Here is a 72,089-nt window from a genome sequence, read left to right on the forward strand (position 1 = left end):
TTGCCTGTTTGTACCTGACATAAAACACACCTTTGTATTTCACACGTGTCACAGATGCCACTTGAAACCTTGTATGTCCTCAAGGCACTGCTGAGTGAACGATATTCCGTCTTCCAGAGGCTGCAAGATCAGCTCCGCTGGGCATGCAGGACTCGGCCTTGTCTGTCAGTGCTTGGCTGGCTGCGCTGCTGGAGCTCTGAGGAGAACTGATCCTGGATGCTCTGTCTACTGGGGCAACCTGAGCCAGGGGGAATTTTCCTTTTCTTTAAGATTTTTCTTTTCTTCTTTTCAAATTTTTATCTCTATTATAAATATAAAAATTATAGTGTATATATAATTCTATCTATTATTATATATTATAGATTACTGTAAATAAATAAATTCTAGAATTTGTTATGATACAAAGACTGCCAGGAGCTTTTCTTTGCTTCCCAGGGTCTACAGGGCAAGAGGCAGGAAAGGGTGAAAAGGGAGCTTGTGCTCAGTAGCACAGCAGGCTGAGAGGTGGTGAGGCCCTGAAGGGGGAAAAGGGTGCTTGTGCTCAGCCAGCTGCCCAGGCATGCCGTGTTGCAAGGGAAATGGCCAGAGCCCCTTGGCCTGTGGTGGTTCTGCTGAAGCCTTTGTGCCGGCCACAGAGCGGCTGGGCAGGGGCCGGGGCTGCGGGGATCCCTGCCAGAGTGGTGCCTGGAGATGGCCACAAGCCCTGTGCCAGGCAGGAAGCGCCAGCCGTTTCCTCCTGCCCGTGTGCTGCTGGCTGCATTGCTGAGGGCTCCCAGGTGCCTCTGGATGGGGCTGCTCTGGAGCTGCTGTGGGGCTGCGGCGCTGCTGCCGGGCAGCTTGGCCGGGCTGGGGCAGAGCCTCAGGGGCTGAGGCGCTGGCAAGCCCTGAGCAATGGGCTGTCAGAGGCCACAAGCAGCCCCCCGGCAGCCGCCTTCTTCCTGCCAGAGTTGACTTGCAAGAGGGATCCTGGGCACTCTGGAACTAACATCATCGGTGTTGTGGGAAACCCAAATGCAGGGAAATCTCAGACCTTTGGTCTTGTCAGCAAAGCTTAGAATTAAACACAGGATTTGATCGGAGACCTTGGAAAGGGCTTCCAAACTTAGGTGCTAGAAGCGAGAATGTGGATTTCTAGTTCATTATAGCAGAGACACGGGGAGGAACGTTGAAGTGAAAGAAAGTTTAGAGTTTTAGTGCTGAAGATCTAGAAAAAATAAAAGTAGTTACAATGGTAAACAAGAAGCTTAGGATGCAGTGCTGTGAGTTTGTGTGTCATAACAGGATTGGCTAAGGAAGCTTACACTGTAGCATGAGTCCCTAAGACGAAATATTGAAGGATTGGCTGCAAAACATAAATATCCTTGTTGGCAGTGTCTTCTTGGCCAAGAAATCTTTCAAAGCTCTTGTAACTACAAGTCTTGCAGCCTTGTGAACCATGCAGTGCAGATGTGAGCCAAACTCACCCTTCCTGTCTATGTAGAAGAGAAGAAAAAGCAATGGCATCATCTAAAACACTCAGAGGCCTGCTCTCTAGCTCGTTCCAAACTCCCTCAAATCCCCCAAAGTGGAATTTAGCTACAAAGAGATGACAAGGACTCTTAGTGCTGGCTCTTTGACTCCACAGCAGCTGCTTTAGAATCTTTCACATAAGCCTGTGTAGTTATGTGCCAGAAATGTATCATTAGAAGAAACTTTCCCAACTGATTTGCATGGAGGTTTGTTGAAGGGTATTTGAGGAGAAAGGCTCCCAGCAGAGGTCTGGGCTTTGGCCTAGCTGTGTCCCCTGCTGATTGTGAAGTGTGCCATCAGCTGCAGGCCTTTCTGAGCTAAAAATATCATCAAGACACTTGGACTTGCTCTTTTTGGCCTATAAAAGCTGGACCACATTTTGGGCCACATTTGGAGACCTCATCTATGGGTAGATGGAGCACCTAGGATTTTCCCAATTGCTGGGAATGGTTCTCCAGGTCCCTGGTGTAAAATGGGGCTGCCCAGCAACTGCGCATCTGCAAGATGATAAACAATCTTCTTGGTTTGAAGAGAGAGGCGTCTGCTAATGAAGGCAGAAGGCTTCTCTGAAATAGAAAATGTAAATCCCCTCCCTTCAAATGATTCTAATTTAGAAATTCAAATGCTCTCAGGGAAAGATATGGAGATAGGACTGAGCCCACCAGAGCTGGGCAGCATTTGCTGGTGGTCTGAGCCCTTCCCAAAGATCCTGTCGGGCTGTCTTAGACACCTGGGGCCAGGGATTCCTTCCAAGCTTGGCCACTTTGGCTGGGCTGGGGGCAGCCCCAGGGCGGTAGGCAGTGTGTGCAAGGGCCCTGGGTGGCACACTGCAGCATGGTCTCTGTGCCATGGAATGGAACCCGGTGACCAAGGGCCCTTTGTGACACATGGGAAATAGAAGCTTGCCCGGCTGCTGGGAACACACAACGGGGTGGAACGGGACAGAGCAGTGCCGTGAGGAGCCCCCGCACAGCGCACTCGTTCCTGTCTGACCCGGAGCCTTTCCGAGGTGTTCTTCCTGCAGCTGAGCTCGAGGCCAGACCACAGGACTTGGTGACCCGTGGCCTTCCTGAGGCTTCTCTTCTGCAGGTGCCTGCACAAAACCAGTCATTATCATGGAGCAGAGACCCCTGAAAGCGCCCAAGGTGGCCTGGGGGAAGAGGAGGAAGAAGGCCCTGGAGCTGCCCCAGCATATGAAACCAAAGAGGTGGTGCCGTTTGAGCTGCCGCAGGAGGGTGAGTGGCAGAGCTGGGCCACAGGGGCCCAGAGCCAACTTGGCGCCATTCCATCCCATCCCATTTTATCCCATCTGTTTTGCGGAGAAAAGAAGAAACCTCACAACTTTATAAAAGTTGTAAAGCCCGGTATGTTTATTTACGAAGCGCGCTGGACGCAAGTCCCCCAACAAGGCATGCGTACTTCTGAAGACCTCGGGTCTTCTTTTATCCCCCTTCCAAATGCATATGCATACAGTTTCACAATAAGTTCATACATATTCATTCCGTGTGACATTTAGCACCAGTTCTTCTTTATCAAAGGAATTTCTAAGTCAGGGGCAAATCAACCTTGTGGTCTTTTCTGTTTTTCTTTCTCTGTCTCCTTGCTGTCTCGGCATGCGAGTTCTTCCTTCAGCTTTTGCCTCACAGACTTTTCACCTCTCTTAGACACTTCACCTAATTCAGAATGGATCTTTACTCTGTCTCATTCCCCCCTTTCCTAGGAAATAAGTAAATTCTTTTACTTAATGAAAACCTTCACAACAGTAAGTGTCTTTTAGTGCTTCACCATGTGCTTTTGACAAAGATGTTAGTACAGCTATTCGTTGCAGCATTCTCCAGTTCCAAATTAACAATATAATAGATAATCCTAAGCTTACCCCAACTAATAGTAGTAAAACTACAATGGGGTGGCACAACTTATTAAAGATTCCATTTGCAGTTGGTGACCACCCAAAGTTCACATCCAGTAATCTTAACAAAATTACATATACAGAGATTAGAATGGTTTCTACTAGACAGAATAACATCATTGCTATCAATTTGTACAGCAGCACAAGCAGTTCTCAAGCATACCCCCTTTTCCAGTATATACGAGCACAGTTTTCTGGTCAGTGACTGGATGAATTTCGAAGTGACAAATACTCTGCTCAGTGTCCAAACACACATCCTGAGCATTATTAGTATTGCTTTCACAAATGAATCCCATCTGTTCTCTAGCAGTACAGGATTCTAAGTTTACTGTCTGCCACTTCCCATTCATCTTTCGTGCCCACACTCCATGTTCTGAAGGACAGAGTATTGTTTTTTCATGGTTTAATCCTAGAGCAACGATGGGATGGATAACATAAACAGTGGCATTACATATGGTAAGCACAAAGGCAGTTGCCACATTAGAAACAGGATCATAGGTGAAATTCACCACAGTCCGCCAGGTTTGAAACTTCCTTTCAACATCAATTGCATTATCCCACACAATTTCTTGAATTTCAGCTGGAAAATTACCTTCACCCCTTTCCCATATGATCAGAGCTGCTATTGATTGTATCCATAACTGTGCTTGTATACAACTGAAAGCTAAAGACACATTATCTTGTACTATACTAAGTGCTTCTACTATCAACTTGTGGTCTTGGTCCCCAGCCTTTTCATACTTCCTTACTTTGGCAGTACTTTTGAAATCTGTCACTGGCTAGTTCCTAATGCCAATAGAGATTACTATAAAGGCTGCTTCAATTTTGTTAGGCTACCTGCTGCAGTGGCCAGTTTATTCACCAGTATTTCTGAATCAATTCCATTTAAAACTCCTAATCTTGTCCCTAATATGCCAGTTAGATGTTTGTTATGGGGAACAGGAACTGCTTTCTGTTTATGACCATCCCTCCCTGCCAGAGGGATGTGCTGGGCTCACACTGCAAATTCAGACACACTTCACAAGTGTATCTGACAGAGGTTTAGGTCATATTTGAGGCAGATGTTTGTTCTGAAATGTAGAGACCTCAGGGAATCTCCTTCCCCCTCCAAAGCACCTGATTTCCCAGATGTGTGGGAAGCAGGAATGTCTCTCCTGGCCTACGAAACCTCACCCACCTTGCCCCTAGCTTCAGGTCCAAGCCTCAAGTAAATAATGAAAGGGAAGTCTGAGAGAAGAGCCTAAATTCATTGCAGTACCTCAGAAGAAACTGGGATCAGGTTTCTGCTACTTGAAACACTCAGCACAAAAGTGATGCTCAAAATCCTACAGCCTGCTGCTGAGCTCTGAGGGGGGGTCTCTACCTCTTTTAAGCAGAATCCAACTGCCTCAGACTGGGACAATCACTGATCCAAATCTCAGTAGGAAAAGGGATAGCTATAAATAAAGAAAATCACCTTCCTTGCTTGGGTTAATTTACCACCTGCAGTTCAGCACCCTTTACCAGTCATTGCCTGAGTGTTCAGCCAACTGGCTTGGAAAATGACCTAAGGAAACTGATTTCTTGGTGTTCCTGGTTTTAGGCACCAGGAGAGCTGGCTCCTTCCGTTCTTGTTCTGCTCCTGAGATATGCCTGTTTTTGTAACCATGTTGTCCAGCCCTCAAAGGAAGTTTTTAGGAAGGAGGAGCAGGCTGGTTGGATTTTTGAGATGTTAATTTGCATTATCAACTCCACACATTTGAGAGACCATTCTGGATTGAATAATAGCTGTTGTTCAGTCACATTCTTTACTACGTTAGGTTCAAGTTTGGAGTTTGGGTAGAGTCTGAACTAGTATGGGGTGTATAAGGCCCTGCTGTGGTAAAAAGTGCAGTGTCCACTTTGAATTCAAATGAAAGTCTGATATTAATTTGAGCTCAAAGGCAGGTCACTTCTACAGGCTGTATCAAGGTGAAATTACACCAACAGTCTGATTCACTTAGGTTATCACAGACTTCCTGGTGTTCATATACACCAGGGGAGGTTCAGACACTAATTACATCTGGTCTCTCATAAGCTACCCTATTGATGACCTGGCACCCTACTTTGATTTCTTCTCCTCAGATTCCTTGAAGAGTCCACAGTTCCTGTTCTTGCCATTCTTTCTCCTCACATATCTGATTCTCGTGGATTACTACAGTAGATATGTTTAAATCTTTTATCTCAGAAGGTTTTCCTATGGATCCAGTATACTGATTAAATGCCAGGGACCAAGGCCATTTAGGATTACTTTGAACAGAGGTACTCTCAAGTTCTAAAACTTCAGTTATAATTCCATACAAAACAATTCTGTAAACTAAAGTATGAGCTACTCCCAACCACAATATACTCATTTTGCCCGAGTAAGTTTTAATCTCAGTTCATTGTCTCCTGGCGTCACTCCTTAAGGGGTTTCTGGGCCTTCTTCACCCGAGAGTGATGGATCCAGGCATTCTGCTCCTTGATTTTGATTGCAGTGAAGGTGGTGAGAAGTACTCACAGTGGTCTGTCCCACTGTGGTTCCGAAGTCTTCTCTGTAAGAGACTTAACATATACATCATCTTCAGGCTATCTAACTCCCTGCTCCGAGTTCCAGCCTCATGTTTCTCAATTTCTCTGAGCTGTTTGCTTAATGCCACCCTGTAGGTTGACATTCTGGACATTCCCTTTGTATTCTATATGGTCTTCTATAAGGCATTCCAAAAGGACTCAGCATTCCTTTAGCTCAAGGTTTAGTTTGAATTTGCAATAGTGCTAGTGGAAGAGCTTGGGCTAGGGTAGATTAACTTCTTGCCCCAGTCTTATTCATTCTCTCCACCTGGCCGCTTGATTGGGGGTGGTATGGGGTGTGAAGTTCCTGATCTGTGCCCAGATGGCTACTAATCTGTTGCACTATTTTGGAAATGAAATGTGATTCTTTATTTGAGGATATCGTGGCTGGAACTCTGAAGCGTGGTATTATTTCTTGTAAAAATAATCTGGTCACCTCTTGAGCTTTGACAGTTCTGGTGGGGAATGTTTCTGGCCACCCTGAAAATGTATCTATTAATCCCAGTAAATACTGATACCCCCCCCATTTCCTTGGGAGTTCTGAAAAGTTAATTTGCCACTGCTGTACAGGCCCATGGCCTCTCCCAGTCTGACCGAGTTTTGGCCGGGGGGTATTTTGGGGTTAGTCTGGAGGCAAGGATCTCATTGTCAGCTTACCTGAGTGATAGTGGCATATAAATTCCTGACAACGATACAACAATTGTTTCAATCAGATGTGTGTTCTAGAAAGCCTGTGGAAACTACTGCTTCAAAGTCAACACTTCATTTCAATGCACTCTGTATCACTCGCAGCCTTGGTCATTTTGACAAAGGAGCCACACTCTATAAAAGGCTTTTAAGTAGTCAGGCCCTAGTGTGTTTTCTAGTGCCCTTCCTTCACTAGTAACCACGAAAATGGGAAGGGATTACTAGCTCTCTTTCAATGGTAGCCCACCCCTTGCAGTTGTACATCTCTTTTGGTTAGTATTATTGTATTATGGCTTACCTTCAAGGAAAATCTGTACCTCACCCTTTGCTGCTTTCTTTGCCTCTCCATCCGCCAGCTCATTTCTTTCCTCCAATTTTAAGCTCACTCTCTAGTGTGCCTTAATATGCCTTTTCAGGTAGCTGAACTGCTTCCAGCAGCTGGATTGTCTCTTCTTTCCCTGTGAGGTCAGCAGTCCCCTCTCTTTCCAGATTGCTCCATGTGCATGTATGACTCCAAATGCATTCCTTGGGTCTGTGTAGATGGTTATTCGCCTCCCTTTTGCCCTTTCCAGGACACGGGTCAGGGCAATTATCTCAGCCTTCTGCGCAGAGGTACCTGTTGGTAAGGGTCTAGACTCTATTACCTCTCTGCAGGTAGTCACTGTGAACTTTGCAATGTCGCTTTCCTGTCAGTGAGCCAGGTCTCTGCATCGTCCAGAGGAGTGTCCCTTAAGTCTGGGCGGCTGGAGTAGGTAGCTTCAATGGTCTCTAGGCAACTATGGTGTACTGCTTCTCCTTGATTCCACTGAGAAAAGAAGCTGGGTTGACAATATTAGTCACCACTATCTCTACATCGTCTTGCTCTACCATGATGGCCTGGCATTTCAGAAACCTCTGTGGTGAGAGCCAGTGGCCACCCTTCACTTCCAGTACTGCGGACACTGTGTGGGACACTAGCACAGTCATTTTTGTCCCAGGGTAAACCTGCATGCCTCTTGAATATTCAGCATGACTGTTGCTACAGCTCTGAGGCAACCTGGCCATCCTTTGGCTGTTGCATCTAGTTGCTTACAGAAGTAAGCAACTGCCCTTCAGTAAGGGTCCAAGTCCTGAGCCAATATTCCCTGGGCAATTCCTTGCGTGGGAAAAATAGAAAGAGTGCTTTACTTACATCTGGAAGTTTCAAGGATGGAGCCAACATGAGGGCACTCTCTCTAGCTGGCGAAAGGCCCATGTGGTGTCTTGTGTCCACTGGAGATCTCTGTTTCCATTGGCAATAAGAGCATAGAGGGGTCTGGTGAACAGTCCATAATTATAAACCCACAGCTGGCACTACCCTACCATGCCTAAGAGGGTTCGGAGTTCTTTCGTTGTCTGGGGTTTCAGGGTTTGGCATAGGGCTTCCCTGCCTTAAAGTCTGCTGCTCCACACTCACTTCTTACCCCAGGTAGATTACCTTCTGTTTCACTACCTGTGCCTTTTCTTTGAGACTCTGCGTCCTTGGAGTCCTAGGAAATTCAAAAGGCTTACCGTCCAGGCTTTTCTCGCTTCCCTCATCCGAGTGGCTACTAGAAGATCGTCCACGTACTGCAACAGCCTCCTTTCCTCTTGTGGAGCTTCCCGGGACTCTGGGTCTTTGCAAGCTGTTCTCCAATCGGAGTGGGGAATCTTGAAGCCTTCAGGCACATGGACTATGTGAGCTTGTGTTTGAATGCAAAAATTTTCTGGCTGGCTTCGTGGATAGGAAGGCAAAAGAAGGCATCTCTTAGGCCTAAAACAGTGAACCAGGTTAGCTGAGGTGTTAAACAAGTTAGTAAGGTATATGGATTTGCTACCACAGTGTATAAATTCTGTGTTATCTTATTAACAGCCCTTAATCCAGTACTATCAATTATTGGGCTGATTCCTTCCTTATCTTCCTTTTGAGGGTACTACTCAGTTCTCACTAGTTGTGTTCTTTCCTTAAGCTTGATGCTCATGGGGGAGCATCTTTCAGTCTCCCTGGTACAGCAGAGGCCCATACCCTTGAAAACACTTATTTACTTATTCTAATATCTCCTTACTAATGTCTTTCTTAATTTCAGTGTCTGTTAATGCTAAGCCTAACATCTATATATCATTTGCCTCCAGAGTAACCTTTCTCATTTGAGAATGTTTAGCAAATTGAGCAAATTGTACAAAAGCTTTTAGGTACACATAGTACACATATTACTTTAAAGGTTTGCACAAGTATGCCTTCTCAGACTGGCCAGTTGTTCAGTTGTTCCCCACACTGCAACATAAACATTCTCCACAGGTACTAAAGCTTTATTTAAAACTGAATATATGGCCCTTGTGTCAACAAAAATTCTTCCCTTTTGGGGAGGTCATCTTTACCCTTCCTCCCTTACCTTGGGAGGAGCCTTTAGCAAATCATATGTACTCATTTTGTGAACTGTGATTGCTTTGCATTTCAGCATGATAATCCTTTCCTGATTTCATACGTTGCTATCTTATGCTGTATGCTGAACAACATGTTTGATTTGCTTTCTCTTTGCCTTGTTTTCCTTTTTCAAGGGCCAAGACCAGAGGGCGGTCTGATCTTATAGTCTCTTTGCCATTCTGGGTGATTTCTTAAAACACAAAGACATTTCAGCATACAAAACTCTATCCCATTTATCCTCCTATTTTAAAACAGTACTAACAGCAATGAAAATCTTTTTATTTTCTGAGCTGCTCCTACTGGCAGCCTTCTCCCAGTGAGCCCCCCCAAAAGGGGTTAATTTAGGAACCTCTTTGCTCTGGTCAGTTCTCATTATTTATTTCTCCTTGCCCTATCTCGCTTCCATTCAAACCTTTTTACAGACCTTCACAGTAGTTTCTCAACTTTCCTCCTATACACACAGCTCTAGGTGGCAGGTATCAGATGTGGTTCCCACACACAAGTTCTAAGACCTTAGGTTCTGAATCCGCTTGACCAGAAACCTCTAATTTACATGTGCCCTGACACTTATTAGAACAGCAAAACCAGTGTTTCTCATAAACACCGCCCTGCAATAATAACTGCACATCCAGCTTTTGCTCACAGGCCATTCCCGTGTTCCCTGGGGAGACGGGGCAGCCAGAGCTGTCCCTGCGCCCAGGGGACAGCCACTGTCACCTCACACAGCATGCTAATCAAAAACGTGACATAGACACTATATTCTGATCAAACAAAATATCAGTCTTTTCTAGTTCTCTTCTTGCACAATCTAATTAAGCACTGTGTCTACTTACACCTGTTTTACTGCTTTGCAAAAAGGCTGTTCTAGTCACAGCAAAAACTCTGATATGCCCACAGACACAAACACTCGCACCCGCACCCCCCTTTATCTCAAATTCGCTAGAGCCAAGGCTTGAATTGCTGTGAGGGGGGAATTCTTGGAATTCCTTTAACTCTATCGTAACTAAGCATAAATCACCGTACTATAGTTCTCCTATGTAAAATGCCACTCTTGTTGCAACAAAATCTTAAAATCTCCACAAACACTACTATACAATCTGAGAATCAAATTACCACAATGCAGCGGAAGAAAATCACCACACAAAACCACTGGGAAAGGGCATATCTCTCAAAGTGCTCGCTTTTCTCAACACAACACAGCATACCATAATTCAGCATTTACTCACATCAATTTTCTTGGACACAATCAAAATAACATCATACAGTCTAGAGATCAAAATCAAACATCCAAGGCAAAGGAACTCTCTGAACTCATACTCACGGTTAAAATGTACCAGATCTACACAAATCACTACATTTAAACACGATAAATATCATCACTGACATTCTTCCACTCACTTCTCTGCGGCGCACTTCTGTCCCTGCCCCGCAGCCTGCTGCAGCCGGCGCCTCGGGCCTCACTCGGCTGCTTCAAACACGGGTAGTACTGATCCCCCCGCACTGTAGATTTATTCTCTTTTATACACCATACACTTATACACTTGCATGATTAGAAACACAGTGCACCGACCACACAATGCACACATTAACCATACAGCAACACAGTGTCTGGACATCACACACAGATACAAACAAAACATACACGGGCTCAACAGTTCTGCTCTATCAGAACTATGAACCCCCAATACACCTACACGGGTTCACCTGGCTCACTCCCAGAACCGCTTGCGGTCTGCTCTATCAGAATGATGAACCCCATCTCTAATACAGCTGCTCTATCAGCTGAACCCAGACGTCTCTGGGTGGTTTACTCCCTTGCTCTCCTTTCCCTTCCCCAGAGGCCCTTCAGTACATACCGTATCTTCCTCCGCAGGCCAGCAGGTCCTTGTCTGTCCTCGCAGGTGGCATGTTGAGACGAGCGGAGCGCCACCAGGAAAAAATCCTAGGGCGTGCCTTGGAGGTCCGTCTATCCCCCCTGCCCCTGCGGGGACAGAGAACTCCTGGCTGGCTTGCCATAATGTTTTGCGGAGAAAAGAAGAAACCTCACAACTTTATAAAAGTTGTAAAGCCCGCTATGCTTTCATTACGACGCGCGCCGGACGCAAGTCCCCCAACAAGGCATGCGTACTTCTGAAGACCTCGGGTCTTCTTTTATCCCCCTTCCAAATACATATGCATACAGTTTCACAATAAGTTCATACATATTCATTCCGTGTGACATTTAGCACCAGTTCTTCTTTGTCAAAGGAATTTCTAAGTCAGGGGCAAATCAACCTTGTGGTCTTTTCTGTTTTTCTTTCTCTGTCTCCTTGCTGTCTCGGCATGCAAGTTCTTCCATCAGCTTTGGCCTCACAGACTTTTCACCTCTCTTAGACACTTCACCTAATTCAGAATGGATCTTTACTCTGTCTCACATCCCACACAATCCCATCCCATTCCCATGGACAGGACAGAAGTGGGGCCGGGCAGACACCCTGCAGGGGCCGTGCTCCATCCCCTGGGGCATCCCGGGGCTCTCCCTGCCTGGGCAGTGCAGGGCTGGGCTGTGTTCTCCAGCCTCTCCCGCAGCCCCTCAGCTCTGGCTGTGCTTGCCCTTTGCCAGATGCAGCCCTGGAGCGCACACAAGAGCAGGAGTCCAGCTGTGGCTGCTTCCACAGAACAGCGCAGGTACCTGCAGCCACCCCCACCTGGGCTGGGCCTGCTGTCCCTGCTCAGCCCAGCACCGTGTGTGCAGCGCTCCATGCAATATCCCCGGCTTCCTGCCCTTCTCCTACAGTTGATCTGCAAATTCATCAAGAGAATGAAGGAGGAAGAGACCATCGCCATGGGCACTGGGCTCAGACCCTACTCTCCCATCTTCCAAACCAAGCCCAGTGCTGCCCTCCTGTGTATGCTTGTACAGGAAGATTTTTACTATCCAAACCAAGTAAGCAGCTTGTGGCCAGGGTTTGATCCTCCCAGGATTTGCTTGGCCTCCCAAGCCACGCATGCTGGTTGCTGTGAGCCTTTGGGGCCACATAGCAGTGGGCTGGGAAGGGAAGCACTTCTCTGGGGAAGCTGGAAACATTGCTCCCTCTGGCAGCTTTCCAAGTCTCCTGGTGCATTATCCAGGTGCCCGCCATGGTGAGCTACAATCACCAGTGGCTCATGGCCAATGATTCTGCTGAGCACAGGCTAGACGAGGCCCTGCTGGATCTCACCGAAGCACAGCCAGATGATGCAGTGATGACGCCCCTGCATATGGCCCTGTCCTGTGACAGGTATGGGGCCCACCTGCCCACAGGGCTCAGGCCTCCCCAGCCCATCACCCTGTACAGTCTCTCCCAGGTGTCTGACCAACAGAGACTTCCAGGGCCCGCTGGCTGCTGCCTTTCCCAGCCCAGGCACGTCAGCCCCTGAACCTGCTGCCATGCTCCCTCCCTGCCCCTCAGGGCTCTGTCCCCACAGGCCTAGGTGGTCAGGCTGCTGCTGGCCAAAGCCAGTGGGCAGAGGCAGAAATGGCAGCCAGCTCAGCTCCCCCCAGTGCTGTGTCTGACACCCCCCTGAGACAAAGCTCTAACCCTACAGAGCTGCCATGGCCATGTGGAAGACCATCATGGGCTCAGCCAGGACTGTGAAGCTGGCGCAGTTGATCCTCCTGGATGTGCTGGGGAGCTGGCCAGAGCACCTGCACCTCTGATGGGGACAAAATGGCTGTCTTTGCCCTGGCTGTGAGTTTCTGCAAGTGGCCTTTGCTGGCCCCAAGGCTGCCTCTCCAGCAGCTCTCCATCCTCCTTCCCCCACTGCATCTCCCTGCCTCAGGCGCTGGCCTGAAACCTGGCCCAGGGGCAGCTTCAGGCCCACCAGGCCCCTTGCTCCCCCTGCCAAGGTCTCTCCTGGCCTCTCCCTTCCACACTCGGGCCCTTCCACACGGACACCTCGGCACTGAGCGCTGTCTCGGGGGGCTTTGTCCTTTGCAGGCAACCGTGGTGATGTGGAAGATCCTCCAGGTGCCCTGTCTGCCACGGATATTAAAGGTGTATTTCCCCCGCCTGTTTGTGCATCTCTTCCAAGTGTTCTTCAGCACTCTGGATATGCCAGAGGAGGTCGATACATCCTGGAAGGCATGCCAGGAAGAGCACGGCCTTGCCACCAGCCCCAACAGGTGCTCCATCCCACTCCTCCTGTCGCTGCCACGTGGCCTGCTAAGGAGCCAGTGCTGCCAGTGTGACCTGGGCTTTGCTCTGCACACAGGTTTGCAGTGCGTACCCTGAAGTCCCTGCTCTGCCTTCTCCACTGTGAGGATGTGGTGGTGGCAATGGAAAGCAGGTGTGGCTGGGACACGCTGCTCTCTCTTGACACCCACCACTTTGCCGTGGCTCTGCTGGCCAGGTGAGACCCCCTTCTCCCCACTGCCTCTGACATTTGTGCTCTCTGCCCAGGGTGTTGAGACGGAGTGGGGATCCATTCTGAATTAGGTGAAGTGCCTAGAAGAGGTGAGAGGTCTGTAAAACCAAAGCTAAAAGAAAGGCCGCATTCCAGAGACAGCAAAGAAACAGAGAAAGAAAAACAGAAATTACCGCAAAGTCAATCTACCCCAGACCTAAGAATTCCTCTGATAAAGAAGAACTAGTGCTAAATGTCACGCAGAATGAATATGTATGAACTTATTGTGAAACTGTATGCATATACATTTAAGAGAGAGATAAAAGACGACCTGAGGTCTTCAGAAGTACGCATGCCTTGTTGGGGGACTTGTGTCCGGCGCGTGTCATAAAATAAACATACCGAGCTTTACAACTTTTATAAAGTTGTGAAGTTTCTTCTTTTCTCCGCAAAACATTAAGGCGAGCCAGGCAGGAGTTCTTTGTCCCCGCAGGGGCAGGGGGGATAGACAGACATCCAAAGCGCGCCCTAAGATTTTTTCCTAGTGAAGCTCCGCTTGTCTCAACTTGCCACCTGCGAGGACAGACAAGGACCTGCTAACCTGCAGAAGAAGATACAGTATGCACTGAAGAGCCCCGAGAGAGAGAAAGGAGAGCAAGAGAGTAAACCACCCGGAGACGTCTGAGTTCAGCTGATAAAGCAACTGTATTAAAAACAAAATTCATCATTCTAATAAAGCAGACCGCAAGCAACTCTGGGGGTGAGCCAAGTAAACCCATGTATGTGTGTTAAAAGTTCATAGTTCTGATAGAGCAGAACCGCTAGAAGCTCTAAGAGTGAGCCGAGTGAACCCGTGTATGTGTTAAGAGTTCATAATTCTGATAGAGCAGAACTTTTGAGCCCGTGTGTGCTTTGTTTGTATGTGTGTGTGATGTCCAGACATTGTGTTGCTGTATAGTTAATGTGTGCATTGTGTAGTCAGTGCACTGTGTTTCTAATCGTGCAAGTGTATAAGTGTATAGTGTATAAAAAGAATAAATCTACAGTGAGAAAAAGTCAGTACTACCTGTGTTTGAAGCAGCCGAGTGAAGCCTGAAGCGCCGGCTGCAACACGCTGCAGGGGCAGGGACAGAAGTGCCCCACAGAGAAGCGAGTAAAAGAATGTCAGTGATAGTATTTATCGTGTTTAAATGTAGTAATTTGTGTAGATCTGGTACATTTTAACCGTGAGTATGAGCTCAGAGAATTCCTTTGCCTTAGATGTTTGATTTTGATCTGCAGACTGTATGATGTTATTTTGATTGTGTCCAAGAAAATTGATGTGAGTAAATGCTGAATTATAGTGTTATGTTGTGTTGAAAAAAGCGAGCACTTTGAGAGATAAGCCCTTTCCCAGTAGTTTTATGTAGTGATTTTCTTCCGCTGCATTGTGGTAATTTGATTCTCAGATTGTATAGTAGTGTTTGTAGAGATTTTAAGATTTTGTTGCAACAAGAGTAGCATTTTACATAAGAGAACTATACAGTGATTTATGTTTAACTACGATAGAGTTAAAGGAATTCTAAGAATTCCCCCCTCACAGCAATTCAAGCCTTAGCACTACAGAATTTGAGATAAAGGGGAGTGCAAGTGCGAGTGTTTCTGCCTAAAGGCATATCAGTTTTTGCTGTGACTAGCACAGTCTTTTTGCAAAGCAGTAAAACAAGTGTAAGTAGACACAAAGCTTAATTAGATTGTGCAAAAAAAGAACTAGAAAAAACTGATATTTTGTCTGATCAGAATATAGTGTCTATATCACGTTTTTAATTAGCATGCTGTGTGAGGTGACAGTAGCTGTCCCCTGAGTACAGGGACAGCTCTAGCTGCCCCGTCTCCCCAGGGAACACGAGAATAACCTGTGAGCAAAAGCTAGATGTGCAGTTATTATTTCAGTCCAGTGTTTTTGAGAAACACTAGTTTTGCTGTTCTAATAAGTGTTAAAGCACATGTAAATTAGAAGTTTCTAGTCAAGCAGATTCAGAACCTAAAGTCTTAGAACTTGTGTGTGTGAGAACCACATCTGATACCTGCCACCTAGAGCTGTGTGTATAAAAAGAAAGTTGAGAAACTACTGTGAAAGTCTGTAAAAAAGTTTGAGTAGAAGCGAAATAAGGCAAAGAAAAATAAATAATGAGAACTGACCAGAGCAAAGAAGTTCCTAAATTAGCCCCTTTTGAGAGGGGCTCACTGAGAGAAAGCTGCCAGTAGAAGCAGCTCAGAAAATAAAAACATTTATAATACTTCATTGCTGTTAGTACTGTTTTAAAGTAAGAAGATAAATGAAATAGAGTTTTGTATGCTGAAATGTCTTTGTGTTTTAAGAAATCACCCAGATTTCTTGAAAAAGAAAACAAGACAAAGAGAAAGGAAATCAAACATGTTGTTCAGCATGCAGCATACGATAGCAACATATGAAACCAGGCAAAGATCATCATGCTGAAATACAAAGCAATCACAGTTCACAAAATGAGTACATATGATTTGCTAAAAACTCCTCCCAAAGTAAAAGAAGAAGAGTAAAAATGACCTCCCCAAAAGAGAAGAATTTTTGTCAACACAAAGGCCATATATTCAGTTTTAAATAAAACTTTAGTACCTATAGAAAATGTTTATGTTGTAGTGTGAAGAATGAAGAACTGACCAGTCTGAGAAGGCATACTTGTGCAAACCTTTAAAGTAACATGTGTACTATATGTACCTAAAAGCTTTTGTACAATTCACTCAATTTGCTAAACATTCTCAAATGAGAAAGGTTACTCTAGAAGCAAATGATATAAAAATGTTTGACTTAACATTAACAGACACTGAAATTAAGAAAGACATTAGTAAAGAGATATTAAAATAAGTAAACAAGTATTTTCAAAAGTATGAGCCTCTACTGTACCAAAGAGACTGAAATATGCTCCCCCATGAGCATCAAGTTTAAAGAAAGAACACAACTAGTGAGAACTGAGTAGTACCCTCAAAAAAAAGATAAAGAAAGAATCAGCCCAATAACTGATAGTACTAAATTAAGAGCTGTCAATAAGATAACACAGAATTTATACCCTGTAGTAGCAAATCCATATACCTTACTAACTTGTTTAACACCTCAGCTAACCTGGTTCACTGTTTTAAACCTAAGAGATGCCTTCTTTTACCTCCCTATCCACGAAACCAGCCAAGAAATTTTTGCATTCAAACTCAAACTCACATAGTCCATGTGCCTAAAAGCTTCAAGATTCCCCACTCCGATTAGAGAACAGCTTACAAAGACCCAGAGTCCCCAGAAGCTCCACAAGAAAAAAAGAAGCTATTGCAGTACGTAAACGATCTTCCAGTAACCACTCAGACGAAAGAAGCAAGAGAAGCCTAGACAGCAAGCCTTTTGAATTTCCTAAGACTCCAAAGACGCAGAGTCTCAAAGAAAAAGCACAAGTAGTGAAACAAAAAGTAATCTACCTAGAGTAAAAAGTAAGTGCTGAGCAGCAGACTTTAAAGCAGAGAAGCCATATACCAAACCCTGAAACCCCAAACAACGAAAGAGCTCCGAACCTTCTTAAGCATAGCAGAGTAGTGCCAACTGTAAGTTTATAATTATAAACTGTTCGCCAGACCCCTCTATACTCTTATTGCCAATAGAAACTGAGATCTCCAGTAGACAAAAAACACCACACGAGCCTTTCACCAGCTACAGAGAGTGCCCTCATGTCAACTCCAGCTTTGAAACTTCCAAATGTAAGTAAACCATTCTTTCTATTTTTCCACGCAAAGAATTGCCCAGAAAATACTAGCTCAAGACTTAGACCCTTACTGAAGAGCAGTTGCTTACTTCTCTAAGCAACTAGATGCAATAGCCAAAAGACAGCCAGGTTGCCTCAGAGCTGTAGCAGCAGTTGTGCTGAATATTCAAGAGGCATGCAAGTTTACCCTGGGACAAAAATGACTGTGCTAGTGTCCTACACAGTGTCCGCAGCACTAGAAGTAAAAAGTGGCCACTAGCTCTCACCACAGAAGTTTCTGAAATGCCAAACCATCATAGTAGAGCAAGACGATGTAAAAATAGTAGTGACTAATATTGTCAACTCAGCTTCTTTTCTCAATAGACACCATAGTTGCCTAGAAACCACCGAAACTACCTACTCCTGCCGCCCATGCTTAAAAGACACTCCTCCAGACGATGCAAAAACCTAGTTCACTAACAAAAAAGCGACATTGCAAAGTTCACAGTGACTACCTGCAGAGAAGTAATCGAGTCTAGACCCTTACCAACAAAGACCTCTGTGCAAAAATATGAGATAATTGCCCCGACCCATGCCCTAGAAAGGGCAAAAAAGAAGAGAATAACCATCTACACAGACCCAAAGAGTCATACATGTACATAGAGCCATCTAAAAAGAGAAGAGACTGCTGACCTCACAAAAGAAGAAGAGACAATCCAGCTGCTAAAAGCAGTTCAGCTACCTGAAAAAACATATTAAAGCACACTAGAGAGTGAGCTTAGAATTAGAAGAAAGAACTGAGCTAACAGATAGAAAAGCAAAGAAAGCAGCAAAGAGTGAAGTACAGATTTTCCTCGAAAGTAAGCCATAATACAATAATACTAACCAAAAAAGACGTACAACTGCAAAGAGTAAACTACCATTAAAAAAGAGCTAGTAATCCCTTCCAATTTTTGTAGTTACTAGTGAAAGAAAAGCACTAGAAAACACACTAGAACCTAACTACTTAAAAGCCTTTTATAAAGTGTAGCTCCTTTTTCGAAATGACCAAAGCTGCGAGTGATACAGAGTGCATTACACAAATCTGATTGAAACAATCGTTGTACCGTTGTCAAGAATTTATATGCCACTATCACTCAAGTAAGCCGACAATGTGATCCTTGCCTCCAGACTAACCCCAAAATACACCCCCAGCCAAAACTCAGTCAGACTGAGAGAAGCCATGAGCCTGTACAGCAGTAGCAAATTAACTTTTCAGAACTCCCAAGGAAAGGGGGGTATCAGTATTTACTAATATTGATAGATACATTTTCAGAGTAGCCAAAAACATTCCCCACCAAAACTGTCAAAGCTCAAGAAGTGACCAAATTATTTTTATAAAGAATAATACCACGCTTCAGAGTTCCAGCCACGATATCCTCAGATAAAGAATCACATTTCATTTCCAAAACAGTGCAACAGAGTAGTAGCCATCTAGACACAGATTAAGAACTTCACACACCATACCACCCCCAATCAAGCAGCCAAGTAGAGAGAATGAATCATTTGATTAAGCAGCAAATCATAAGACTAAAGCAAGAAATTAATCTACCCTAGCCCAAACTCTTCCACTAGCAATATTGCAAATTCAAACTAAAACCTTGAGCTAAAAAAATGCTGAGTCCTTTTAGAATGCCTTATAAAAGACCATATAAAACACAAAAAAAAATGTCCAGAATGTCCACCTATATAGTAGAATTAAGCAAACAGCTCAGAGTAATTGAGAAACATGTGGCTAGAACTCAGAGTAAAGAGTTAAATAGCCTAAAAATGATGTATATGTTAAGTCTCTTACAGAGAAGACTTCAAAACCACAGTAAAAGAGACCACTGCAAGTACTTATCACCACCTTCACTGCAATCAAAATCAAAGAGCAGAATGCCTAGATCCATCACTCTCGAGTGAAAAAAGCCCAGAAACCCCTTAAAGAGTGACGCCAAGAAACAATGAACTGAAATTAAAACTTACTCAAGCAAATTGAGTATATTGCAGTCGAGAGTAGCTCATATTTTAGTTTGTAAAATTGTATTGTGTGTAATCATAACTGAAGTTTCAGAACTTGAGAGTACCTCTGTTCAAAGTAATACTAAATGGCCTTAGTCCCTAACATTTAATCAGTATACTAAATCCATAAGAAAACCTTCTGAAATAAAAAATTTAAACATATCTACTATAGTAATCCACGAGAATCAAATATGTGAAAAGCAAGAATAGCAAGAACAAAAACTGTAGACTCTTCAAAGAATCAGAAGAGAAGAAATCAAAGTAAAGTGCCAAGTCATCAATAGAGTAGCTTATGAGAGACCAGATGTAATTAGTGTCTGAACCTCCCCTAGTGTATATGAACACCAAGAAGTCTGTGATAACCTAAGTGAATCAGACTGTTAGTGTAATTTCACCTTAATACAGCCTGTAGAAGTGACCTGCCTTTGAACTCAAATTATTATCAGACTTTCATTTGAATTCAAAGTAGATGTGACTGAACAACAGCTATTATTCAATCCAGAATAGTCTCTCAAATGTGTAGAGTTGATAATGCAAATTAACATCTCAAAAACCCAACCAGCCTGCTCCTCCTTCCTAAAAACTCCCTTTGAAAGCTAAACACTGCACTTTTTACCACAGCAAAGCCTTATACAACCCATACTAGTTCAGACTAAAACAAGCATATCTCAAGAGCAAAACAAGAAAAGAAAGAGCCAGCTCTCCTAGTGCCTAAAACCAAGAACACCAAGAAATCAGTTTCCTTAAGTCATTTTCCAAGCCAGTTAGCTGAACACTCAAGCAATGACTAGTAAAAAGTGCTAAACTACAAGTAGTAAATTAACCCAAGCAAAGAAAGTAATTTTCTTTATTTATAGCTATCCCTTTTCCTACTGAGATTTGGATCAGTGATTGTCCCAGTCTGAAGCAATTAGATTCTGCTTAAAAAAAGTAAAGAGAGACCCCCCTCAGAACTCAGCAGCAAGCTGTAAAATTTTGAGCATCACTTTTGTGCTGAGTGTTTCAAGTAGCAGAAACCTGATCCCAGTTTCTTCTGAAGCACTGCAATGAATTTAAGCTCTTCTCTCAGACTTCCCCTTCATTATTTACTTGAAGCTTAGACCTGAAGCTAAGAGCAAAGTAAGTGAAGTTTCGTAAACCAAGAAAGACATTCCTGCTTGCCACACATCTGAGAAATCAAGTGCTCTAGAAAAAAAGATTCCTGAAGTCTCTACATTTCAGAACAAACATCTACCTCAAATATGACCTAAACCTCTGTCAGATACACTTGTGAAGTGTGTCTGAATTTGCAGTGTAAGCCAGCACATCCCTCTAGCAAAGAGAGATAGTCATAAACAGAAAGCAGTTCCTGTTCCCCATAACAAACATCTAACTAGTATATTAGAGACAAAATTAAGAGTTTTAAATAAAATTGATTCAGAAATAATAGTGAATAAACTAGCCACTGCAACAAGTAACCTAACAAGATTCAAGCAACCTTTATAGTAATCTCTATTAGCATTAAGAACTAGCCAGTGACAAATTTCAAAAATACTGCCAAAGTAAAGAAGTATAAAAAAGCCAGAGACCAAGACCACAAGTTGATAGTAGAAACACTTAGTATAGTACAAGATAATGTATCTTTAACTTTCAGTTATATACAAACACAGTTATAGATACAAGCAACAGCAGCTCTGATCATATGAGAAAAGAGTAAAAGTAATTTTCCAGCTAAAATTCAAAAAATTGTGTGAGATAATGCAATTGATATTGAAAAGAAGTTTTAATCCTAGCAAACTATAGTAAATTTCACCTATAATCCTGTTTCTAATGTAGCAACTGCCTTTGTGCTTACCATACATAATGCCACTGTTTATGTTGTCCATCCCATCACTACTCTAAAATCAAACCATAAAAAAACAATACTCTATCCTTCAGAACATAAAGCATGAGCACGAAAGATGAATAGAAAGTAGCAGACAGTAAACTTAAAATCCTGCATTACTAAAGAACAAATGAAATTCATTTGCAAAAGCAATACTATTAATACTCAAGATTTGTGTTTAGACACTAAACAGAGTATTTGTCCCTTCAAAGTCCATCCAGTCACTGACCAAAAAACTGTGCTCGTATATACTAAAAAAAGAAGTATGCTTGAGAACTGCTTGTGCTACTGTACAAATTGATAACAATAATGTTATTCTGTCTAGTAGAAACCATTCTAATCTCTGTATATGTAATTTTGTTAAGATTATTAGATGTGATCTTTAAGTAGTCACCAACTGCAAATAGAATCTTTAATAAGTTGTATCACCCCATTGTAGTCTTACTAATATTAGTTAAAATAAGTTTAAAACTATCTATTATATTGTTAATTTAGTACTAGAAAATGCTACAACAAATAGCTGCACTAACATCTTTGTCAAAAGCACACAGTGAAGAACTAAAACACACTTACTGTTGTGAAAGTTTTCATTAAGTAAAAGAATTTACTTATTTCCTAGGAAAGGGAAGAATGAGACAGAGTAGAGATCCATTCTAAATTAAGTGAAGTGCCTAGAAAAAGTGAGAGATCTGTAAAGCCAAAGCTAAAAGAAAGGCCGCATTCCAGAGACAGCAAAGAAACAGAGAAAGAAAAACAGAAATTACCGCAAAGTCAATCTACCCCAGACCTAAGAATTCCTCTGATAAAGGAGAACTAGTGCTAAATGTCACGCAGAATGAATATGTATGAACTTATTGTGAAACTGTATGCATATACATTTAAGAGAGAGATAAAAGACGACCTGAGGTCTTCAGAAGTACGCATGCCTTATTGGGGGACTTGCGTCCAGCGCGTGTCGTAAAATAAACATACCGAGCTTTACAACTTTTATAAAGTTGTGAAGTTTCTTCTTTTCTCCGCAAAACAGTGTCCCCCAAAGTCACCGTGGTCATGGGCCAGAGGGCCTTGTCACTGAGAGACAGCCAAGCACACTGGAAAAGGCTGGGACAGGAGGGTGCCCATGAGCAACCAACTCCCCAGTGGCCCCGGTCCCCTTGCTGGAAAGGTGGTGGGGAAAGATGAGAACTCTGTGAGTCACTCCTGGGAGAGTTTTGCCCCACAGGCTCATAGTCTTGTTTCCTTTTCTTCTCGTCAGGATACTTTGCCATTCAGCCATACACTTTTGTTCCGGGATTGCATTCTACCTGCTCGCCATGCTCAGCGAAGAGATGCCATACTGGGATTTCCCTGCCCTGGCATTCCTTGTGGAGGTGAGCCTCAAGGCCAGTGCTGCCTGGCTGAGCTGCCTCCCAGCCCTCTGCCCTCTCGCAGCCACAGCTGCCAGGACAGTGCCCGTGCCCTGTGCTGCTGCCTGGGCCCGGCCCTGTGCGGCTCCGGGCTCCTGCTGGCCGGCTCCCCGTCACTGCCCTGTGCCTTTCAGGTCCTTGAGTGCCTGGACTTGAGCGAATGCAGTGACAGCGTTCTGGAGATCCTGGCACAGAACCTGCAGAGCGAGCACATGGCCAGGCGTTACTTGGCACTCCGAGGCCTCGTAGTGCTGGGCAAGAATCCCTTGATGGTGAGAAGGGGGCAGTGGCTGAAGCCGTGCAGGCAGCGTGGGGCTGGGCAACACTGTCGCTTGGCCTTGCCTGGGCTTCGGCCACTAGGTCAGCTGCTCCCATCTCTCCTGCCTCCCGCTTCAGCTGCCCCAGTGCTTCAGGACAGGCCTTTGGTCTCTGGGCCCTGCGGCAGCAGGGTGGCCTTTCACAAACTTGTGTTCCACACAGGCTGAAAAAATGTGGAGTCTGACTGAAAGTCTTGTGGAGCTCCTGCAGGAAAATGATAGCAACATGATGGGGATGACCATTCTTCTTTTAAGATATTTGCTCCTGGATGATGGTGCCCTAATACCCACCCCCATTGCCCTGCAGCTGGCTGAGGCGCTCCTGCCACTCTTTGACCATGTAAGGCTCTGTGCCCACAGCCACGGGCACTGGCTGCTGCCGGGACACTTAGTGCCCTTTGGAGATGCAGGCCTGTGCCCTGGGGGGCCTGAAGCAGCTGATGCTCAGGTCTTTTGCCCTTCCTCTCATACAGGATGATAGCCAGGAGCAGCTGAGCTCCATGTGTGTCTTTCAAGAGATTCTGGACTCATTAACCAAAGATGGAAGAAAGGCCCTGAAGTCCCACGTGCGCCAGAGACTGGTTCCACTCCACTTCCACTGCTGTGATGAAAATCAGATTGTTGCTGAGGTGAGGACTTGTGGCCGGCTGCTGTCCCCCTGGGAAGGGGCTGGGCAGTCTCCTACCCTGGCACCTTGCGGGCTGCAGCCTCCTCCAGGCTGTGGCACTGGGATGCTCCTGTGCCCTGGCCTGTGGGGCCATCTGTACGTCTCTGCTGCTTTCCAGGTGTCCTGTGTAGTACTGCATTCTGCAGCCAGATTCCTGAAGAGAAGGAATCTCGAACAAATGCCAGAGGTGGATGAGACATGGAGGTTCGGGGAGAGCCTGGTAAGAGCAGCCAAGAATCCTCAGTCTCTGAGGGCGGTGCTCAGTGTGCGAGGCCGGGCAGCTGTGCCCCTGCCCACTGCTGCGGCCAGAGGACGCGCGGGTTCTTCTCCAGGCTCCAGTGGGCTCGAGCCGGGTGCCCATGGAGCCCCGGCCCGGCGGGGCTGCGGGGAGGCACTACGGCTCCCCGGGCAGCAGCCGGCCCTCTGCCCCCTGCCCTCAGGAGCCCTTGGCCAGCAGCTGCTGGCCGCGCCTCAGGGCTGTGCGGGCAGGGGAGGCCGGGGCTGGGCGCAGGCAGTGCCCGGCCCAGGGGCTGAGCCCGCGCCAACCCTTCCCTCCTGCCGCTCTCTGCAGCTGGCAGAGGAGAGGAGCCGAGCGGCCGAGCACCTGCGCCGGGCCCTGCGCTACCTGCGGAGCCCACAGGAGCCCCTGCGAGAGGCGGCCGTCGGGTTCATGGGTGAGTCCCGAGCCCGGGCTCCTCCCCGGCCCGGCCCGCCGCAGCTCGGCCCCAGCCCCGCCTGCTGCCCCGGCAGCGCCAGCCGTGCCCTGGGGCGCCGTGGAGCCCCACCTGGCCTGGGCATTGCTGCTGCCGCCCTCTGGCAGCCGTGCCCTGGGACGGCAGCGTGCGGCAAGGGCCGGGCTGAGCCCTGCCGGGCCAGCAGCCCGCGTGGCCACAGCGCCGGCAGCGCCGCTGGCAGGGAGCTGTGCCGCTGGGGCCGTGACAGGCTCTGTGTTCACAGGCATGGCCGGGCGGTGCCTGAGGGGGCAGCAGCAAGAGCTGCAGCTGATCTGCACTGGTGAGTGAGGGCAGCGGGGTGACAGCAGGGGCTGTCGGGGGGGAGCTGCAAGCCCTGCCCCGGCTGCGGAGGGCTGTGCTCCCGTGGGCAGGGCCCCCTGAGATTTCAGGGCCACGTGGGCCGTTCGTGGCCAGCAGCTTTGGGCTGATCCCCTTGCTCCCTGCTCCCTCCTGGCCATGGCAAGAGCCGGCTGGGATGGCCCTGGCAGGAGGCTCTCCTTGGGTCCCCACAGATCCGGCATCTGACCGTGATTCTGTTCCTCTCTCTTGCAGCCCTTGAAGAAATGGCAGATGACATCAGCCTTTCTGTCAGAAGCCTCGCTCTTCAAACTTTACACATTCTCAGGGCAGAAGCTACAATTTGATATTCAATCTTGGAGGACCTGGAAGATCGGCTCCGCAGGGCGTGGAAGAAAAGGCTTCGTGTCTCAGGGCTTGGCTGCCTCTGCTGCTGGAGCTTTATGGAGAGAGGATCCCAGAGGCTCTGTCTGCTGGGCCCTGAGCCAGCGGGGATTTTCCTTGTGTTCAAGACTGTTATTTTCTTCTTTTGTTTTCCTTTACTATGTAAATATAGAATGTGTTACAATAAACAGACTGCCAGGATCTTTCTTTTCTTGCCCAGGATCCGTAGGGCATAGGGGAGGAGGGGGAAAAGGGTGCCTATGTTCAGCCAGCTGCCCAGGCGTGCAGTGTCGCAGCAAAAATGGCCAGAAGCCCCTTGGCGTTTGGTGGTTCTGCTGAAGCCTTTGTGCTGCCCACAGAGTGGCTGGGGAGGGGCTGGGACTGTGGGGATCCCTGTCAGAGCGGTGCCTGGAGATGGCCACGGGCCCTGTGCCAGGCAGGAAGCGCCATCCGTGTCCTCCTGCCCGTGTGCTGCTGGCTGCCTTGCTGAGGGCTCCCAGGTGCCTCTGGATGGGGCTGCTCTGGAGCTGCTGTGGGCTGCAGCTGTGGAGTACCTGCTGCAGGTTGTTAAAATCAGGAGCCCTGTGCATTCTATTTAGAGAACGCTGGTTGCATAATAAATATGCCTTCCTGTCAAAAGCAGGCAATTAGTATTAATGATTTCATCACAAAGAGCAGGAGAACATTTAAAAGTTGCCAGAGAAACTGCATTGAAAAACACTGTTAAAACAAAGATTATGATGCTACATAGGAACAGGTGCATCCTTTAAAGCCTGGAGAAAAAGAGTAAGACCTCAGAGACATGGTGCCAATAACAGCACAATATGCAAATTACACATTAATTTGGAGAAAGTTTGTACTCTCTAGATACAAAAACTCATAAAAGAATACAGTCCACCAATACATGGTGGCCATGTGTTGGGCATACCACATGACACAATGTTAGCGTCATGTTTTGATGAAATACACAATTAAGTAGGGAGTAAAAGATTGGTGGGAATTAATCTGGAGAGCTTTCTGTGTGACAGGGGACTAAAAAAAGCTTGATTTTTAGCCTACAAAAAAAAATCTCATAAAAATTACAATTATTGTGTATAAATGCAGGAAAATACATATATGTAGAACGGAAATAGCAAAAATGAGACAGCATATCCAAAACATTTTTTATCTGAATTATTAAAAATATACACTTTGAATATATTTTGAATATATATATATAACCTTTTGTTAGGTTAGCTTGTCATGATGTTTCAGCTTTCTAGAAGACAACGATAAGGAAGTTGAATGCAAGTTTATAATGAAATTTAAGAAATGTAATTGGTCCAGTTTAAGGAACATTACATGGCAGGTGGGAGTTTTGAAGAGAACAGGAGGAAATAGTCTCACATGTAGGCCATGGGCCCTACATGAAAGTTAATTTCTGCTGCAGTGCCAAGCAGGTAGCAGGGATTTTTAATCATGAGTGATAACAAAGGAGGATGTGTTGTGGTTCATTAGAGTACACTGAGTGCAAATCTATAGAAAACTCAATGATACGGCATCATATGAATAAGGATCCAGAGACCTCCCAATAAGGCTTATCTAAGCAACTAGCATATGAATAATTAGTTATCTCCAGAAGTGCCTCATAGATATGCAATAGAGGATGAAATCCAGTAAAAGAATGATAAAATATATGAGAAACTAATTAAAAGTCTAAAGGGGATGTTGTAGTTCAGATTTTCTGTGTCTCAACCACTGGCCAGATGGGTCCACGGGTGCTTTGGTGACCACTGTGTTGTAGTAATGTGAGCTGGATATGTATCACACTGCTCTGAATTGATACTACTGGGTTACAGAACAGATGCTGATGAAAGCTTAAAAAGCAGATTGAGCCTAATTTCTGGGAAATCTGGAAGCAGGAAAAATTCTGGAGAAAACATCTCCAGGCAGTGAATGAGTTTCACTGCTGTAAGGCATTAAGAGTGCTTGTATGGGACGCATGCTGAGAAGAGCATCTGGCTTCTGGGCTGCAGGCTTTGGGCTTCTGGAAAAGGATTTCTGTACAGCAGAAGTCAGTTCTTCAGGACAGAGGTGCAATCCTTTGCTTTATTCTGCGGCCAAAGTCATCCACTCAAGTGAGAAAAATTATTTTTGGTACCTATTCCTGAAATGCTCTTACTGACATTCTGCAAAAAATTCTGCTACCAATGGTGAGTGGAGACTGAGCCAAAAGTAAGAGGGAAAGGAGGAGGTCAGCTTATGAAAAAAACATTATTAAAGTCAGCACACTACTGGTAAGAGCCATCTCAGAGTCATAATTTGCTGTCATGGGCTGTACCATAACTTTCCTGACTGACACGGTCACTTTCACTGACAAGCAACATGCAACACTCTCATTACCAGTGGACACTTCAGAAGATGTGACTGAAGAAATCCTTGGGTAAAATAAAAAAAACAGACCACAGTATCTACAAGATACTGTGAGAAACATTTAGAAATGAGAACAGTTAGAAAGCTTTATCTTAGTGGTAGTTCTTTAAAACAATTAGACAAGTTTTGTATTCCAGTGAGGCAGCTTCTTGCTTTAATACCAGGGATCTGACTGAGATACATTTTAAGCCAGGTCATGCTTTCTTTTTTCTGTGAAATATAATTAAAAATGTATTGAAATGTGCAAGCTGAACTATTCATTAAGCATTTGCAGATGTAACACCATAAGGAGCACTGCTGCTGTTCTGCTTTTGGCACTTGACATTACCATGGCAAAATCATGCTGAGCTAATAGAGTGTCTGGACATTGGAAACTGAAGCATGGCTGGGGTTGAGAAAAGCAATTCCCTAAACTAAAAATTACCTGTAATGCAAGTTCTTGGAATTCTCCTTTAACTAAAAAAAATTGTGGTGGAAATCTAACAAATAAAGACAAGGACTGGCTAAAAATATAAGCAGGGATTTTTTTTTGTCTTTCCACAGACTGTGAAAGTTTGGATTCCTGCTCTTATTTAGAACTAACCCAGAATTATAAAGTTTGAAGTCCTTTACAATTATTTTTTTCTTTTTATTTATGAAATATTTTAAACTATCATCTTACATTATGAAGTCTTATTTTAAACCACAATGTCATCAACAGCTATATGAATTCAAGACCAGAGAGACTTCTTCCTGAAAGATGCAGGTTTGACAGGGCTGCAGTTGATAGGGTAAGCACGATGGTACTTAAGCACATACTTTACACCAGCAAAATACAAAATCATATAATATTTTAGGTTGTGAAAAGAGCTTTGAGACCATTGGGTCCAATCATTAATCTTTCTAAATAAACCACTAAATAAAGGACATTCCTAAGTGCCACATCTACATGTCTTCTAAATACCTCCAGAGATAGTGACTCAGCTGCTTCCCTGAGCAGCTGTTACAATGATTTACAGCTCCTTTGGTGAAGAAATTTTTCCTAATACCCAGCCTAAACCTCCCCTGCTGACTCCTGAGGTCATTTCCACTTGTCTCATTTCTTGTTTCTTAGGAGAAGAGACCAACCCATGCCTGTCTAACCTTCTCTCAGGAAGTTGTAAAAGAGTGAGAAATCCTACTGACCCTTCTTTTCTCCACAATCAGCCACCCCAGTTCCCTCAGAGTACTTCATCAGAGGCTTCCAGCTCCTCCTCTTTGTTGGCCATTCTGTGTGCATCGATCCCACCATCTTACCTTTTTTGTGACTGGAATGAACCTGATCACATTCAGTAAAAGCTTGGTACCCTGCTCTTATGGCTCAGAAAAATTCCCTCTTTTGCAGCTCATCTTCTGGATTCGTGCTCTGTCTCTGGCCAATGATACGGGGTTTTTTAAGCCAAACCTTAATTTGAATTATTCTTATTGGTAGGTTGTCAAGTCTCAGTTTGAATTTTCCTTTGGGAATTTTAAAAAATCCATTTAATGGAGTTCCCATCAATGTATTCTTTTTTCAGTAATAAGTAAGTCTTATGTGGTAAGACACTACGTATCAGACACTTCCCTTGGCAAACAGTGATCCTTGTTTACTGAAAACTCCCTCACTACAGGTTATTTTTAAAAACTGCATAAAAATTTTGATATGTCATAACCCAGCGGTAATTTTGAATAGTAGCTTATCTCAGCCCAATGTCATTCTTGGCTGATGGCCTGGAAGCATTATCTAGATCTGGAAAGGTCAAAAACAATTTCAGTGCCAAAGTAATGATAAGCTGCAGGTGTGAGTGCAAGCTTTCCAAATCACATAAAATGCCAGGAAATTTTCCCAAAAAGATTTTTTTAGCATTTATAAAGTAATTGAAGTAAAATAAAAATAATATGTCTGTGATATGTAAGTAGCAGAAGAAAAACTGTAACTTTTGCTGTCTGTAAATTATTGTATTCATCCGACATTTTTTAAAACATAAAATTGGAGTCAGTGAAATGTTACTATCATGTTCCATATTACAAGCTCTCTTCAGTGAATGTTGTGGGCCAGTAGTTTGTTCTTTGTATGTGCCTGTGTTATGTGAACATTTGGAAATAATTTTTGCAATCAGAACAGTGAAAAATACGCGTTCTTATGATGTATGGAATTCTCATTCCTTTAAGACTCCTTTAAGTTCAATCAATCCAGACTTTGCGGTTACTTTGGAACATAAAAACCACCTGTGAAAAATTCACAGATGGAGAAAAATCAAAAGCTTAAAGAAGAGACAGACTAATAGGAGCAGGAGGTTATAGATAGGCAGTAAGCTACCTATGCCCAGTTTGGCTTGTAAAATGGCAGTGGAAAACAAGCCAGGCATCCCAGCAAAGTACAGGTCTGCCACAGAATGTTCAGAAGGAGCTGAGCCTGGGGTCTTGCTCCCAGCCAAGCACTGAGAGTCAGGAGGAGCTCTGCTCTCATGTACCATTGCCACTGCCCTTGACGTTATTCAATGCTGTAGAATTTAAAGTCAGTTAAGTTTTGTTATAGTTAAGTTTTGTTAGAATTAAGAGATTTTACATGTAAGTTCTGTTGACTTAAAAATCTGGTAAATTTTGTTAAGTTTAAATATTTTAAGTTTAAGTGTTTTAAGTATAAGTGTTATTAAGTTTAAGTGATGTTAGATAGATTTATGCTTTTATGATAGACATTTGTTTTATGACTTGTGTGCAAAGTGTTGTTGTGAACATCAGAGAAACTTTAGTTAAAAAGGACAATCAGAAGCATTTGTGAGTAAAGCCGTTTCTGTTGGAAGTATATCTGCTGTTTGAGAATAGAAAGCAAACTTATCAGACAATCTACGCAGATGAAACCTGCGCACATGTTATTCCTTTAGCTTATTTCTGTGGGTTGTATTAGCACACCTGAGTTTGGTTTGAGCCTTGTAGCACATAAAATTCTTTTTGTATTTGTCATATAACATGTCCTGTGAATAGTGATAGCCTTTTTGGTTTGTTTTCTTGGCTTAAATCCCTTATAAGAGAGAAACCTTGCTAGCTGAAAATACTGTTTAGTTATTAGAATTGCCTATTCTTATGTTGCAAAGACTGTAACACAGATAGCCCATAGAACTTTGGTTTTTTTTTTTTTTTTTTTTTTACATAAAAACAGGGGAGATGTTGGTAATTTAGCTGCTAGAGACTGGAAAAATACAAAACCGTGGCTAATTCCAAGTTCTGCACCTGCTAGATAGCGTGTCCTTGGGCCTAGCTGTAGTATAATAACAAATAGTGAAAGAGACATGAGAAAAGAGAGATGTAACCCCTAAGGAATGAGGAAGAGTTCATGGTATATTTTAACCAATAGATTGCTTGGCTTACAGAATATTCATAAGCTTATTATTTGCTGTATAAGTGTTTGATGCTTTCTTTAATAAACTGGACCGGTGATGAACCACCTGGTGTCCGGGTCCCCTTCCACGACACTACTTCACATAACATTCACAATAAATTTATTTAAGAAAGAAACAGCACACAGATTTTCAGTGGAGGTGGATTTCCTTTGTGTGTGTTCACTATTTGAATATTTGTGCCATAGGTTAAATAGAGCATATCATTATAATTCATCTTTCATCTTTGTTCTTCAGGCTCCAAAAGTCTGGACTTCCTCATTATGTTTCCTTTAATTTGGACATGGAAACTAATGAAAACCTAGAAAAATACTAAATATATTTCTAATTTGATACTTATTAAAATCCAATTTGGAAAAAAAATTGTATTCACATTAACCTTAGGGCTGTATTGAAATGCTTTTCAGCTGTCGAAAAAAGTTAAATGGAGAGGAAGCACACACCAATGAGTTTGATAGTAAAGGCTTCATTTTGAGAAATCTGTTTTAAAGATATATGCTTTCCTAGCTATTATATTTTACAAATAGAATGAATCATCATGAAAATATTTATTAATACATATTTTTTGTTACTCCAATGCTTCTGCCAGTGTTAAGGCTTTAGGAGTCTCTATTGAACTCATTGATGCTATTGAAAAGCTTTTGTATTCTCATGACCATTGGAGTTATCATTTTTTGAAGTTTTTCTAGCACTAACATTCCTTCCCCTGTCACAAAAAAGGTTGGTTTCCTAACAGCAGTGTAAGATTTTGTTCTCATATATCTTAAAATATGCTGTCTGGTACTTGTCTTTTATATTCAATTTCAACACATTTCCCCACAGTTAATTGAGTTCTTTAGTTTATTAACTGTTAGAAACAAGTCCTGAAATGCAGCTAAATTGTATAATATCTAGAATTGACTATATTTACTCCTGACTTTACCATCACAGTCATCATGTTTATTTCATTTTCCATGAAAAAATGTTATCAAGTTTAGTAAAACCTCAACTGTAAATTAGTAAGATAGACATTTAAAAAGTTATTTTATGAAGATACTATCACTTTTTTCAAAGCAAACTTTTTGTCTGTGAGTGTCTCCATTTACCCCAGGATCTAGGATACACAGGCTTCCTGACAGCCAATCTTGGGCACAGCTGCTTTAGCAAGTCCCCGTGCTTTGCCAGACCCTTTCTGCTAATCCACCTCTCTCCATGCTGCCCCAGTCCTGTGAAATTTCAACAGAGTATTCTGGGTTGGAAGAGACCCACAGGGATCATCGAGCCAAACTCGTTAAGTGAATGGCCTGTATGGAGATCAAACCCACAACTTTGGTGTCATTCCTTGCTTTTCAGGAATACACACCCACAAAAACATTCAGTCCTCATGTTTGCAGGTGCTGAGCTGCTGCTGAATTATTTTCAGTGCAGTGTATTTGTTGCAGATGGTGTGAACAACTCTCACCAGGCTCTGCAACCCAAGTACACTGTGACCATTTGCTTCTACACTCTCCTTTGCCATGGCAAGGACTCCTAACATCTTCAAAAGGCCAATTTGCCACCTCTAGCTCAGTGGCCTCCCCATTACCTATCAGCAGAAGTCAAGGTAGGACTTAGGACTTAGACAAGAAATAACTTAAGAGCTTTTACTTCCCATAGTTAATTTTTCTAAAATCTTTTCATAAGTAGAGAAACACTACTAACAAGGTACAACTCTATCCTTTTTTTTTTTGAGTGGTTTAGTTTGGGTTTTTTTCTTTTGTTTAGATGGGCTTTTTGTTGTTTTTTGTTGTGTTCTGATACATAAAAAATGAAAAAGGATAATTCCTATTGAAATGTCAAAGTACTGAGGTAAACAGATAGTAATAGACTTTCACTCAGGCATTATGATTACTTAAATACATTGCCATAAAAAGGCAAACAATCAACAGAGTTCTTTAAAAGGTTCAGTGCAGATTAGTATCTGGCAAGGACTGTGTACTGCTCAAGGCTTCATTAAAGCCTTCCATTTGTGAATTGTCAGGAAAAAGCAAAGGATGCCATGTATGCTATAAAATGAGACAAAAGCCTCAGAAGCCCTCACAGGGCATTGGGCAGCTCATTTAAAGGAGGTTGTGAGCACCATTATCTATCACTGCCTCAGGGTCACAGATAGCAGCAGGACTTGGGAAATAAAGGCATCAATCAGGGACAAACATTTATGTGTGTGCCTCTCCAGAGTTTAATTCTAATCTGAAAAAGAGCTTTAAATGTGAAATACAAATATTTATTCTCCCCATTTTTCAAAGGGAAAGTGTATTTGAGGACATGCAGCACCACACTGACTCCCCTCCTGACTCTGTTGTCTCCGACAATAGGTGGCACTGGGAATTTTCACATGCAAATCTGTTGAGTTTATCCTTCAGTTTTTGCCATTGAAGAAGTCCTCTGTAAACATTTCCCTGTATAAAATGTTTTGGAAATATCACAAGCTATATCCTTCAGTTATTTACATAGTGTCATTCCATTATTTTGAGACTATTTGTTAAAGGAAAATAATGAATATTCACATTACTGGGAACAATATTGATACTGGGAGACTATTTTTTTATCTGTTTTCTGAGTTAGTTATTTCCACCATACCTTCATACCTGTGAGAGTTAATTTGTCAGAGTTTCTTTGTCAGCTCTCCAGGATGTCTGACCAGAGCATGACAAATGTTCCAATTTAGCTATTTTATGTACCCTTTCCACAACTTTTGCCTTTCTTGTTCAAAGAAAGAAGGAAATGAAAAACACTTGCATTCCATCAGATGAGGTTTCTCCTTAGAGCACAACTGCAACAGCAGGATGCTCTTGCTAGATTCTCTTCTTGTTGAATAGGGTCTGATGCTTCAATGTTCTTCATGAGGAGGTTGTATCTGTGAACAAGCTCTCTGGTTCCTTTCCAAACCTTCTCTGGTAAGATGCCCGTGTGTGTTGGGATTTTAGCTGACTAGAGACTGGAAAAGTACAAGGCCATGGCTAATTCCAAGTCCTGCACCTGCAAGATAGCGTGTCCTTGGGCCTAGCTGGGTATGATGACAAGTAGACAGACATGGGAAATAGGGAATATAGGCCCAAAAGAATGAGGAAGAGTTGATGGTATAGTTTAACCAATAGATCGCTTGGCTTACAGAATATTAATAAGCTTATTACTTGCTGTATAAGTGTCTGATGCTCTCTTCAATAAATGGAATTTGTTGATGACTCATATTAAGTCCCAAGTTTTCCCTGCATCCGACAAATGGCTTGTCCCAGACAAACGGCTCATTCTGCAACAAATGGTGCCTGAACAGTGACCCTATGGACTCTACAGACTCTACAGACCCTACAGACCCTACGGACTTTACTGAAGATTTGAGCTTGTGAGCCACGGTCGGTGCAGTATTTGGGTGTCAGTCCCGACGCAGCCTGGGAGGCACAAAAAGCGGGCCCTGCCTCAGGAGACCCCATATGGGAGTCCTGGAGAAAGGTGAAAGGACGGGCTGTGGTGCCCTGGCTGTTATGAACAAAATTTCTGTTAATTTTTTTTTTGTGTGAGGAAAGGTTACAAAAAGCAGCCAGATCACTGCTGCTGCTGAAGTTCTGCGTATTTTGTAATTATAATCACGGGTCGTTGTAGCTAATTGCTCCTTTTGTATTAGCAGAGCCTTCTCCAAGGCTATGTTGTACTTTTCCCAGAATAGTGAAGAGACCTGAGAGGGTGGGGGGGGCTATGCAAAGTGACTCCAAGGACCAGCATGCTAAGTGGGACCCCTACTCCAAACGTGCAAGAAGAACCCCAAAAACAACGAGCCACCTAAGAGCTGAGAGATTGAAGTGATGTCTGGACCTGAGGAGCGGAGTGCTGAGCCTGCAGAGATGCAGAACACCTTCGGAGTCCCTCTTTCCCTGACCACGGGAGTCGTCCCCGGCGCCGAGACTGAGGGGGACGGGGCCAGGAAAAGTAACACCACGCCCTAAAGGCTCCCACGAGGACCTGATCCCCAGCTCTGCCCCTAGAGGACAAAGCTGCATATGTCCTCCTCCTCTGAGTCGCCCTGGGAGAGACGACGGGAGACTGCAGCCTTGCTGACCTGCCCGATCCTGAGCTGATCGCTTGTAATAAAGGCATTAAAAAGGAGAAGAAGTCTCCTGGCCCTGTTTATTTCACTGGCAACCTCACAGGAGGGTTCAGCTGACTGAATGCCACCGATGTCCTGGAAGGCTGCAGCGTGCTAAATGACAGGTTAGAAGGTAATACAGGGACAAGCAGCATATAATCCTTTTAAATGCTTTTAGGAAAAACAGGAACTATAGACTGTCAACTTGGGAAGAGAATTCCCGAGATTGCTGCATATAGACTTGCAAAATCCTGCGTTGTGGTGCTGGCGCTGCAAGTACACGCACAATAAATGAGCGACTGTGCTGTGATGACGGCAGCAGCTGCGGCTCGGGGTGCCTGCAGAGCTGTGCCACTCCGAACTCGGCGTGGGCACTGTGCCATGGGGAGCAGCTGCGGCGGGCGGCTCGTCTGAGGTGGCAACGGTGGCTCCAAGCAGTGGCAGGCGCGAGGAGCGCAGAGCTCTCCCAGTGGCAGCGGCGGGGGGAGCGGAGCCCCGCCATGGTGGGGAGCGACCCGCGCTGCCCGGGATGCTGCGCTCCGTGCGGCGCACGCAGTGAGTCAGCCTACAGCACGTCTCGCGAAACAGGCAGCGCAGCGCAGGCGGGCGCCCCGCTCCGATACGGGCGGTGGCGTGGGGCTGGAGCGCTTTCCCAGCGCGAGCGCTTCTTCCCTCCGACCCGCGGCCAGTGGGGGCCTTCCTTTAGACCCGGCAACCAGCAGAAGCCTCAGTTTAAGCCTGGCACCCTCAATAGACTGTACTTTAGGTGGACTGCAAGCCGCAGCGTCCACTGGAGGCGAGGGTCAAGGAGCCTGCTGCAGCGAGCAGACATCCAATGGGAGCTTTATTGATTGGACGCTCAGCTGCCAGCATGTTGGGACTTGCTGTTTAAACTAATTAGCAGCAATTCACATCGAGCCTTTGAAATGCATATGGAGTCGCGGAAAGAGTGCTTTGCAGTGCTGGCTGTGCCACTCCTGATTCAGCATAAGCGCCGCACCATGAAGAGCAGCCACGATGAGCGGCTTGCCTGAGGCAGCGGCGAGCAACAATACGAACAGCCACGGAGCCCAAGCGAGGCGGGCGGTGCCGTGCCCACGGTGCGGTGCGGTGCGCACTGGCCAGGCTGGGTGCACGGAACTCAGCGGCGGGCGGGCAGCCCGTGGCGGGGCCCGCCGTGCCCTGCTGGCAGCCTGAAGCGGCGGCAGCGACGGTGCAAAGAGGGCGCAGTGCGGTGGGGGGGGGCCGCGACTCGCTCTGCAGAAATGCTGCGCTGCGTCCAGCAGCAGCTCCGTTAGCCCACCGCACCACAGCGACACGAGCAGCAGTGGCCCCGATCCCAGGGCCTTCCGAGCGCGACTACTTTCCCACCTCCGCCCTGCGGCCGGCAAAAGCTTCAGTTTTAGACCTAACAGCCGTAATAAATGTGACTCTTGTCAACAAAAAAAAAAACAAAAAAAAAAAAAATCCCTCCTACTGCAATTAAGAAACCAGTGATAATAAATAAGCGACACTGAAGAGCTTTGCTTTCAAGACGGTCCTCATCTAGATTAAAAAGACCTTCCTTTTTGTTCTTCCTGGCAGAGACTGTGAAAGAGAAATAGAGAAATCAGCGTGGTGAATACGTTGAGATAAACTTTGGCGGTTTAGCTTAGCATCCATTATGCTGTCTTAAAATCACCTGTATTAACATAAGACTTTAAACATCAGAAGCCCAGATAACTCAGTCGGTGGAACATCAAACTCTGAAATTGTATTTTGAAAAATTTAAAAATGTTAAAGCGATTGTATAAGTAAGATCTAATAAGTGTGCTTTTTGTATTCTTTGGGCCTTGCTTGGATGTGGTACATGTAAAAGCAAGCACTGAATTCAAAAGAATTTTTCCACAGGTATACCTTGGACAAGCTTCTTATGTTTAGGTGCATTCAAGTGTAAAAATACTGTAGGAAAAACACGAAGAAAGTTGTTTTACCTTAGTATTTTAGAGTTAAACCTGTAAGTAAGTTATAGTAAATTTTATATTCTATTCTATAGAATATATTATATTCTATTCTATATATTCTATATAATAAATTCTATTCATTTCTAAGTAGTTTAAGTTAAATTATCTATTAAGTGCCATTAAATGTTAAATACTGCTAAGGTTAAGTTTTGTTAAGCTTATGTCCTCTTAGGTTTAAGTGCTGTTCAGTTTAATTTCTGTTAAGTTTAAGTGTTATTAAGTTTAAGTGAAGTTAGATTCTGTTACATTTAAATTATATTAGCTTAAAGTAATATAGAATTTAAAGTTGGTTGAGTTCTGTCAAAGTTAAGTTCTGTTGAATTTAAGTGACTTTACATGTAAGTTCTGTTGATTTAAAAACCTGTTAAGTTTAAGTTCTGTTAAGGTTAAGTTTTGATAAGGTTAAGGTCTGTTAAATTTAAGTTCTGCTAAGTTAAAGTTCTGTTGCATTTAAGTAAAGATAAGTTTAAGTGATGTTAAGTTCTGTTAAGTTTAAATGTTTTAAGTGTTTTAAGTTTAAGTGCTATTAGGTTTAAGTGATGTTAGATAGATTTATGCGAGACATTTATTTTATGACTTGTGTGCAAGTTGTTGTCGTGAACATCCGAGAAACTCTAGTTAAAAGGGACAATCAGAAGCATTTGTGAGCTATTCCTGTTTGCTATTCCTGTTTGAAGTATATCTGCTGTTTGAGAATGGAAAGCAAACTTACCAGACAATCAACGCAGATGAAACCTGCGCACATGTTGCTCCTTTAGCTTATTTTTGTAGGTTGTACTGGCACACCTGAGTTTGATTTGAGCCTTGTAGAGCATAGAATCCTTTTTGTATCTGTCATATGGCATATCCTATAAATAGTGATAGCCTTTTCAGTTTGTCTCCCTGGCTTAGATCCCTTGTAAGAGAGAAACCTTGCTAGTTGAGAATACTGCTTGTAATGTAATAGTTATTAGAATTGCCTATTCTTCTATTGCAAAGAGTGTGATGCAGTTAGCCCATAGAACTTTGCATGTTCCAAAAGAAAACGGGGAAAGTGTTGGGATTTTAGCTGACTAAAGACTGGAAAAGTACAAGGCTGTGGCTAATTCCAAGTACTGCACCTGTAAGATAGCATGTCCTTGGGCTTAGCTGGGTATGATAACAGGTGGACAGAGAGATGTGGGAAGTAGGGAATGTAGGCCCAAAAGAATGAGGAAAAGTTGATGGTATAGTTTAACCAATAGATCACTTGGCTTACAGAATATTCTTAAGCTTATTACTTGCTGTATAAGTGTCTAATGCTCTCTTCAATAAACGGAGCTTACTGAACACTCATATTGAGGGTCTCGAGTCTTCCCTGCACCGAGACAAATGGCCTACTGCAACAGAACTACTTTATGTTAAGGTTTTCTGAGTGGAAAAAACAAAGCCACAGGAGACCACAAAACCCATGAGCCAAAATACATCCTGAAGCACATCGTGACAGAACTGCTCAAAGGGAAGGGTGGGTGCATTCCCTCAGCCTTGTCCTGGGGCTCAGCAGCTGAGGTCTCTGGCTGCACGTCTGGACACGCCGTGCCTGGAACAGCGGGAAGGGATCCATGGCAGGCCGTGCAGGGGAGCAGCCCCCACGCCCCAGCCCTGCCAATGGGGGCCTGCAGCCCATGGGGATGGAGCAGCAGTTTCTGGGGTGACAGAGCCAGCAGCTGGGCAGTGCAGCACACACTGCACATATCTACTGCAGGGATATGTTAGCAATATTGTGCATACATACACTCCAAATTGAAAAAATTCAGGCTAAGTGGAGCTTAATTTCAGAGGCATTAGGGAAGAATTATTACCGCTGCTTTCCTGGCTGAATTTTGGAACATTATACTTTTTTTTTAATACTTTATAAAAACAATCTCTGAGTCTGAAAAGGGAGTTTTTCAATCACAAGGGTTCTTGCTTCACTCCAGGAAAAGTAACTCTTAACATATTGCTGACTTCTCATGCTGCCACTCATTAGTAGAGATGAAATAATTTCTCACTGTTTATGTTTGATTTTTGTTTGGAAACAGTAGGGAAAAAATGTACCCACTGTCAAGATTTGGTTCATGTGGATCAGTTATTATTTCAGCTGCATAAGTTGAGGGAGGAATTCACAGAGGTTATTCCAGGCAAAATCTGGTGCAGATGCTTGTGCCATTGGAGTCTGGAGTGGGCTCTTTCCTAGCACAACTCACCACACTGAGCTGCCGGGCATATCTCCTTTGTTTTCTGGGTTTTACTACTAAGAACAGCCAGCATCATTTAACAGTACCTAAAACAGATTTGTTGGTTCCTCTGAATCAACTCCAACTGTGGGTTGGAGTTTCTCCAGGTTTCAGCCTGGAGAAAAGGAGGCTCAGGGGGAGCCTCCTGGCTCTCCACAAGTCCCTGACAGGAGGGTGGAGCCAGGTGGGGCTCTGCTCCCACGGGAACAGGGACAGGACAAAAGGAAAAGGTCTCAACTTGCACCAGGAGAGGTTTAGATTGGAAATTAGGGAACATTTCTTCTTGTAAAAGGTTGTAAAGCATTGGAACAGGTTGCCCAGGGCACTGGTAGAATCACCATCCCTGGAAGAGCTCAAAAGACCTATTGATGCGGGACTTGGGATGTAGTTTAGTGGTGAACATAGTGATGGTGGTGCTTGATGGTTGGAATTGATTATTGTGAAGGTCTTTCCCAACTTTAAGGATTCTCTGATTCCATGATTCTAAACAAGCCAGTGATAACATAATCTAATCTCTCTTGTGTACATGACTTGGTTCACTCTCTGATGTTTTCTCCACATCCATCTGCCAATGCATCTTCCAGCACATGGAAGGAACAAACCAGGTGTGAAGACTGGAGAAGGAAAATGAGCCCACATCACTTCCTTGGGAAGAGAAGAGAAGATCCGGCAACTTCCAGAGGGGAGGAGAAACAGAAAAAAAGGTTTGAGAAGCTGAAATAGTGGCAGAGGTACCAGGGAGAAGAAATAAGAGGTGAGAGAAATGGTGGCTATGAATTGCAGGGCAGGCAGAGGACACCAGTGACCCAAACAGTTTGGCACCTCCTGGCCATTAGGCAGCTGACCCCAAAAGTTCATCTCAGCTCAAAGGGCATGCACAGCTTCGCCCACCCAGTACAGGTGCAGGAACAGCATGAGGAAATGGCAGGGGAGTGTCATAAACAACCTAAATACTGTCGTGCATTTCCAGCAGGTTTTGCAGCCTGTACTGAGCATCTCAGTCCTGGCTGCATTGTTCCCAGACACCAACACCGTTAGATCAGAGGGAGCTGATTTAATCAGTTGTTAAAATAATCAAATCATTTGAATTTGAAGTCAAGTCATTTGAATGATAAGGACCATTTAAACCTTGCTACTCAGAAGGCAGAAGATTGGGCTGAAGCCAGAGCTTTGAGGAGCAGCCAGATAGGGACAGGTAGAGCCAGGGAATGATAACATGGCACCCACCTCAGTTTGGGAAGAATCATCTGCCCAGCAGGAGCCCAGCTCCAAAGCAACATCCCTGGAAACTCTGCATCATAAATAGCAGGGAGTTCATTCATACAGCAAAAGATTTCCTGGCTTTATTTACCCTTCCACATTTGCTGCAGCTCTTCCTTTCAAAAGCCATGTGAGTACCCTGTGCTGGAAGGCTTGTCCTTCCCCTGCTCCTGGCTCTGCACCAAGATGTTCTCTGTTCTGCTGCTGACCAATGCACCTCCTGGCTCCCTACCACTGAAGGAAAAGAAATCTATTTACAAGACACAAACAGCTTTGTGTAAATCACAGCTGCCAATTGTGTGCTCTTCTAGCCCAGCAGTGCCTCCTTCCCCCAGCACAGAGTGCTGCACTAGCCCAGCTCCAGGCACATGTTGCTATTAGGTCATGTCACCAGGGACTGGAAAGCACCAGACTATGCTCTGTGTCTTAAAAATCCAGATGTGTGATGATTATCTCATGATAGCCATCATAGGTCTTGCGGTAATGCTATCTCTAATAATTTAGCCTTCAAGAGTTCTTAGGCTTGGATGAGCCCATGCTCCGAGCTGGAGCAAACTGTTTGCTCAGGTCTACTGTGTGAAACAATCACTGTGGTCCTAGTGCTGCCTCCTCCCTGAAAAGATGGAGCTGTTATATTCTCCTGAGTCCACATGGTGGAACCAGATAATTTCTACTTGCGAGGATGTACAGCAATGCTCAAACCACTAATATCACTAAATATAGTGTCATGAAATTAAAGAATACCCTTACTTTCAATTACATTCCCCTTTTTTACCACCTCATTACATGATAATATGTTGTTACAATTCTTTCCCTATATCTCTTCCTTTTATATGTGGACCATCTCAGGGCTGCAGAGGGAGTGGAAGCACCCGGACAAATGACTCATCTCCCTCAGGCCAGACGTGGATTTTGACCTAGCAAACCAGAGGAACACTGACATAAAGGTGAAGTTTTTGTGTTATTCAGGGAACAAAACATCACAGCAAATGACTGCCTGGAGTTTGGTGTGTTTCCTAGCAGATTTGCAAAGTAAGTATGAAGGAAACGTCCTTACAGTTTATCACAGAAGGTCAAGTGTACAAACAACTGCAGCTGCAGACATCACAAGGATGCTGTGTTTACAGCAGGCACTGCCCCATTCTGCTTCTGGGAGTCTGTAGCCCCAAAGAGAGCTTGTTCAGACTGGGGGAGATTTCAAGAGAAAGCAGGAGGCTCCCTTTTTCTCTATGCTCCCCTTTTCTTTATGCTTTAAAAAAATCCCTCCCCTCTTCCCACTGACTGTGCAGGCACTGTTGCATGCAGCTTCCAGCGGCAGATTTCTTCTTCCTGTGATAGTCCTGTGATAGGGCCCTGCAGGAGGGACCTCTGTGAGCAGTGCGATTTACACTCTTTAACAGCAGCCATGTCCCAGTGAAGCGGTCAAGCTGCGGAAGGATTGTCCTTCTCGGACGGCCCGGCCAGCTATCCAGCACCGCTCGCAGCAGGGCAGCACTGTCCCGATCTCCGTGGCTCGGGACAGCGCATAAAGCAAACGCCCTGTGCTGTGACAGCAGCCACACCTTGCGGCGGGACGTAGCACGACTTCTGGCTGCAGTCGGCAGAAAAAAGAGAGCGCGCTCCAGCTGTGGGGAATCCAGGCTAACGGGGTCCCAGGGGAACCGACAGCTGGACAGGGAACGGGGAAGACGCAACAGCTTCTAAGGAGGGAGGGAGACAGGGGAGGAGTCAACCCTCTGGCGAATAGAGTTTTAGAGGGGAGCGGGATACAAAAGATTGACTTAGGGAGAACCCCAATGGGGATAACTTGAGGGTGGAGCCCTGGTCCCTGAACCAATCACTCAACGCTCTAGCTGGAAGTTTCTAGAGAGAAGGGTGCGAGCGCCGAGTGACGGACAGGGCACTGGGGAGGGATTTGAGAAAGGATACATTAGTGTCCAAGGCAACTGGGAAGGAGTTGGGATAACTGGCAGCACAAGGGAAGGAGAAGATAACCAGCACAGAACCATTACATGATAGGGGGAACAGAAAAGTCCAACTTCTACAGAAACAACACAACATCCCAGGACAGTCCTGGCACTGCAAACATGTTTTCCCTCTGCAGTTTGCAGTAACAGTCAAGTAGCATCCAAACTCTTGCAAAGCAAAGCTTGTTTAAAGGATAGGTTTAGTGCTGGTGAGCTTCCAAGGACTCCTCCTTTAAAGCAGCCTATGCAGGGGGACTCTGAAGTGTCCCTGTACCCTCCGAGTTTCAGACAGAGCTGAGAAAACATGTAACCCTCCGCTACCGATCCCCAAGAGCAGACAAGATGTCGTCCCCCTTTCCCGGAGCTGGGGGAGGGAAAGGAGGCTGCAATGGCAGTGATGGGTGGGTTTGTGGCCGTCCCATTTCCAGCAGTCTCTGCCTTCCCCCACTGGCCTGGCGGGTGCTCTGCAGCTTCTCCCCGTGAGAATACCCTCTGCCCCTGTGCAGAATTCAGGAGTAATGCACAGTCTCTCCCCTTCCCAGAAATCAGGCTGTGTGAGTGTGTTTGCATATGTGGACATGCCAAGTTTTAGCCCAAAGAGAGTTTTATACCTGACTTACAACCCACTGAAAGAATTTTATTATGGAAGCAGTGACATACCTTGATAGTAATGCACACGCACCACTCCAGTGCCGGGGGTTTATAGGGCGTTTACGAGGTGCGTGTGTAGGAGGTGACATCCCCAGCACACGCAGAGCTGGCAGTACCTGGCTGGAACCCTTCCAGCGAGGGGCTGGTGGCCCCAGGGTGTCTGACAGCACTGTGGAGGTGGCTCCTCACACAGCAGACCTGGGAAAGGGACAAGGACATGAGTTCAAATAGCTCACGGCAATGGTTGGCAGGAGCTCCTGAGAAATTCTTCTCCTTAGTTCTGATGGGCAACAACAAAACAAATTTGGTGGGTGCAGCTATTGATCATCTTCAGGTGAGCTCAAAGCAGAACTCTTCCTCCAACCCCTGCTGGAGATTATCTGCTCTGAAGTTCGGTCCACTGGCCTCAGAGCCTTGTAGCAGTGCGTTTCTGCTGCCACGAGCCATGAAATGAGATGTCCTGGCTGGTGCAGTTGTGTTTGAGGGAGCTGGGACACCTCTGAACAGCCAGGACACTCATGAGCATCACTGGGGACCAAGTATTAATTAGAATGTAAAACTTCTTCTGCAGTCATCTTGCATTACTGCTGTTAAGAGGACAAATGTTCCATTGCCCTGTGATTTCTGAGTGTACAGAGTCATGCCTAAAGCTGGGCTGGAGACAAGAAAGAGAAGTTTTGGGCAATTGGCCACTAATTCATGTGTGAGTGGTATTCAGCACCCACTTTGCTTTGCAGAACGAGTAAAGGTGAGAGGCTATTGTAAACCTGAAGAAACATGTTTGTGCTACAGCACTTGATTCCAAAATTGTCCTAGAAAAGAACAAAGACACCTTTGTAAAAAAAATGGTGTGGTTTCTATTGCCCATCCCTCTACTGTGTGAGAAGCTGCCTGGAGAGCAATACTTGTTCAGCTGATGTTCTGAAGGGATTGATTCAGAAGCTATGACAAAAATGCAGTATGAGCAAAACATCAGCTTCAGTTTATAGAGTCAGGCATCACAAAAGCTGGAAAGGATCTCCAAGGCAAGTGAGTCCAGTCTTTGACCTGATATCTGCACTTAGCTGATCTGCAGGGATCTCTGGGATGCCATTTTTAGTAAGGTCACCTATGGAGTTTATGGGGTGAGCACAGGAAACAGAGCCCAGATTTGACACATGAACAAAACATGTGGGATTTCAAACTCCTCACAGCCCTCGGGTCACCTGTGCAGCTGCTCACCTCTTGCCTGGCACCAGCTGCTGTGAGCACCACAGAGACACAGGATTTTAGCCTCCAAAGAACTCTGTGGTTTGACTCCCTCATCTGTGTGTCACAGGGCCCAGAAGATCAGCTCTCTGCTGCAGGGAGCTGGCAATTCACCTATTTAGCACTTTCCTGGCAGTGCAAGAGGTAAGAATGGGAGAGGTGGACAGCAAAGTCCCGTTTCATCATTTCTGGTAAGATCAGATGAAAATACTGAGGAGTTATTTTAATGTGAGAATAGGGAATACTTTTAATATTCAATATGATTAATTTACAACAAATTCTAAGTAGATTAGCTATACATACACCATGTTTCTTTCCCCAGATGATCATTTATCCACATAACATTGCAAACCAACAATTAGAGCAGCATTCCCTGTGCTCTGATAATACTCTCTGGTGTTCCCAGGCTCAGGCTGCTCAAGTGAACAATGCATGGGCTGTGCAGCAGCTGAGCGTGGCTGTAACAGCATCGTGGAGTCACGAAGCATCATGCAGGAAAGCCTGGGGCTCCTGTGCCAATGGAGTTTCAGGGCAAAACTTGTAGTAAGCTGGTGTTTTCTTGCTTCCAGTCTTTTCCTTCTGGCTCTTAGATAGTGGCCAGAGGATGAGGTTGGTTGTGGCCTGGTTTATCTGCAGTTGCAAAGCAATGCATCACTCTGCAGTCCTGTGAAGGAAGCCTTTCACAGAATCACAGAATCACAGAATTTTCAAGACTGGAAGAGACCTATAAGATCATCTAGTCCAGCCAATGTTCTAACTGTTCAGCTAGATCATGGCAGCAAGTGCCACATCCAGTCTTTTTTTAAATTCTTCAAGGGATGATGCCTCTACCACCTCACTGGGTAAATGATTCCAGTTTCTGACCACTCTTTCTGTGAAGTATTTCCTTCTTACTTCTAACTTACATCTAGCTTGACGCAACTTGAGACTGTGTCCTCTTGTTCTATCCGTTGTCGCCCGGAGAAAGAGGCCGACCCCCAGCTCACTACAGCCACCCTTCAGGAAGTTGTAGAGAGTGATGAGGTCACTTTAGCTTTCCTCAATTATTCATCTGAGGGTTGCTTAATTGTTAAGTCTCCTAGTTTTAGATAATATGGGGAGGCATGAAGGAATGCTGTTCAGACACAAACTGGTCCCTTCTCAGCTTCAAAGGGCAAATAGAAATTCTCTCCCTGTTCTGTCTCTCGGGCTGCGGTGACACCGATGGCTCTTGCTGAGCTCTTGCCAAGGCTGTAGCCAGGGCACAGCCCTTTCCCATCTCCTCCTGGGCAGCAGAAGCACTCTGGGACTGGTTTTGAGAGCTGTGTCCTGAGAGGAGTGCAGGCAATGTGTGCAGGCGGAACCTGTGGTGGATTCTGTGCGTCGTATTTCAGCAGACATTGACTGCAGCCTGCTGCAGAGTGAGACAGTTCCTGGTGCCTGTGTAACCAGGTACTTGGTCAGATGTTAAGAAGAAATTCCTCCCTGTGAGGGTGGGCAGGCCCTGGCACAGGGTGCCCAGAGCAGCTGTGGCTGCCCCTGGATCCCTGGCAGTGCCCAGGGCAAGGCTTGACATTGGGGCTTGGAGCAGCCTGGGACAGTGGGAGGTGTCCCTGCCATGGCAGGGGTGGAACTGGGTGGGCTTTGAGGTCCCTCCAGCCCAAACCAGGCTGGGATTCTGTGATTCTTCTGTCTTTATTTTCATTTGTGAATTGATTCCAAGTCTACAGTGGTTTCAATGCCTGAAACCACTCCCTGGGGCTGCTCCATCTCTGTGTGCACCTGGAGGAGGAGATAGTGAGCATGCAGCTTACAGTCCTGCTCCCCTTTCTCCCAAAACTATAAACACCAGGCTTTTCTCAAGTTTTCTATTTTCATTCCATTCTCACCCCTCAAAATCTTGCCTATTTGTCAGTCCTTGAATAAGCCCCATTTCTCTCTGGCATGGTGGGAATGTGCAGGATTTCTGCTGGGTGCCTTGATGCCTATAGGTTTTGGCGTCAATGAGCTTCTGCAGAGCTGTGCTCATGCTGGAGGTTAAACCTGGTCTTTAAAGAGTCTGGAAGAGCAGTAAGGAGGATTTTAAGTTCCTCACACTAGAAGCTGTGTCCACTTGGCACCTACAGCCATTCCAAGGCAGACTGTGAAGTCTCCAGAACAGTTTGATGATGCAGTGTTAAAACAACTTTCTGCCAGTGCTGGTAAACTGCCATGGCTTGGCTGAACTACCTATAGCTAAAGAACCACATATGAATTTGCATTTTCAGAGGGAATTTCCCATGAAGTTTAAATGTGCTTTTTTAGTGACAGCAGCCTATTCAACACTGCCTTGGCTCACCTGAAGCACTCTTGGCTTTCACTGAGTGTCCACATTCACATGGTGGCTGTTGAATTATCAGAGAAGCTATTCCTTGTTTTCCAAGAAACTGTTCTGAATTCTCCACTAAATGCTAAGCAGAGCTCTGTGTTGCTGCCATTTTTGGTGAGGTTTCAAATGGTTTATTTTTGTGCTATGCTGAATTGTAATAATTGCCAAAAGTATGCTATAGTCAAAATGAGGGAGAAAGAAACCCAATTATTAAACTAGACTGCTGTGACTGGAATCTACAGCTGAGATATTAAAGCCCAACTGTCATGCTTAACAGTTAACTCAACCTGCATGCAATACTGGAAGAGAAAATGAACATTATTAATGAGATAACTGATCATTATTTCTTTTCCCTCCCACCATTAGAACAATATGTTGCAGTATATCAATAAACAATAATTTTACATCATATACACTGCGTGCTTTCAGTAGTGCTTTGCTATCTCCTGCTTTCACAACACCACTTTTATGGAATTAATGCTTTTTTCCAAGTTTCCTTTGCTGCCTTGGCCTGTGTACGGCCTGAGGGAGCCAGTACAGGCTGCAAATGTTACTCAAAATGCCCTGTTTGCACCTGAACCCAAGAGGAATGATCCACATCCCCACTGACAGGGACCTATTTGTGAGGACTTTCTGAGCATTCTGAAGCTTCTGATTCAGCTTCTCACTCAGCACAGCTCCTCCTCCTGCTGCAGCCGAAATCTTGGCATTGTGGTAGAGTAAATGCCCCTCAGGCCCAGTGGGTTGGGAGACAGTTCTCTGCGCAGTAAGGCACCTGCCCACCCTGAAAGGTGTGCTGATATCACCTGGAAAGCCCCACCTTTGGTGGAGAAGCTTAATGACCAAGATTTTCCCCAAATTATCTCAGAAACCTGGTGTCTTTCAGTGATAAATGTTTTTGCAGAGAGGATGGATACGTTCTGCAAAAGCTGTGCCCTAAGTCACATGTGGGAGCAATGTCACAGGCTGTGCCACCCAACAAAGCTCAGTAGGCCGGGCAGAGAGCCCAGGGCAGCAGGAAACTGAGAGAGGGCCCTGCTCTAGAACTGAGGGAGTTCCACCTGAAGCAAACAAAGATGGTAACTTGAAGAGATTGCCACTGTGCTCAAAGTTTGTCTGAGAAGACTAAGATGGGAGCTTGTCTATAATCCCAGGAAATATCTGGGAAAAGGTTTTATGTATGTCGGTTGTGACCAGATAAAAAGCTTCTGTGGGAAAAGAGCCTCTGCAGCAGGCTGGCTGGATGAAGGGGTCTTACTTCTTCCTAGAATAAAGATTACCACTGAAATGCAATTTTATTTTTTATTGTATAAGGGGAAAATATTTTCCAGAACTCTAAAACTAGTTTCAAAACAGAGATATGTTGTGGAAACAGGAACGAAACATTTGGGGATTTCTCTCTACAAAAGATATTTCTAAATATTTCTAAAGATGAAAAGTGAAGACAAAATGATGTCACTTTTCCTGGATTCTAAAACTACTTAGAAAAATCTTTAACTACTATAGGAATTTGGAAGAAATATTTGGGGATGTCTCTCTACAGAAAAATTATTTTGAAATATTTCTATAATTTTCTAATTTCTAAAACTGAAAAACTAAGCAAATGGGGTTTCTTTTTCTTGGGGGCCCCATGCTGCTGCCTGCCCCATGGGCTCCCCCAGCCCTCGGGACCCCGCCGCTGCTCACAGCAGCCCCTGCCTGGCTCCTGCCTGCCCACACCATGGGCATGCACGGCTGCTCCTGGCCATGGAGCTCAGCCAGGGCTGCTGCCGGCTGGGCTTTGCTGCTGCTGCCACCCAAACACTGGCTGTCAGCTCCATCTCTTTATTGCAATAGAAGATGGGGCCATCAGCTACTCCTGCAGAGGAGGGTCATTGTTTGTGTTGTTTATAGGGAATGGCCAGGGTGCTCGGGGGCAGAGGACACGACATGTTGGACTCAGGAAGGGCTGGAGGGTGCTGGGCTGCTCCTGGGTGTGAAAGTCCATCTGAAAATCTTTCATTTTTTGCCTCACAATTGTCATGAGAAAAGACCACCGAAAGGTTAAAAAACTGTTGAACCAGTTGGGAAAGAAAGTCTCATGCTTATTCAGTGTGTTCACAGGTGGTGTTTGCAGAACATGCCATGCTGTACTCTAAAGGGGCATGCTGCCCTTTTCTGAACAATGGATCTGGACTTCCTCCTTACCTCCTGACTTGGCTGGTCTGAGCTCTGGGGTGGCTCCCCCCTCCAAGAGAAGACCCCTCTTGCCTGTCTTCAATCACCGTGACAGACAAACAGGGATGCAAATCATCTCATAAAGGAACCAAGACAAGACAAGAAACCCCCTTGGCACCCCCTGGCACCCCCCTGGCACCCCCTTCCAGAGACTGGGACTGACCACCCCCCCAGCTCGGAGAGGGGGGGAAAAACTGCCCATAATAAATGTACCTGCGAGCATTCAGCCATGAAAACAATGGAATAAACACCCCCCTCCTCCTGTTCCTATTCTTTTCCCCTCCATGGAAACCTAATTTTGGCCACCCTTCCCCCAATGAAAAATGGTAGATTTTTGGGTGCAATCCGACCGTCCTCTGAGATCTTCCCGAGACGTTCACCAGTGAGCTTCGACAGCTGGACCCCCGAAGGACAACGACATCTTTCGGTAGCTATAGCCCCTCCCTGACCTTCTTTCCTCCCTCTTCCCTTGTCTTACCCTTTTCTTCCCCAGATTCCCTAACCAAACGCATATTAAGCTGTGGTTATTATCAATAAAATTGCATTTTGTTGATTTGTTACTGCAAACCCCCTGTGCCTTATTGGTTATTTTTTGCACCAAAAAATCATCCGTCACCTGTTCATTCGGGCAGACCTTGACAACAGCGCGCTCGTTCGGGTCCCACCCGGAGCTTTTCCAAGGCCTTGTTCCTGCAGCTGAGCTCGAGGCCAGACCATGGTCCTTGACAGGAGTCTCCGGTCCTTGTGGCAGGAGCCCTTGAGACCGAGTGCAGGACTTGCTGTCCTGCAGCCTTCATGAGGCTTCTCTCTTCAAGGTGCCTTCCAGGCACAACTGCAGGACTTGGCAACTTGGAGCTTTTCCAAGGCATCTCTCCTGCAACTTGCCACCAACCCAGTCAAAGATATGGAGCAGAGACCCCCAGTAGTGCCCAAGATGGCCTGGGTGGAGGAGGAGGAAGAAGGCCACGGAGCTGCCCCATCACAGGAGACTGAGGAGGTGGTGCCGTTCCATCCATCGCAGGAGGGTGAGTGGCAGAGACTGACTGTAGGACTGGTGCCTGCAGCCAGCTTGGCCCCATGCCATGCCATGCCATGCCATGCCATGCCATGCCATGCCATGCCATGCCATGCCATGCTATCCCCTGGGGAAGTGCCCAAGGACAGGATGGAAGAGGGGCTGGGCAGACACCCCACAGGGACCGTGCTCCATCCCCTGGGGCATCCCGGGGCTGTGCCTGCCTGGGGAGCGCAGGGCTGGGCTGTGTTCTCCGGCCTCTCCCGCAGCCCCTCAGCTCTGGCTGTGCTCACTCTTTGCCAGATGCAGCCCTGCAGCGCACACAAGAGCAGGAGTCCAGCCGTGGTCGCTTCTGCAGCACAGCGCAGGTACCTGCAGCCACCCTCACCTGGGCTGGGCCTGCTGTCCCTGCTCAGCCCAGCACCGTGTGTGCAGCACTCCATGCAACATCCCCAGCTTCCTGCCCTTCTCCTACAGTTTGTCTGCAAATTCATCAATAGAATGCAGGAGGAAGAGACCATCGCCATGGGCACTGGGCTCAGACCCTACTCTCCCATCTTCCAAACCAAGCCCAGCGCTGCCCTCCTGTGTATGCTTGTAGAGGAAAATTTTTACTATCCAAACCAAGTAAGCAGCCTGAGGCCAGGGTTTGATCCTCCCAGGAATTGCTTGGCCTCCCAAGCCAAGCAATGCTGGTTGCTGTGAGCCTTTGGGGCCACATAGCAGTGGGGTGGGAAGGGAAGCACTTCTCTGGGGAAGCTGGAAACATTGCTCCCTCTGGCAGCTTTCCAAGTCTCCTGGTGCATTATCCAGGTGCCCGCCATGGTGAGGTTCATCCACCAGTGGCTCCTGGCCAATGATTGTGCTGAGCACAGGCTGGACAAGACCCTGCTGGATCTCACCGAAGCACAGCCAAATGACGCAGTCATGATGCTCCTGCGTGTGGCCCTGTCCTGTGACAGGTATGGGGCCCACCTGCCCACAGGGCTCAGGCCTCCCCAGCCCATCACCCTGCACAGCCTGCCCCAGGTGTCTGAGCAACAGAGAGTTCCAGGGCCCTCTGGCTGCTGCCATTCCCAGCCCTGACACGTCAGCCCATGAGCCTGCTGCCGTGCTCCCTCCCTCAGGGCTCTGTCCCCACAGGGCTGGGCTGCCTGGATGCTGCTAGCCAGGGCCAGTGGGCAGAGGCAGAACTGGCAGGCAGCTCAGCTTCCCCTGGGGCTGTGTCTGAGACTCCCTGAGACAGAGCTCTGACCCCACAGAGCTGCCATGGCCATGTGGAAGACCATCATGGGCTCAGTCAGGACTACGGAGCCGGCGCAGCTGATCCTGCTGGATGTGCTGGGGAGCTGGCCAGAGCACAGCACGTGCACCTCCGATGGGGACAAAACGGGTGTCTTTGGCCTGGCTGTGAGTTTCTGTAACTGGCCTTTGCTGTCCCCAAGGCTGCCTCTCCAGCAGCTCTCCATCCTCCTTCCCCCACTGCATCTCCCTGCCTCAGGCGCTGGCCTGAAACCTGGCCCAGGGGCAGCTTCAGGCCCACCAGGCCCCGTGCTCCCCCTGCCAAGGTCTCTCTGGGCCTCTCCCTGCCACGCTCGGGCCCTGCCACATGGACACCTTGGCACTGAGCCCTGTCTCGGGGGCCTTTGTCCTTTGCAGGCAACTGTGGTGATGTGGAAGATCCTCCAGATGCCCTGTGTCCCACATATGGTGACGGTGTATTTGCCCTGCCTCTTTCTGCATCTGCTCTCCCAAGTGTTTTTCAGCACTCTGGATACACCAGAGGAGGTCGATGCATTCTGGAATGGATGCCAGGAGGAATACCGCCTTGCCACCAGCCCCAACAGGTGCTCCATCCCACTCCTCCTGTCCCTGCTAGGTCCCTGGGCAGGAGCCAGTGTTCACAGCGTGACCTGGGCTTTGCTGTGCACGCAGGTTTGCAGTGCAGACCCTGAAGTCCCTGCTTTGCCGAATGCAGCACGAGAATGTGGTGTTGGCAATGGAACGCAGGTGTGGCTGGGACACGCTGCTGTGCGCTGACACCCACCACTATGCCGTGGGTCTGCTGGCCAGGTGAGACCCCCTTCTCCCCACTGCCTCTGACATTTGTGCTCTGAGCCTAGGGAGCTCCACACAGTCCCTGAGGTTGTGGCCCAGAAGGCCTTGTCACCGAGGGATGGCCAAGCAGACTGGAAAAGGCTGGGAGAGGAGGGTGCCCACCAGGAGCTGCCTCCCAAATAGCCCAGGGCCGCTTGCAGGATGCTGGGGAAAGGCCAGACTTCTGTGTGTCAGTCCTTGCAGAGGTTTGTCCCCCTGGCCCACAGTCTTGGTTCCTTTTCCTCCTGCCAGGGAGATGTGCTGTGTCTCCATCCCCTTGTGTTCCCGGATCGCTCGCTACCTGCTCCAGCTGCTCAGCACACAGGAGCCACGCTGGGAGCTGCCCGCCCTGGTGTTCCTTGTGGAGGTGAGCCTGATGGCCAGCGCTGCCTGGCTGAGCTGCCTCCCAGCTCTCTGCCCTCTCGGAGCCGCAGCTGCCTGGCACGGTGCCCGTGCCCTGTGCTGCTGCCTGGGCCCAGCCCCGTGCGGCCCCGGGCTCCTGCCGGCCAGCTCCCTGTCACTGCCCTGTGCCTTTCAGGTCCTCCAGTGCCTGGACTTGAGTGAACGCGGTGCTAACAGAGTCCTGCAAATTTTCTCAAGGCAGCTGCAGAGCCAGTGCAGGGAGAGGCGTCGCCTGGCACTCAGGGCCCTTCTTGAGCTCATTGAGGAGCCCTCACTGGTGAGAAGGGGGCAGTGGCTGAGGCTGAGCTGGGGAATGTGGTCGCTTGGGCTTGGCAGGGCTTTGAGTTCTGGGGCAGCTGCTCCCAGCTCTCCTGCCTCCCAGTTCAGCTGCCCAAGTGCTTTGGGACAGGCCTTTGGCCTCTGGGCCCTGCGGCAGCAGGATGGCGTTTCACAAACTTGTGTTCTGCACAGACCAAAAAAATGTGGAGCCTGACGGAAAGTCTTGTGGACTTCCTGTGGGATGCAGATGGAGAGATAGTTTTCATGACAGTCATGCTACTCAGCTTTATCATCTTGGACAATGATGTGCTGATGCCTGGCCCCATCACACTGCAGCTCCTTGAGGCGCTGCTGCCACTCTTTGACCACGTAAGGCTCACTGCTCCCAGCCACGGCCACTGGGTGCTGTCCGGACACCTTGTGCCCTGTGAATTTGCAGGCCTGTGCCAGGCTGAGCCCTGTGCAGCCGATGCTGAGGTCTTTTTTCTTCCTTCCATACAGAACAATTGGCAGGTTCAGCTCATCTCCATACTGCTCTTCCGAACATTGGTGACTCTTCCACAGCAAAAGGAAAAAAAGGCCCTGAAGACACCCCTGCGCCAGAGCCTGCTGCCCCTCATCCTCCACTGCCATGATGAGAAGCGGCTTGTGGCACGGGTGAGGACTCATGGGCCGCTGCTGTCCCCCCGGCAGGGGGCTCGGCTGCCTCCTGCCCTGGCACCTGCTGGGCTGCAGCCTCCTGCAAGCCTTGGCACAGGGACGCGGGTCCTGCGCCCTGGGCTGTGGGGCCATCTCCGTGTCTCTGCTGCTCTCCAGGCTTCTCAGGAAACTCTGCTTGGTGTGGCTGAGTTCCTGAAGAGGAGAGATCTTGAAAGACTGGTGAAGAGCCAGAATCTGTGGAAGTTCAGCAAGTGCCTGGTAAGGACAGCCTGCAAGCCCCAGCCTCAGCCCGGAGAAGCTCCCTGAGCACGGTGCTCAGTGTGCGGGGCGGGCAGCTGTGGTCCTGCCCGGTGCTGCAGCCAGAGGACGCGCGGGCTCTTCTCCAGGCTGCCGGGGGAGCCCCGGCCCGGCGGGGCTGCGGGGCGGGGCGGCACCGCGGCTCCCCGGGCAGCAGCCGGCCCCCTCCCCCCCCCCTCGGGAGCCCTTGGCCAGCGGCTGCTGGCCGCGCCTCAGGGCTGTGCGGGCAGGGGAGGCCGGGGCTGGGCGCAGGCAGCGTCCGGCCCAGGGGCTGAGCCCGCGCCAACCCTTCCCTCCTGCCGCTCTCTGCAGCTGGCAGAGGACAGGAGCCGAGCAACCGAGCACCTGCGCCGGGCCCTCCCCTACGTGCAGAGCCCACAGGAGCCCCTGCGAGCGGCGGCCGTCAGGTTCATGGGTGAGCCACGAGCCCGGGCTCCCTCCCCGGCCCGGCCCGCCGCAGCTCGGCTGCGGCCCCGCCTGCTGCCCCGGCAGCGCCAGCCGTGCCCTGGGGCGCCGTGGAGCCCCGCCTGGCCTGGGCATTGCTGCTGCCACCCTCTGGCAGCCGTGCCCTGGGGCGGCAGCGTGCGGCAAGGGCCGGGCCGAGCCCTGCCGGGCCAGTAGCCCGTGTGGCCACAGCGCCGGCAGCGCTGCTGGCAGGGAGCTGTGCCGCTGGCGCCGTGACAGGCTCTGTGTTCACAGGCATGGCCGGCCGGCGCCTGAGGGGGAAGAAGTAAGAGCTCCGGCTCATCTGCAACGGTGAGTGAGGGCAGCGGGCTGGCAGCGGGGGCTGCCGGGGGAGCTGCAAGCCTTGCCCCGGCTGCAAGAGGGCTCTGCTCCCTGTGCGGACCAGGGGTGGCGTGGGCAGAGCACACAGAGATTTCAGGGCCACCTGGGGGAATTCATGGTCAGCAGCTTCGGGCTGGTACCGTTGGTCCCTGCTCCCTCCTGGCCATGGCTAGAGCTGGCTGGGATGGCCCTGGCAGGGGGCTCTCCTCGGCTCCCCGCAGATCCGGGATCTGACCGTGGCTCTGTTCCTTTCTCTTTCAGCCCTTGAACACCTGACAGAGGACACCAGCAGTGCTGTGTCGGACCTGGCACATCAAACGTATGTCCTCCAGGCACTGCAGAGTGAGCGATATTCCGTGTTCCAGAGGGTGCAAGAACATCTGCGCTGGGCATGGAGGACACGGCCTCATCTGTCGGGGCTTGGCTATCTGCGCTGCTGGAGCTCTGCCGAGTGCTGATGCCTCTTTCTGCTGAGGCCACCCGAGTCAGCGGGAATTTTCCATTTCTTTGAGATTGTTCTTTTCTTTTTTTTAATTTTATCATTAGTATATGAATATAGAGTGTGTTATAATACACAGACTCCCAGGAGCTTTCTTTTACTGCGCAGGGTCTGCATGGCATAGGGGAAGAGGGGGAAAAGTGTGCCATGGCTCAGCAAGCTGCCCAGGTGTGCAGTGTTGCAGGGGAAATGGCCAGAAGCCCCTAGGCTTGTGGTGGTTCTGCTGAAGCCTTTGTGCTGGTGACAGAGCGGGTGGGCAGGGGCCGGAGCTGCGGGGATCCCTGTGAGAGCGGTGCCCGGAGATGGCCACAAGCCCTGTGCCAGGCAGGAAGCGCCATCCGTGTCCTCCTGCCCGTGTGCTGCTGGCTGCCTTGCTGAGGGCTCCCAGGTGCCTCTGGATGGGGCTGCTCTGGAGCTGCTGTGGGGCTGCGGCGCTGCTGCCGGGCAGCTTGGCCGGGCTGGGGCAGCCCCTGAGGGGCTGGGGCGCTGGCAAGCCCTGAGCAATGGGCTGTCAGAGGCCACAAGCAGCCCCCCGGCAGCTGCGCGCCTTGTTCCTGCCAGGGCTGACTTGCAAGACAGACCCTGGGCACTGTGGAACTAACAGCATCGGTGTTGTTGGAAACCCAAATGCAAGGAAATCTCAGACCTCTGGTCTTGTCAGCAAAGCTGAGAATTAAACACAGGATTTGATCAGAGACCTTGGAAAGGGCTTGCAACGCTAGGTACTAGAAGCGAGAATGTGAATTTCTAGTTTATTATTGCAGAGACACGGGGAGGAATGTTGAAGTGGAGGAAAGTTTAGAGCTTTAGTGATGAAGATCTAGAAAAAATATAAGTAGTTACAATGGTAAACAAGAAGCTTAGGATGCAGTGCTGTGAGTTTGTGTGTCATAACATGATTGGCTAAGGAAGCTTACACTGTAGCACGAGTCCCTAAGACGAAATATTGAAGGATTGGCTGCAAAACATAAATATTCTTGTTGGCAGTGTCTTCTTGGCCAAGAAATCCTTCAAAGCTCTTGTAACTACAAGTCTTGCGGGCCTTGTGAGCCATGCAGTGCAGATGTGAGCCAAACTCACCCTTCCTGTCTATGTAGAAGAGAAGAAATAGCAACGGCATCATCTAAAAAACTCGGAGGTCTGCTCTCTAGCTCATTCCAAACTCCCTCAAATCCCCCAAAGTGGGATTTAGCTACAAAGAGATGACAAGGACTCTTAGTGCTGGCTCCTTGACTCCACAGCAGCTGCTTTAGAATCTTTCACATAAGCCTGTGTAGTCATGTGCCAGAAATGGATCATTGGAAGAAACTTTCCCAACTGACTTGCATGGAGGTTTGTCTGAAGGGTATTTGAGGAGAAAGGCTCCCAGCAGAGGTCTGGGCTTTGGCCTAGCTGTGTCCCCTGCTGATCGTGAAGTGTGCCATCAGCTGCAGGGCTTTCTGGGCTAAAAATATCATCAAGTCACTTGGACTTACTCTTTTAGGCCTCTAAGAGCTGGACCCAATTTCGGGGCACATTTGGAGACCTCATCTGTGGGTGGATGGACTACCTAGGATTTTCCCAATTGCTGGGAATGGTTCTCCAGGGCCCTGGTGTAAAACGGGGCTCCCCAGCAACTGCGCATCTGCAAGATGATAAACAATCTTCTTGGTTTGAAGAGAGACGTGTCTGCTAATGAAGGCAGAAGGCTTCTCTGAAATAGAAAATGCAAATCCCCTCCCTTCAAATGATTCTCATTTAGAAATTCAAATGTTCTCAGGGAAAGATATGGGGATAGGACTGAGCTCGCAGAGCCGGGCAGCGTTTGCTGATGCTCTGAGCCCTTCCTAAAGATCCTGTCGGGCTGTCTTAGACACCTGGGGCCAGGGACTCCTTCCAAGCTGGGCCACTTTGGCTGGGCTGGGGGCGGCCCCAGGGCAGAAGGCAGTGTGTGCCAGGGCCCTGGGTGGCATGCTGCAGCACGGTCTCTGTGCCATGGAACGGAACCCGGTGACCAAGGGCCCTTTGTGACACGTGGGAAACAGAAGCTTTCCCGGCTGCTGGGAACACACAACGGGGCAGAACGGGACAGAGCAGTGCCGTGAGGAGCCCCCACACAGCGCACTCGTTCCTGTCTGACCCGGAGCCTTTTCGAGGCGTTCTTCCTGCAGCTGAGCTCGAGGCCAGACCACAGGACTTGGTGACCTGTGGCCTTCCGGAGGCTTCTCTTCTGCAGGTGCCCTCACAAATCCAGTCATTATCATGGAGCAGAGACCCCTGAAAGCGCCCAAGGTGGCCTGGGGGAAAGAGGAGGAAGAAGGCCCTGGAGCTGCCCCAGCACATGCAACCAAAGCGGTGGTGCCGTTTGAGCTGCCGCAGGAGGGTGAGTGGCAGAGCTGGGCCACAGGGTCGGTGCCTGCAGCCAGCTTGGCGCCATTCCATCCCATCCTATCCCATTTTATCCCATCCCACCCAATCCCATCCCATTCCCACGGACAGGACGGAAGAGGGGCCGGGCAGACACCCCACAGGGGCTGTGCTCCATCCCCTGGGGCATCCTGGGGCTGTCCCTGCCTGGGGAGCGCAGGGCTGGGCTGTGTTCTCCGGCCTCTTCCGCAGCCCCTCACCTCTGGCTGCGCTCGCTCTTTGCCAGGTGCAGCCCTGCAGCGCACACAGGAGCAGGACCCCGCCCGTGGCCTCTTCCGCAGCACAGCGCAGGTACCTGCAGCCATCCCCACCTGGGCTGGGCCTGCTGGCACCGCGCCTGAGCATTCCCTGCAACATCCCTGGCTTCTTGCCCTTCTCCTACAGCTGGTTTGCAAATTCATCAAGAAAATTCGGGCGGAAGAGACCAGCACCATGGTAACTGGGCTCAGAGCATATTCGCACATCTTCAAAACCAAGACCAGTGCTGCCCTGCTGGATATGCTCGTAGAGGAGGGCTTTTCCAGTCCAAAGCAAGTAAGCAGCCTGAGGCCAGGGTTTGATCCTCCCAGGAATTGCTTGCTCTCCCAAGCCACGCCTGCTGGTCACTGTAACTCTTTGAGGCCATGGCAGTGTGGTGGGAAGGGAAGCACTTTTGGGGGGAAGCTGGGGACATTCCTCCCTCTGGCAGCTTTCCAAGTCTCCCCGTGCCTTCTCCAGGTTCCTGCCCTTGTCAGGTACATCAACCAGTGGCTCCTGGCCAATCAGTTTGCTGAGCACAGGCTGGACAGGACCCTGCTGGATCTCACCGAAGCACAGCCTGCTGATGTAGTCATGACGCTCCTGCCTGTGGCCCCGTCCAGTCAGCTTGTACAGCCTGGCCCAGGTGTGTTTTGCGGAGAAAAGAAGAAACCTCACAACTTTATAAAAGTTGTAATGCTCGGTATGTTTATTTACGGCCGGACACATGCGGAGAAAATTCAATAGGCATGCCTGCCCCTGAAGATCTCAGGTCTCCTTTTATCCCCCTTCCAAATGCATATGCATACAGTTTCACAATAGGTTCATACATATTCATTCCACGTGACATTTATCGCCAGTTCTTTATCAAAGAAATTCCTAGGTCGGGGGCAAATTGACCTCGTGGTCTTTTCTGTTTTTCTTTCTCTGTCTCCTTGCTGTCTTGGCATGTGAGTTTTTCCTTCAGCTTTGGCCTCACAGACTTTTCACCTCTCCTAGACACTTCACCTAATTCAGAATGGATCTCTACTCTGTCTCATTCCCCCCTTTCCTCGGAAATAAGTAAATGCTTTTACTTAATGAAAACCCTCATGACAATAAGTGTCTTTTAATGTTCCACCATATATCTTTGATAAAAAGGTTAATACAGCTATTCATTGTAGTATTCTCCAGTTCCAAATTAACAATATAATAGATAATCCTAAGCTTATACCAACTAATATTAGCAAAACTACAATGGGGTGGCACAACTTATTAAAGATTCCATTCGCAGTTGGTGACCGCCCAAAGATCACATCCCACCAGTGATGATCCGTATTTTGTTTTATTCTTTGTAGAACCCTGGTTATCTCCTTTGTATCGTGTTGGACAGTAATTAAGGTTTTCTTTCCCCTTTCTTGGATGTCTTCCAAGATTTGCTGTAGGTCTTGGTGCTTAATTAATTGTTTTACCAATGTAAGGTCCATCTCAATAGGGGTAGGTGATAATCTGTGATACATTGTATAATTGGTTTTAACCAGCTGGTGGGATGTCACTGGGGCTGAGTACAAAAATCACACCAAATAATCCTAACAAAATTACAAATACAGAAATTAGAATGATTTCTACTAGACAAAATAACATCATTGCTATCAATTTTTACAGCAGCACAGGCAGTTCTCAGGCATACACCCTTTTCCATTATATACGAGCGCAGTTTTCTGGTCAGTGACTGGATGAATTTCAAAGTGGCAAATACACTGTTCAGTGTCCAAACACACATCTTGGGCATTAATAGTATTGCTTTCACAAATGAATCTCATTGTTTCTCTAGTAATGCAGGACTCTAAGTTTACTGTCTGCCACTTCCCAATCATCTTTTGTGCCCACACTCTATGTTCTGAAGGATAGAGTATTGTTCTTTCATGGTTTAATCCTAGGGCAATGATGGGATGGATAACATAAACAGTGGCATTATGTATGGTAAGCACAAAGGCAGTGGCCACATTAGAAGCAGGATCATAGGTGAAATTCACCATAGCCCACCAGTATTGGAACTTCCTTTCAATATCAATTGCATTATCCCACACAGTTTTCCGAATTTCAGCTGGAAAATTACCTTCACCCCTTTCCCATATGATCAGAGCTGCTGTTGCCTGCATCCATAACTGTGCTTGTATACAACTGAAAGCTAAAGACACATTACCTTGAACTGTACTAAGTGCTTCTACTATCAACTTGTGGTCTTGGTCCCTGGCCTTTTCATACTTCCTTACTTTGGCAGTGCTTTTGAAATCTGTCACTGGCTAGTTCCTAATGCCAATAGAGATGACTGTAAGGGTTGCTTCAATTTTGTTAGGCTACCTGCTGCAGTGGCCAGTTTATTCATCAGTATTTCTGAATCAATTCCATTTTAAACTGCTAATCTTGTCCCTAATATGCCAGTTAGATGTTTGTTATGGGGAACAGGAACTGCTTTCTGTCCATGACCATCCCTCCCTGCCAGAGGGACGTGTTGGGCTCACACTGCAAATTCAGACACACTTCACAAGTGTATCTGACAGAGGTTTAGGTCATACTTGAGGCAGATGTTTGTTCTGAAATGTAGAGACCTCAGGGAATCTAACCTCTCCTTCCCCCTCCAAAGCACCTGATTTCCCAGATGTGTGGCAAGCAGGAATGTCTCTCCTGGTCTACAAAACCTCACCCACCTTGCCCCTAGCTAAGATCAAGCTGTGGACTGTGTTCAGGGCAGAAGATAACAGCATTTTTCAAACAGATGAGAATAAAACTGGCTGGAACATATGGGATTTGGGTAGAAAGATTTCAGGTCCAAGCCTCAAGTAAATACTGAAGGGGAAATCCATTGCAGTGCCTCAGAAGAAACTGGAATCAGGTTTCTGCTACTTGAAACACTCAGCACAAAAGTGATGCTCAAAATCCTACAGCCTGCTGCTGAGCTCTGAGGGAGGGGTCTCTCTCTACCTCTTTTAAGCAGAATCCAACTGCCTCAGACTGGGACAATCACTGATCCAAATCTCAGTAGGAAAAGGGATAGCTATAAATAAAGGAAATCACCTTCCTTGCTTGGGTTAATTCACCACCTGCACTTCAGCACCCTTTACCAGCCATTGCCGGGGTGTTCAGCCAACTAGCTTGGAAAATGACCTAAGGAAACTGATTAGGTTATCACAGACTTCCTGGTGTTCATATACACCAGGGGAGATTCAGACACTAATTACACCTGGTCTCTCCTAAGCTACCCTATTGATGACCTGGCACCCTACTTTGATTTCTTCTCCTCTGATTCCTTGAAGTGTCCACAGTTCCTGTTCCTGCCATTCTTGCTCCTGATATACCTGATTCTCATGGATTACTACAGTAGATATGTTTAAATCTTTTATCTCAGAAGGTTTTCCCATGGATCCAGTATACTGATTAAATGCCAGGGACCAAGGCCATTAAGCATTGCTTTGGGTAGAGGTACTCTCTAGTTCTGAAACTTCAGTTATAATTACACACAAAACAATTCTGTAAACTAAAATATGAGCTACTCCCGACCGCAATATACTCATTTTGCCCGAGTAAGTTTTAATCTCAGTTCATTGTCTCCTGGTGTCACTCCTGAAGGGGCTTCTGGGCCTTCTTCACCCGAGAGTGATGGATCCAGGCATTCTGCTCCTTGATTTTGATTGCAGTGAAGGTGGTGAGAAGTACTTGAAGTGGTGTCTCCCACTGTGGTTCCGAAGTCTTCTCTGTAAGAGACTTAACATATACATCATCTTCAGGCTATCTAACTCCCTGCTCCGAGTTCCAGCCACATGTTTCTCAATTACTCTGAGCTGTTTGCTTAATGCCACCATGTAGGTGGACATTCTGGACATTCCCTTTGTATTCTATATGGTCTTCTATAAGGCATTCCAAAAGGACTCAGCATTCCTTTAGCTCAAGGTTTAGTTTGAATTTGCAATATTGCTAGTGGAAGAACTTGGGCTAGGGTAGATTAACTTCTTGCCCCAGTCTTATGATTTGCTGCTTAATCAAATGATTCATTCTCTCCCCCTGGCCGCTTGATTGGGGGTGGTATGGGGTGTGAAGTTCCTAATCTATGCCCAGATGGCTACTAATCTGTTGCACTATTTTTGAAAGGAAATGTGATTCTTTATCTGAGGATATCGTGGCTGGAACTCTGGAGCGTGGTATTATTTCTTGTAAAAATAATCTGGTCACCTCTTGAGCTTTGACAGTTCTGGTGGGGAATGTTTCTGGCCACCCTGAAAATGTATCCATTCATACTAGTAAATAATGATACCCCCCTTTCCTTGGAAGTTCTGAAAAGTTAATTTGCCACTGCTGTACAGACTCATGGCCTCTCCCAGTCTGACCGAGTTTTGGCTGGGGGGATATTTTGGGGTTAGTCTGGAGGCAAGGATCACATTGTCGGCTTACCTGAGTGATAGTGGCATATAAATTCCTGACAACGATACAACGATTGTTTCAATCAGATGTGTGTTCTAGAAAGCCTGTGGAAATTACTGCTTCAAAGTCAACACTTCATTTCAATGCACTCTGTATCACTCGCAGCCTTGGTCATTTTGAGAAAGGAGCCACACTCTATAAAAGGCTTTTAAGTAGTTAGGCCCTAGTGTGTTTTCTGGTGCCCCTCTTTCACTAGTAACCACAAAAATGGGAAGAGATTGCTAACTCTCTTTCAATGGTAGCCCACCCCTTGCAGTCGTACATCTCTTTTGATTAGTATTATTATATTATGGCTTACCTTCCTGGAAAATCTGTACCTCACCCTTTGCTGCTTTCTTTGCCTCTTCATCCGCCAGCTCATTTCTTTCCTCCAATTTTAAGCTCACTCTCTGGTGTGCCTTAATATGCTTTTTCAGGTAGCTGAACTGCTTCCAGCAGTTGGATTGTCTCTTCTTTCCCTGTGAGGTCAGCAGTCCCCTCTCCTTCCAGATGGCTCCACGTGCATGCTCAACTCTGAATGCCTTTTGCTGTTTCTAAGGCATGGGTCAATGCATTTATCTTAGCCTTCTGTGCAGAGGTACCTGTTGGTAAGGGTCCAGACTCTTACCTCTCTGCAAGTAGTCACTGTGTACTTTGCAATGTCGCTTTCCACTGGCAATGTAGCTACTTCTGTCAGTGAACCAGGCCTCTGCATCATCCAAAGGAGTGTCCTTTAAGTCTGGGCAGCTGGAGTAGGTAGCTGCAATGGTTTCTAGGCAATCTTGGTGTACTGCTTCTCCTTGATTTCCGCTGAGAAAGGAAGCTGCATTGACAATATTAGTCACCACTATCTCTATATCATCTTGCTCTACCATGATGGCCTGGTATTTCAGAAACCTCTGTGGTGAAAGCCAGTGGCCACCCTTTACTTCCAGTACTGCGGACACTGTGTGGGACACTAGCACAGTCATTTTTGTCCCAGGGTAAACTTGCATGCCTCTTGAATATTCAGCACAACTGCTGCTACACCTCTGAGGCAACCTGGCCAGCCCTTGGCTGTTGCATCTAGTTGCTTAGAGAAGTAAGCAACTACCCTCTGGTATGGACCCAAGTCTTGAGACAATATTCCCAGGGCAATTCCTTGCGTGGAAAAACAGAAAGAATGGTTTACTTACATCTGGAAGTTTCAAAGCTGGAGCCGACATGAGGGCACTCTCTAGCTGGTGAAAGGCCCGTGTGGCATCTCTTGTCCACTGCAGATTTCTGTTTCCATTGGCAATAAGAGCATAGAGGTGTCTGGCGAGCAGTCCATAATTATAAACCCACAGCTGGCACTACCCTGCCATGCCTAAGAAGGTTAGGAGTTCTTTCATTGTCTGGGGTTTCAGGGTTTGGCATAGGGCTTCCCTGCCTTAAAGTCTGCTGCTCAGCAGTCACTTCTTACCCCAGGAAGATTACCTTCTTAGATTACCTTCTGTTTCACTACCTGTGCCGCCTTCTTTGAGACTCTGCGTCCTTGGAGTCCTAGGAAATTCAAAAGGCTTACCGTGCAGGCTTCTCTTGCTTCCCTCATCTGAGTGGCTACTAGAAGATCATCCACGTACTGCAACAGCCTCCTTTCCTCTTGTGGAGCTTCCCAGGACTCTGGGTCTTTGCAAGCTGTTCTCCAATCGGAGTGGGGAATTTTGAAGCCTTCAGGCACATGGACTATGTGAGCTTGAGTTTGAATGCAAAAATTTTCTGGCTGGCTTTGTGGATAGGGAGGCAAAAGAAGGCATCTCTTAGGCCTAAAACAGGGAACCAGGTTAGCTCAGGTGTTAGACAAGTGTCATGGTTTAGGCCTGGCAAAGCCAGAGCCCCCATGAGTATACCTTCTCCCTGGTGTCTGCTGTGAGATGTGACCAGGAATAAGCAAAGCAGGCTCCAGCTTAAACATAAAGAAAAGTTTATTAACTAAACTACACAAACAATTACTAAACTACACACAAAAGAAAAAGAAAACACAAGGAAAATGAAAACCTCACAAAAACACTCTCCTCCTCCTCCCCCCTAAATTCCCAATACAATACATCATCCAAAATCACCAGTTCTGGGTCCAGCACCACCCTTTAGAATGCTCAACTTTCAATTCCTCAAGAGGAGAGGGAGTCCTTCCATGTGTCGTGGTGGCCCTTTCCGTCCTTGTTCCGGTGCTCTCACCACCAAACAGGGATCAGGACTGCTTCCTGGGTTGTCTTTTTAAGGATGCTTTGTCCAGTTCCAGAAAAGCACAGTATCTCACCTTCTCACCTTTGGGACATCTGTCCCCCCCATATTTTATATACCCCCTGGGGCCGAGGGGTACCCACACTGAATCTTCTTTGGCTCTGGAACATTTCTCCCCCTGGACTCAGTCTCTGTATCACACGGAAACATGGCTCTGTCCATGACTACACAAAAGAGTCCAGCATAAAATGCCACTCCATCTTCTCCATCTTTCCAACATCTCTCACTCTCTCTCTCTCTCTGGTCCAGACCTTCATCACTCATCTAGGAAGGGTTAATGTTGTGTAAGGTTTTCATTGTCCAAAAAGGGTTAAAAACTCCTCCAGGCGGCTGGACTCCTGGCTGCACCCCCCCATCTCCTCAGCCGGGCTGCCTGCTGCCAGCACATGTTTCCTGAATTTCAAGGTAATGGCACACAAACACAGGCTGCACTCTCTCTGTCTGTCTCCAAGGCGGGGGGGGGGGGGGGGGGGGGATGGCTGCCCGATGTCTCTTGGGGCTCCTCCACCCTTCCATCCTCAAGGGCCTCCTCAACCCCCATCTCTGTTCAGGCCCAGGCCTACCACATGGCTGCCCCTCCCCCGCCCAGCAGCAGCAGCTGGATGGGAGAAGGGAGATCCGACCTCCGTCCCTCGAAGTCCCAAGAGAGCCTCCCAGGGCCGAAGCTCTGCTTTTAACCCCTGTGTGTTCTCAGAGGTGTGTCCAAACCCCACTGGCTACACCAGGTGCCAATATCAAAATCCAAGCACCCATTTGTTTGACCACAACATCCCAGAATTCCCACTTCTTCCTGGTCAAACCACCACAACAAGTTAGTAAAGTATGTGGATTTGCTACCACAGGGTACAAATTCTGTGTTATCTTAGTCCTTAATCCAGTACTATCAATTATTGGGCTGATTCCTTCCTTATCTTCCTTTTGAGGGTGCTACTCAACTCTCACTGGTTGTGTTCTTTCTTTAAGCTTGATTACTGTGGGGGGGCATCTTTCATTCTCCCTGGTACAGCAGAGGCCCATACCCTTGAAAACACTTATTTACTTATTTTAATATCTCCTTACTAATGTCTTTAATTTCAGTGTCTGTTAATAGTAAGCCTAACCTCTTTATATCATTTGCCTCCAGAGTAACCTTTCTCATTTGAGAATGTTTAGCAAATTGAGCAAATTGTACAAAAGCTTTCAGGTACACATAGTACACATGTTACTTTAAAGGTTTGCAAAAGTATGCCTTCTCAGTCTGGCCAGTTGTTCAGTTGTTCCCCACACTACAACATAAACATTCTCCACAGGTACTAAAGCTTTATTTAAAACTGAATATATGGCCCTTGTATCGACTAAACTTCTTCCCTTTTTGGGAGGTCATGTTTACCCTTCCTCCCTTACCTTGGGAGGAGCCTTTAGCAAATCATATGTACTCATTTTGTGAACTGTGATTGCTTTGCATTTCAGCATGATAATCTTTGCTTGATTTCATACATTGCTATCTTATGCTGCATGCTAAACAACGTTTGATTTGCTTTCTCTTTGCCTTGTTTTCCTTTTCAAGGGCCAAGACCAGAGGGCGGTCTGATCTCACAGTCTCTTTGCCATTCTGGGTGATTTCTTAAAACAAAAAACCATTTCAGCATACAAAAACTCTATCCCATTTATCTTCCTATTATAAAACAGCACTAACAGCAATGAAGTATTATAAATCTTTTTATTTTCTGAGCTGCTCTTACTGGCAACCTCCTCCCAGTGAGCCCCTCCTAAAAGGGGCTAATTTAGGAACCTCTTTGCTCTGGTAAGTTCTCATTATTTATTTCTCCTTGCCCTATCTCGCTTCCACTCAAACCTTTTTACAGACCTTCACAGTAGTTTCTCAGTTTTCCTCCTATACACACAGCTCCAGGTGGCAGGTATCAGATGTGATTCCCACACACAAGTTCTAAGACCTTAGGTTCTGAATCTGCTTGACCAGAACCCTCTAATTTACACTCGGGGCATGTGCCCTGACACTTATTAGAACAGCAAAACAGCAATACCAGTGTTTCTCATAAACACCGCACTGCAATAATACCTGCACATCCAGCTTTTGCCCACAGGCCATTCCCGTGTTCCCTGGGGAGACAGGGCAGCCAGAGCTGTCCCTGTGCCCAGGGGACAGCCACTGTCACCTCACACAGCATGCTAGCCTCTTGATGTACCAAAGGCTCCCTGAAATTGCCTGCAAAGGCAGGCTATTCTGTTTGTTACAGAGAACTTTAAATCCCTACAGCAGATTGTTTCCAGTCCAGACTTACTGCAGTACCAGCTGAAGTCTCATAAATCTCATAAGTCTCATTAACTAATTAATCTCATTCATCTCTTCTATATAAACTCTGTTTTAAAAAATATCAGTCTTTTCTAGTTCTCTTCTTGCACAATCTAATTAAGCACTGTGTCTACTTACACTTGTTTTACTGCCTTGCAAAAAGGCTGCGCTAGTCACAGCCGAAACTCTGATATGCCCACAGACACAGCTGGGGAGGCCGGTGACAGCGCCACCTAGTGGGGGGCAAGGCTTTCGCTTGTATCTCCACAGATCGAGGTCTGATGTGGGTGTCGGCACGACACGTGAAACCATTTCGAGTGCGAGAACATGAAAACGCGGATCCCAGAAACAAAGATCCAAAAAACAAAGAAACGAGCATTCAAACAGAAGTCGAGACTCAGATTGCCAAGACGACTCGGAAGAGAAATAAAAAGAAACTAAGGACTTTGGGGGAATTCTCTGTTAAGGTCCTGAATGAAAAGCAAAACAATGATGTCACACTGAATTGAAGCCATGAGTTTCATGATGCTTATGCGCATCGTTCTTTCATTCATTGCAATAAGCAATGGGGGTAATTTACCTATTAGTCAGCCAAAGCAAAATGTATGGTAGAATTCTTTGACATCTCTCCCATTTGGAGAAGAATTTTAAGGGTAGAGTTCTTTGACATCTCTCCCATTTGGAGAGGAATTTTAAGAGTAGGGTTCTATGTTTTAATAGTTCTCCTAGTCCTCATACTTGTCGTCCCATGCATATTTGCATGTTTAAAACATGCAAATCGGATATGAATCGGGTAACCAAAGAGGTCTTCCTGGTGCAAACAGAAGGGGCAGATGTGGGATCTCAGCACCTCAGGATGGAGGTGCAGAGAGGCCGAGACCACCCTTGGGGGGGGCTCGGGAGTCCTGGAATGTTGCCAGAAGTGTCTGGTGGCAGGATTTTGATCCTACACAGGAAATGACACCTGTATGAGGACTGGGAGGATTTCACTGGGTGAATTGTGAAGGGATAAGTTAGTTAGAGTGTAAAACACAGGGTTTAGGATTTTGGTACAGGGGGGTCTAAAGAAGTAAGATGGAGGAATTGGGGCATGTCCTGTTCTTCTTCTTCTTCTTCTTGGCCTCCATCTTCTGTGGTGATGTTGGCACTTTGGGATTGGTTATTACTAGAAGTGCACCGGTTAATAAGGGTAGAAGGTATTGGGGAGAAATGATAAATATTGTACACGTAACTTCGGGTATAAAGATAAGTGACCGCCCAGGGGCTTGTGGAGTGTGCCCATGGCTGACTTGCTGTGCAGACCTCTGTCAGGCTGAAAGAAAATCTTTTAGATAAACAATTAATAAACACCGAGACCGAGACAAGATCAGAAGTCTCTCCTCGTCCTTTGAAGCGCTGGGCTCTTCAAGGCCATCCCTGGGCCTTTCTAGGCCACCTAAACAGCCTAAACAGCAGCAGAAAACTTACAAGCCTAAACAGCCGAGAAACCGAGCAAGTGGCATCCCTGAGCTATCTCCGGACATAAATCAGCAAAAAGAAAAACATGAAATCTACAGACAAGGATCCTACTGGAGCTTACTGGGCTCTTATTTGAGTTGAAATGGAGCAACCGAGATCACACTTTGGGTTACTGGGAGCAACTGAGAGAAACTGGGATCATGCTACAAGCAAACTGGAGGAACTGAGAATGACTGGATGCATGCTGGAGGCAACTGGGATATACTGGGTGTGACTGGGATCATACTGGAGTAACAAGCACCTTACTGGGATCACTGGGAGTGTCTGGGAATGACCACGGACATGCTGAGGGCAACTGGTGTATACTAGGAATGTCTGTAACCACACTGGGGATGACTGGGAACACACTGGGAACAATGGGGACTGTGCTGGGGAGAACTGGGACCACAAACTGGGAGAAACTGGGAGTGAGTGGGAGTGACTGGGTCTACACTGGGGACAACTGGGCATGATTTGCACCATGCTGGGAGGAACTGGGATCATATGGGGAGTGACTGGGACCATACGGGGAGTGACTGTGACCATACTGGGGGCAAATAGGATCACACTGGGAGGAACAGGAACAGCAACTGGAACCATGCTGGGGGCAACTGGTGTCCTAGTGGGATCACAGTGGAAGAGGCTGGGCCCATGCTAGGATTGACTGGGATCATACTGGATCTTACTTGGAGCAACTGGGACTGCACTGAGGGTGACTGGGAGTGGCTGTGAGCAACTGGGATCAGGCTGGAAGCAACTGAGGACAACTGGGACTGACTGGGAACATAGTGGGGACAACTGGGATACACTGGGAGAGACTGAAACCACACTGGGGTAAATGGGAGCAACTGAAACTACACTGGATGATAATGGGAGCAGCTGTGCCCATGCTGGGGTGATACTGGAACTGACTGCCATCATACTGGGATTGACAGGAATAGTACTGGGAGTATCTGAGAGTGGCTGGGTTCATACTGGAACCAAACTGGGAGTGACTGGAAAGGTGCTGGCTGTGACTGGAACCATGCTGGAGGTGACTGGGAGCAACTGGGCCCACACTGGGAGTGACAGGGAGTCACTCTGGGCATGACTGGAATCATACTGGGAGGATCTGGGAGTGACTGGGATCATACTGGGGGTGGTTGTAACCATACTGGGAGTGACTGGGTGCAACTGGGATCGTCCTGGGAACCACTGAGATTACTGCAGATGAGAATGCATCCTAACTGGGGGTTACTGGGAGCTACTGGGCCCATGCTGGGAGGAAAATGTGGCACAGTGGGAGCAACTGGGATCATCTGGAAGGTACTGAAACCATGCTGAGGCAACTGAGACTATAACTGGGATTATATTTGGAGCAACTAGGACCTTACTTCAGGAAACTGCCAGAAACTGAAATCATACTGGAAGCAACTGGGAGGAACTGGGAAAGACAGGGATAATTCTGAGCTAACCAGAACATTACTGGGCACACTGGGATATACTGGGAGTGTCTGTGACCATACCAGGTGGACTGGAACCACACTGCAAACAGCTGGGACCATGCTGGGGGCAACTGGCAGTGAGTGGGACCATGCTGAGAGGGACTGGGACTATTCGAGGGACAACTGGGATCATACTGGGAGGAACTGGGAACAACTGGGACTATTCTGGCAGCAGCTGGGATCATACTGGGATCACAGTGGGAGCAGCTGGGTCCATGTTGGCTGAGACTGGGATCACAATGAGGGTGACTGGAATCATACTGGGATTGACTGGGAGGGGCTGTGAGCAACTGGAATCATGTTGAAAGCCACTGGGAGGAAGTGGCAGTGACTGGGAGCATGCTGGGTGTGACTGGGATATACTGGGAGAGACTGGGAGTCACAAGGATCACACTGGAGGCTACTGGGGTCCTGCTGGCATTGACAGGGAACAACTGGGATCCCACTGGGGGTGACTGGCATCATACTGGGAGTGACTGGGATCACACTGGGATTATAGTGGGTGTCAATAGACCCTAACTGGGGTTACTGGGACCTACCAGGCCCATGCTGGGAGCTGCCTGCGCACACACTGGGAGGAACTGGGAAAAACTGGGAATGACAGGATGCATGCTGGTGACAACTGGGATGTCCTGGCAGTGACTGGGATGAAACTGGGGGCAGCTTAACCATGCTGAGGTAAATGGGAGTGCCTGGCAATGACTACGAGAATGTTCAGGGCAACTGGGATATACTGGGAGTGCCTGAGACCATGCAGGTAGTGACTGGGACAACACTGGGAGCCACTGGGAATGTGCTGGGGGTGACTGGGATCATACTGGGGGAACTGGGGGCAAGTGTGAGTGACTGGGGCCCTGCTTGGAGAGACTGGGATCACACTGGGAGTTTCTGGGACTATACTAGGGCCAACTGGGAGAATGGGGAACACACTGGATGAAAGCGGGAGCAACTGGGAGCAAATGGGACCGCGTTGGGTACAAATTGCATCATAATGAGGAATGGCTGGGAGTGCCTGAGCTCATACTCGGAAGAAGAGGGATCCTGCCAGGAGTGAGGGGAAGTGATCAGGATCATCCTGGGAGTGACAAGTAAACTGGAAGCACACAGGGGCAGCAACTGGGCTCATGCTGGGAGCAGGGCTCCTGGACAGGATGGAGGCAGGGGCCAAACCCAGCAAGGTGAGGTTTAACAAGTCCAAGTGCCAGGTCCTGCACTTTGGCCACAATAAACCCTGCAGCACTACAGGCTGGGGACAGAGTGGCTGGACAGCAGCCAGGCAGGAAGGGACCTGCGGGCACTGATGGACAGCAGGCTGGACATGAGGCAGCAGTGTGCCCAGGTGGCCAAGAAGGCCAATGGCTCCTGGCCTGGCTCAGGAATGGTGCGGCCAGCAGGAGCAGGACAGGGATTGTTCCCCTGTGCTCAGCACTGCTTGGGCAGCACCTTGAGTGCTGTTTGCAGTTCTGGGGCCCCCAATTTAGGAAGGACATGGAGGGGCTGGAGCGTGTCCAGAGAAGGGACACAATGCTGGAGAGGGGTCTGGAGCACAGCTGAGGGAGCTGGGGTTGTCTTTCCTGGAGAAGAGGAGGCTCAGAAGACACAAGGCAGTGGCAGGGGAAAGATTGGATTGATGATCTCCGAGGTCTTTTCCACCTTTGCTGATTCTGGGATCCTCTGGAAACACCCTTGGAGAAGTGCAGGATGAGCCCAGGGCCTCCTCTTCAGAAGCTCCAGCAGCCCAGGTCCCTCAGCTTCTCCTGCCAGCCCCAAAGCCCATCCTGTCAGTCCTGCAGAGCCTCTGCAGCTCCTCCTCACTGCCCAGAACAGGGAGCCCCAGAGCCAGACACAGCAGCCCAGATGTGCTCCCCTGGCCTGGGGTGCCTCTGGCAAGGGAGCAGCACCAGCCACTGCAGGAGCCTGCAGACAATTCCTGCAGCACTTGTAGGATGATCCTGCTCCCCAAGGGACGTTCCCATGGTGCCAAGGCAGGAACTGCAATGGGGAGTGGGGCCAGAGAGGAAAGGGCAAACAGGGATGGGCTGTTTGCAGGGGAGGGGACAGCAATGGGCAATAGGAAGAAATCTGGATCAGGAAAGAGGAAGGAAAGCAAAGGTGAAGGCAGGGAAATGCTCGGGGCAGTTTGGGAGTGGCTGCCAGGCAGCCCTGGCTCTGAGCAGCAGCATCTGCAGTGGGACATGAAACTCCCAGCTGATGGGAACAAACTTTCTGGCTGACTGCAGAGGCCAGGACAAAGCTGAGTGGTTTCCCTGGTGTCCCCCAGCCCTTGCTGGCCCCAGGGGCTGGTGGCATTTGTGCTCCCTCAGGTTCATGACCCCTCAGCAACAGCATGGGGGTGCTCCCCCTGCTCTGTGCAATGCAAACAGGGGCTGCTGAGCCAGTGCTGCCGTGTGTGTGCCTGCAAGGATGGGGCACCTGTGTGAGCAGGGGGAGAGGCCAGGGCTGCAGAGGGGGGATGTTGTTGGCAGCTCCATGAGGATGCTCTGGGACACTGCCCTGGGCTGTGCAGAGCACTGGGGATGGATCAGCCCCTGCTCTGCTGCTCCTTCCCATCTCCCCCAGGGCCCTTGCAGAGCCCCAGCCATGCTGTTTGCCCCCAGCCTGCCCACGGCCAGCCTGGGGCTGCTCATGGGGCTTTTCTTTACTGAGCATTGGCCTGGGCGTGTTCTTGA

This window comes from Ammospiza caudacuta, chromosome 7 (assembly GCF_027887145.1).
Source record: "Ammospiza caudacuta isolate bAmmCau1 chromosome 7, bAmmCau1.pri, whole genome shotgun sequence".
Taxonomy (NCBI): domain Eukaryota; kingdom Metazoa; phylum Chordata; class Aves; order Passeriformes; family Passerellidae; genus Ammospiza; species Ammospiza caudacuta.